We start from the raw sequence: 72,089 nt of genomic DNA, 5'->3' as shown, positions 1-72,089 counted from the left end.
GCCGACGATGGTCTCGGCGGTGAAAGGCGGAGAGCTTGACGAAGAAGAGGTGGCCCGTGTGTTTGAACTGGCGGAGACGAACCCCTCCCTGGGTTGCCGGTGTCGGAGAGTACAGACAAGAGCAAGGAAGCAGTGGCGCGGCGTGGCGCGGTGGATAGATCGAGAGAGACGACGACATGGTAGCTGGTCCGTAGAGGCAGTGATACGGTGGCCACCTTCGTTGCGGTGGCTAGTCTGATCCGCGGTGGTCAATCGGAAGAAGACGTGGCCGTTGAGTGACAGAAGTGAGTGTCTCTGAACCCTTTTGATCAGAGAGAAGGAAGCATTGGCCTCATTTGAGAGGAGCAACATGAACGAGTGAATGAGAGTGGGAAGGCAGAACCCCTAGGAAATTCTAGGTTAGAAACCATTCAACTGGGCCAGGCCCAGAATTAAGCGTACGTCCAGGAACCTTGGGCCTTTTTTGGTGCGTTCGTTATTTAGCCTCTTATCCAAACGTCCGTTCGGACATTTCTTGGACGGACTGTTTGACAGCCATCTTGCCAACGAACGTCCGTTCGTCATTTTCGATAACGAGCGTTCGTCATTGAGCTTCATTGTCCAAACGTTCGCTTGTCATTTCAACAACGAGCGTTCGTTATTAGGCTTCCCTGTCTAAACGTCCGTTCGTCATTCCAATAACGAACGTTCGTCATTAGGTTTCCCTGTCTAAACGTTCGTTCGTCATTTCAATAATGAGCGTTCGTCCTTAAGCTTTCCTGTCTACACGTTCGTTCGTTTTCAATAACGAACGTTCGTCATTTAAGCTTACCTGTCTAAACGTCCGTTCGTCATTTCAATAACGAACGTTCGTCATTTAAGCTTACCTGTCTAAACGTCCGTTCGTCATTTCAATAACAAGCGTTCGTCCTTAAGCTTAAATTTTTGAACGTCCGTTCGTCGTGTCAATAACGAACGTTCGTCCTTAAGCTTCCATTTATGAACGTCCGTTCGTCATTTCAATAACGAGCGTTCGTCCTTAAGCTTAAATTTTTGAACGTCCGTTCGTCGTGTCAATAACGAACGTTCGTCCTTTAGCTTACATTTTTGAACGTCCGTTCGTCATGTCAATAACGAGCGTTCGTCCTTAAGCTTCCATTTATGAACGTTCGTTCGTCATTTCAACCGCGAACGTTCGTCATTAAGCTTTCTTGTCTAAGCGTTCGTTCGTCATTTTCGATAACGAGCGTTCGTCATTAAGCTGCATTGTCCAAACGTTCGTTCGTCATTCCAACCGCGAGCGTTCGTCATTAGACTTCCTTGTCCAAACGTTCGTTCGTTATTTCAACAGCGAGCGTTCATCATTAGACTTCCCTATCTAAACGTCCGTTCGTCATTTCGATAACGAGCGTTCGTTATTAAGCTTCATTGTCCAAACATCCGTTCGTCATTTCAATAATGAGCGTTCGTCCTTGAGCTTTCCTATCTACACGTTCGTTCGTCAGTTCAATAAAGAACGTTCGTCATTTAAGCTTACCTGTCTAAACGTTCGTTCGTCATCTCCTCAACGATCGCTCGTTATTCAGCCTACGTTCGCAACGTTCGTTCATCCTCTAATCAACGAGCGTTCGTCATTCAGCCTTAGTTACCAACGTCCGTCCTTTATATTCCCCAACGAACGTTCGTTTTATTTCGACGAACGCTCGTCATTCAGTTCCATTTCTAAATGTCCATTATATCCCCCAACGAACGTTCGAACGCTCGTTATTCTGAATCTGTCCCCAACGTCCGTTCGGCCACTTTCATTTCTTTGGTTTATATATTCTTTTTTTATTTATTTTATTTTCTTCTATCTATTTCTTTTAAACATCTATTTATCCTTAAATATATGTAATAATACAACATTTTAAATAAAAGAATTTGCAAAAAAATATTTTAAAGGTTTAAGCGCACGTGTGACCGCTCGCGTCGTCCTTGTGCTAAAAACCTCTTCTTCTTTCTTATAAAAATTATTACAAAAATATTTAAAGGTTTAAGCGCACGTGTGACCGCTCGCGTCGTCCTTGTGCTAAAAACCTCTTCTTCTTTCTTATAAAAAATTATTACAAAAATATTTAAAGGTTTAAGCGCACGTGTGACCGCTCGCGTCGTCCTTGTGCTAAAAACCTTTTTCTTCTTTTCTTAAATAAAATTTCAAAAATACGTTTAAAGGTTGAACACTCGTGTGATCGTTCGCATCGTCCTAGTGTTCAATACTTTTCTCTCTTATTTACGTAATATTAAACGAGGGTATGAGTGCTCGTGCGATCGTCCGCATCAGCCTAGCACTCAATACTCTCAAGTCTTCCTAAATAAGTAAATAACGGTATGAGTGCTCGTGTGATCGTCCGCATCGTCCTAGTGCTTAATATCGTTATTTCTCTTTTTAAAAGATAATTAAACATATTTAAATATCGTTTTAAAGGTATGAGTACTCGTGCGACCGTTCGCGTTGGCCTAGTACTCATTACCTTCTTTTTCTCGAAAATATTAAAAACATAAAATCTCCAAAAACTAAAAACACCTGCTTTTCCAAACAACAAACAATCTCTTAACTAGAACTACGTAACCCTGATTTCTCATTTTGAATGAGAATACGTAGGAGCAAGGTTAATCCTTGTCGGGCCCAAAAAACTAAAAAAATATGTTTTGTTTATTTAGAATTTTATTTTAGGGGATAATTAAACATTTTGAAAACCACATCATATTCGTGCATTTAGTTAAAGGTACTGCCTTAGGGCAGGCGTTGTGGGGTGCTAACACCTTCCCCACGCGTAACCGACTCCCGAACCCAATCTTTGGTTTTCGTGGACCGTGCTTTATCGTTTTGAGGTTTTTCCGTAGTTTTCCATAATAAACTATGGTGGCGACTCCAAATCTCTTTTCAAAACCCGTTTCTTTTTGGATCGTCGTCCCGTCGCGATTCCGGTTGCGACACCAAACATGCATTCCTGCTGCACCTGTGCATTCCTTCACTCCTGTACCCCTGCACCCTTGCATCCTGCACCCCATTTCATCTTTATAAAAAAACACACACTACACCCCCTGCACCTTTGAACTATAGCTCTTTCATAATATTTTTTCTATTGAGCTCTTTACTTTGCAGCTCATATATGTGAGTGAGTGTTGTCTAAAGATATTTCTCAGAATTGTTCGAGTGGAACTTAAAGTGGTTGACTAGCTTTGTGGTGGTGCACTTGGAGTGCAGCTTGTTAGGTCATTCTTCTTTGTGTTTTTGCTGAAGAGGGAGGTTAGTATTTTTTTTTAATCTGTCTGGATATAGTTGTTGGTTGCATTGATACTAATATTGATGGAGTGGTATTTTATTTATGTTAATCTGTTTGCATGCATGAAATGAAAAACCGAAATTAAACTTATCGGTTGTGGAGAGCCGATGTAGGGGACTCAGATGTGGATACCCGATTACAAACCTTTGGATTTAGATATCCGACTTTTATTAAAACCGAAATTGAACTTATCGATTGTGAAGAGCCGATGCAGGAGACTCGAATGTGGAGCGAAGCTTCGGATTTAGATATTCAACTTTTATTATATTCATTGAACATTATATATTTGTTATATTAGTTTAATATTTTTTTAATTTTATGTATGAGTTTATAATGTATTATATAATTTCTAATTAATATAAAATAATTTTATGAATGTATTAAAATAAATAAAACTAATTTTGAATAAAAAAACTGAAAATGAAAGAATCGAATATGAGTATCCGAAGGCACCATCAGATGTGGATATCCGATTATCACGTATTCGAACGTGAAAATCCGACTAAAGTTTACTAATTTATATAAAAGTTTAATTATATTTTTTATTTAATTATTTTATTAGTTTATAATTATTTTTAAAATTATGTACTAACTTTGTAATGTAATTATATAATTTTTAATTAATATAAATTAATTTCAATAAATTTATTAAAATTAATAAAATTTATTTTGAAAAAAGATAAACTTAACGCTAATCAGATATGAAAATTCGAATTTGTAGAAACTGGATGTAGAGATCCCATGGTGAAAGTTTCGAATATCAATATCCGAATATGTTATATATAAAACTTTATTTATATTACTGTTTTAATTATTTTAATAGTATTTTATTAATTTGTAATTATTTTTGCATGTTGTTTTTAATTAATATTTTTTAACTAGGTTTGTTGTATAAAAATTTCATAAAACTAGTTAACTTCATTTTTATAATTATTAATTTTTGTTAATATAAAAAAGGCATTTTAAATATTTAATTTTTATAATATTTTAGATAAAAAATGTATATGAAATTTTTTAATAATTTTTTATATAGTTTTAAGTTTATTTAATTTGACGTTTTTTTAAGTTGATTACATTGTTAATAAATTTATAATTGTATAATGTATTGTATTAGCTTTTTATTTTATAATATAATTATAAATTTTAAATTTTTTGTATTATTTTTTTTATTTTGGTATAGGTGATTATAGTCTAAATAGACGAATATCGTTATGGAATGAATTCTGAAATAAATTTTAGCATGGGATCAAAATTTTCGTCCTTTATAAATAAGGTCGATGAGGGAGATCTGACGAATCATTTCACAACAAATGAAATTTTTTCCGCTCGTGAAAACTTAGTTGAATGGGTAAGAGGGATTGCATATAATCTAGGATTTGTTGTGGTGACTATAAGATCCGATAAAGCTACCGATCAACCTAGGAGGAAGACGTTTGTGTTGCTAGGATGTGAAAGAGGCAGAAAATATAGAAAATACAAACCCGATGTCCAACCTAGTACGTATGGGACCCGAAAATGTGATTGTCCTTTCCAATTAAGGGGCAAGCCATTTGGTAATGCGATGGGTGAGTATTGCAAGTGATATGTGGATACCACAACCACGATTTAATAGAAACTTTAGTGGGGCATCCTTATGCTGGTAGGTTAAATCCTACTAAACAAGTAGTACTTGTTGATATGACTAAAACCCAAGTAACACCGGAAAATATTTTGTTGACTCGAAAAGAAAATAATGATCATAATGTAACTACAATAAAACAAGTTTACACAACAAGGTATACAAACAAATGCTCATTGAGAGGGTCGAGAACTGAGCTGCAATAATTGATGATGATGTTGGATCACGACATGTACATACATTGGAGTAGATGTGTGGAGGATTCTGAGGTTGTCAATGACCTCTTTTGGACACATCCTGATGTTATCAAGTTATTGAATGCATTTAATGTTGTTTTGTATATGGATTCAACTTATAAAACAAATAAATATCGGTTGTCGTTGTTAGAGATTGTTGGTATGACATCTACTGGGTTAACCTACTCAGCCGCATTTGCATTTGTCAAGGTTGAGTTTGCTCACTGGAACTTAAAGAAAGTATTGGGAAACAGTATGGGAGATCTTTGTTCTTGTTGGGATGCCACTCATAATGTCATTGTGTTGCAATATAATAAGATCAAAGTGTCGTTCGAAAGCAGTCTCAATCTTGTGAGTGAAGCTTATAAAGGCATATGATACAAAAGACTTGTTGGACAAGTATCCAGATATGCTTTGGGACTAATAGCTGAAGAATTAGAACGAGTAAATCTTATAGGACTCAATAGGGGAAGATGTGGATGCATACTTAGACGGACCTACAGTGTCCCCTGTGCCTGTGAATTAGCATGTTATGCCCTTGGTATGATTCTGGGTGAATTTCATGTGATGAGAACAAGGTTGTCTATTTCAAATATTGTATCAAATGAATCACAACCAGAGTTATCCATACAATGTGAGCTTGCTATGGTTGAAGAAAAATTTAAGGAGGTTGAGATTGAAGGTAAAGTGACGATTAAATAAAGGTTACTTGACATTATTTGTCCTACAATTACATCTATGACACCTCCATTGCATAAAATTAAGACGAAGGATGCACAAAAGAAAAAAATTTAGAGAACATAGATGTCTACAAAGCGTGATCCCTCATATTTTGAGCATGTAAACACATTTCAGTCAACAATTTGCGAAAAACAAATTTCAACTTAAGGATAAATCTATGCAACGAAGGAGAGTACCTATGATAAACCAATTTCATCCTATTTGTCAACCATACATTCTCAATGTTGTTGATGTCATTGATGATGGTCACTGTGGCTATAGATGCATTGCTGCGTCATTGGGACTCGGAGAAGATATTTGGCCCATTATACGAAATCTTTGATGGTGGACCAACAATCAACGGTACACGTTCCTTTACTTGACAATGTATTTATTATTTGTTTTATTAGTTTTATCATAATAACAATTTGTTTTATTCCTTATAGGCTAATGCAACCAAGTGGATGACTATACCAGACATTGGGTATGCAATTGCTAATCGCTATAACGTCATCCTAGTTTGTCTTTCATATAGTCAGAATTATACGATATTCCCATACGTACCAGACCACCTTCTAATGTAAGACAACATCACTTAGTATGTATAGGACACATTAACGACAATCATTTTGTATAGGTAATGTTATTATTATTATTTCTAATTTCAAAAAATAAGATTTTTTACTAATAGGAAATTTACAGGTTGAACTAGAATATGGTTGTCCTTTGCCTATGATAGATATGATATGCTCAAGTCATTGTTATCCAGAGGCGCGAATGTGGTCATATTCATATACAAATAGGATGCAAACATTTTCAGAGTTGATGGGTGTTACTACCTCCTATGTTGACTTAGTAGATTCATGATGTGATGTTGTTTTAATTCAAAAATGTAATGTAAAGAAACATTAAATATCATGCATATATAAAATTTAATGTTATTTTACAGGAAAAAATAACATAAGAAATGAGTCCAAAATAATTATTTAATGGGGTACAAAAAAAGTGTAAAAGCTAATTCAATTTGAAGTAGATCGTCTCCAACGAACATGCCTATCACGAAAATTCCTGGCAGCTATCCTCGTCGGTGAGTACTCTTCAACGGTTGCTTCAGCTAAATCCAGTAGCTCCCGTGCATGAGTGTATCCTACCGTCCCCTCAGAAATTTCCCTACAAGAGAGCATTTGTTGTAACCTTTTGGCAAATATCCTCATTACACCCTGCATTATAACGATGACACACAATTATATAAACAATCACAACAAAATTATATAACATAAACAATGTAGGTAAACATACAAGCAAACCAGACTGTGAAGCCGATTTAGGACGTTGCAGCACTTCATGAGGAATGTCACGTTGGAGTTTGGGATCAAGACTCGGCTGGTCGTCATTGGCAGCAAGAATATTGTAAGGATGAGATTTCATCCTAAACCAAGGAAGGTAACCATCAACACAATCAGATGGGAATATGCCGACAGACACATCCCTAACAACGTGATCATGACAGTGCAACCAGACATCATCAATCGCCAGTATGTCCGCATCTACAACAACGGGTGGGTCACGAGGAATCGATGGACTACTTACATCCAAACTGCCTCAAAACAAGCTCAGAAAAATGTCGGCACAACGTCTCACCAATCCTGATTCATCCCGAGAACACACAAAGGTCGTAAAAAGGACGAGTCTCCCGATGTGATTCATAAGGGTACCAGATGACTGAATCATATGCCAGCGCATCCAAGTGTACCCTGACCTCTAAGAGGGTGGAACCCTGCCTCGGTGACTCCCACTTTACAGCACGGGGTCTGTCTTCCATGTACAAAGACATCAGACGCCTTCTTCCCAATGTAGGGAAGTGCTCATATATCCAACTCTACAAAACAAAAAATTACAAATTATTTCATAATCCACAGCGAAAAAATTCAACCAAATCAAATTGTAAACTAAATTTCTACCTGTAACAGAGTCAAATAACCTGCCATCTGTCTGGTCGAAGCCAAGCTGACATCTCCTAGCAACAAATAAAAGAGAGTAAGGATCAGAAAATTCAAACGCTGTGTTTTTATACTGGTTCGGCCAAGCCTACATCCAGTGTCCTTCCAACCACAGGAAGTAAATGCAGTATAAAGATCAAGGTTTTTACAACAAGGTTTTTGTAGAGACCTCACGTCAAAAATATAAAACACATATGTAACCCTCTAATCTAATATAGGTAGTAAACAACAAGACCAACAACAAGAACACCCTCTTCTGTTGTCTAACCCTGTGAGGTACCCTCAAAGTCAAGAACACCACCGTTCTTCTTCCTGTAATCACAACAGGGAAACCAAGCCAATCTTAAAAAGATTGCAAATCCTGATCACGCAAGAAACTCCCAAATGTGTAGATTGATTAGACGTTTGAAACACAGCAAGTCCTACTCCTCAACAAATCTCAGAATCCTTGATCACCATGGTCAATCTTTATTCTTGGAGCTTTTCCCTTCTCTATAAGATCACACAACTTTCTGTAAAAATATGAAAGTGTTAGAATCACAAAAGTTCTTACAGAATTCAAATAAGAGTCAATTTATAATTAAGCACATATTAGACGCATTTTAATCGACTTTTCTACTAATGTAATCGAATACACCATTCAGTTATAATAATTTAGCAGCAATCACAACAATTAATTGACTGTACAATTAATGTAATCGAATATCATTTAATGCTTGGTCAACACAATTAAAAATATGACCGTTATGTTAGTTGTGACAAGCATTTAACAGTTTTTCAAAACATCAACTAACTTAGTCGAATACAAATCACATGCAATCGATTAAGCAACAATACTTAGCACAGCTTTGAAAACTTTTCTTGAAAAATCTCACAGCACACTTGAAAAGATTTTGTGCAAACACACGAGTTTTAATCGATTCACCCCATAATGTAATCGACTTAAAACTACTGTTTGGCCACATATTTAAAGTTCAAATAAAGTGCATGTGGTTTTCCTTTTCCAAAAACATATGTCATGCATACACATATAAAATCACATAGTTAACACAGTGATATGCAATGAACAACACAATCATGTTCTCATATATGCTCATACAGATTTAACACAGTAAAGAACAACATCTAACATGTAAACACAAAGCATGTAACACAGAATATACATGTGTTATTAATTATGTGTTGTCATCATAAAAAACACATATATCAATAGTATGCAATGCTCCCCCTGTCATTATGCATGTATTAATCTCAAGTCACATATGCACAATGCAGTACAATTAGAGTATATATCAGAGCATGTAATAGGATATTCCAGCATTGTATCAGAGCACATGTATAACAGTATAAACAAAGCATAGTTGATTTAAATTTCAATCATCAAACACAGTTTAATCTCTTATCATCTCAGAACATAGATACAACAGATAAGCATATAGATATAAGCAGAATAAACATTCAATCAAAATATTAAACAAGGTTTAAAGATAACAGATATTTCAGGTTTGGAAACTTCAACCAATGTCGAAGCTCAATTGATTTGATCACAGTCATAATCGACTTCTTGCTGTAACACTTTGTTGATTTCTCAGATTCACACAGTCAGCAAGCAATGTTCCTACAAAACCTTTCATGGTTTATCCAGATCAAGCATTTTAGAATTAATGTATTACAGGAATTATCACATGTAATGTATGAGTATGAAAAGATATGAATGTAACAGTAAAATGTAACACATTGCATACACTCATAGTGTACATCTTGTTGTTAATTTCTCTAAAGAAGGATTAGTTCAAACACTAAAATAAATCTAAAGAAGTGTTTACACAATTAAACATAAAAAATTGAGATAGCCAAATTGTCACGTAAAAAAAATACAAAATAGGTAAAAATACTAAAATAGAGTATAAATAATCAAATGAGAAACTTAAAATTTAGTTGAAACTGAAAGTGATAATTCACCATTTGAATAAAACTACACAAATAAAAAATTTCTAATCAAGATTGTGAAGAGGAAAAGATGTGAGTGAATTTTGTGGATATAATCCTTAAAAATTAGAAGAGAGGAGCAAAAAGTATGCAGGGAAAGAAAAAAACAAGAGTTATGAAACTAAACACTGGAAAAATAATGTATATATATATATATATATATATATATATCAATCTTTTAAATTACTTAATAAATTATAAATATTTTAATAATTTAAATGAGGACAAGTATAAGTATTGGGACGCGAACGAGGTAGATATGTATTTATCCATCCGTGTCCCTGTACCTAATTAAAAAAGTTGAGTATTACCTTTATCAATACTTGTATCCAGTCAATGCAAGGATTTCTTGTCAAAATAGGGACAAGTTTATATAATATCTCCAAGGACAAGTTTATTTGCTATCCCTATTCATCTATATCGCAAACCTTGAATCATTTTCACCTAAAACTATATTAATGAAGGAATGTAGTTCTCATGACCAAGTGACATTAAAGATTTCCCGATTTGACACACACATGTGACAACATCATTTGTCATATCAGAAAATTATTAACATCACTTGGTCACGAGGACTGCATCCATCTATTAATAAAGTTTGAAATAAAAATGATTCAACGTGTGAAACATGAACGAAAGCCAATTGCATATGAAAGTTAACAAACTAAAAACATTTTCAACCTTATAAATTTTTTATAAAAATAAATTTTATAAACATTAATTAAGGGATGATAATTTTTAAAGTGTACTTAGCTAATAAAAGATAGATAAAGTAGTTAAATTTTGCTTTCATGAGATTTGGTGCCATTTAAGAAAAGAAATAAGATAAAAATGTAAGGTTATTTTTTATTATAAATTGTAACTTTATAAAACATTTAAACAAGAACTAGTCTCTTGACCCGTGTGCACCCACAAACCTTTTTTCTTTTAGATGGGATGAAAAGAAAGACCAAGCCTAAAGGGCCAGCTTAGTTAGATCGACCAGTCCATCCTTCCTGACCATCTTGTCATTTTGTCCATCTAGGCTAGTCCAACCATCCAAGCCAACCCAACCATCCTGGCTAGCTCAATAGGACCAATCGCCCGACCATCCCGTGAGTCATTCCGTCTAGAAAATTTTGACAATTCAAGCTAGCTGGGCCATATCAGTAAGACCATCCATTGAGAATCTTCAAAATTTGATCATGAGGTTCTTACCTTCATATGCACAACCAATGGTCCATCAGCCTCACCCCAGCAGAATCAAGATGAAGAAGGCAATAACTATTAAAAGATTAAAAAATAATATTTTAAAAGTGATAGTGATTTAAAATTAGTAAGATACGATTATATTAATATTAAAAAAATTTAATATAAATAGTTTTGTTGTAAATGATTTTTTTTATTTTAAAACATATAATTTTTTAGAAATTAATTTTTCAGAGTTTTATTCTTGTCTAATCAAAAAAACTTATTGTAGGATTAATCCTTGTGACAAATTTTTTATTTTGGACTCATCACTTTTTTCATTTGAGTAAGTTGAATTTCAATCCTTTTTCTTTGGTCTTTTCTTATATCTGTTGCATGTGGATCTCGCTTAGTTTGCAAATGTCTATTGATTCATCAGTTTGAATCTTTGTAGATCAGTGATTCTGATAGTATACTCTTATCATGTTTCTTTTATTCGTAGGAGCAGATAAAATGTCTTGTGTGTTTGAAGCTGTTTTAGAGCTTTTTGGTCATCTGTCAGTTAAGGGAAGTTAAATACATTGTTTTATGTTTTTAATACTTGGATAATATGAGTTGATATTCTTAAGTTGGATTAATTTAATTGAGTTGTTAAATTTGGATAGTTGAGCACGTTGAAATTTTGTTGTGTTTTAGTATGTTGATTGATTTTAGTTTGAATGTGTGTTGTTTGGTATAGGGAAAATCCAACTATGATAGCTTGTTAAATGTTACTTGTTTTGGTTGTTTGAATTGATTAAATTGATGTTACAATTAGTTGACATTGTTGTTGAATCGTGGTTTGGTAATAGGTATAAGTGATGGTTTGAAATTAGTCTAGAATTGGTGTTTGACAGATGAATTTTTATGGGGATCTTTTATTGAATGAGCTTGATGTTTGGAATATGAGTTTATGCATTTTAGGAGTTGGTTAGCTACTTGTACTGTTGCAATTTGGTCTTTGGTATGTTGAATATGTTGTTTGGTTTGTGGTTAATTTTTGTTTTATCTAATGGACTGAGTCATTGGCCAATGGAGTAAATTGGTATTCAATATGATGTTTAATGATGTTTTTGAATCAATCGCAGTGTCAAGAATACCAATTTCTTCATTTAGATAAGGCTTGAGTACAATTAGATCAAGAATAAAAGTTTCTAGTTTCTGGTGTGGCATTGAGTGGTTCTATGTGGCATTGACCACTGCAAAGTCAAAGAGATCCTATGTCATATGGCATTGAGCGACACTTTTGAGCATTGAGTGTCATTATCTTCTGTACGCCTGGAACCTTTCCTCCATAATTCGTTGGGCGAGAGGTGGACTCACTGCGCAAACATGTTTTCATGAGCATTGGCGTTCATTGAGCGCTCCCTACTCTTGACACTACAAAAAAGAAGGGCATTATCGAAGGCCAGAAGCCCTCGGAAACAGCCCAAAACCGTCGGTAAAAGGTAATTACAGACGGCTTATCGACGGCCAAAAAGCCCTCGGTAAATCCCTTGTCGCTAACAATTACCGAGGGATTTTGCCCCTCGGTAATTTCCGAAGGGCAAAAGCCTTCGGTAATTACCGAGGGGCAAAAGCCTTCGGTAATTTCCGAAGGGCAGAAACCTTCGGTAATTTTCGAAGGGCAGAAGCCTCCGGTAATTTCCGAACGTGGGTATTTACCGAAGGGCAAAAGCCTTCGGTAAGTTCGAGGGAAATGTAAGAGACAATTGTATTTGTTATGAATCCAACGACATAAACAAACCTGCATAGCAGTTTTCAAACACAAACAGACCTGCATAACAGTTTTCAAGCACATACAGACCTGCATAATGTGCATCTCAAAGATGCAATCATTGATCAATAGTATCCACAGAACATCAATTAATCCATAGAACATGTATTTATAGTTAAAACATAAAACAATGTAACATAATGATGTTCTAACATCCAAAGTCATCCAGTTTATCTAACATCGAAATGATCTAAACTCCAAATGTTCTAATATCGAAATGTTTGTATAACAAGTAATAACAAAATGAAACTAATAATGTACATAGTTATCATCAGAATGATATTCATCATCCTACTCCTCTATTGATGGCTAGACTAGTGTGGGTTGGACTGATGTGGGCTGCTGAGGGGCAGCGGGTGACAAGGAGTCGTGGCTGGGTCGGAGGGATATTGACATCATCCTGTGAAGTTTGAGGCAACACTCTCATGACCAGGGCCTTAAAGTTTGTAAACTCTGCTCTCAGATCAGTGATTTCCTGGTCACGTTGCTCGAGTGCTTGCGTGAGGCGGAGAATGACCTCGTCAGGAGCAGTGGTGGAAGAAGAAGGTTGGTGCTTCAGAGTACCTGCTCTCGATGTTGTATAGTTTGCAGCAAGTTGTCCTGCACCGTACAATCAACCCTTTTTCTTCCCACCAACGATCTCGACCCAGCACTGTGTCCTACGTATGTCGTCTTCTGCATTACTGCCATCATCCGGTGTAGGAGTTGACTCATGTTCAGATCTAACCTGTAAAAGTCTCGTAGGAAATTCTTCCTGTTGAAACATTAAAAGCAATGTTAGGGAATGATAGGATAACATAAATGAAAAATTAGTAAGTCTTATAGTGTTATTTGCTTACATGAGTCTTCCGAGATCTTTCATCAACGAATTGATTACTGTCCTTCCTTACATGAGTCTGTGCAAAGACGACCTCATCAACATGGACCGTCCGTCCCAGAGCTTGTGCCTGTAAGATAATTTACAATTACAAGTGTACATATGAAATAGAAAATACATAACTTATATATGAAAGAAAAAGTTATGTAATGAAATTTTACCATACGAATGGCATGCTCATGAATGGTGATCGATCCACCAGTATGCAGGGTGTCACCCTTTTCAGGTGCTCTAATTCTCTGCGCCTTGGCACACTTATTGCGAAACTCTACTGTATTCCAATGAGCCAGTAAAGAGTTCAAAATTTGTTCGCCTAGCCAGTAAGGGCGCTCTCCTGCATTGCGGGCATCCCTGAACATCTCTGACAGCCGATGAGATGCTTTCATGTGGAAATTTCTGTGTATCTGTGTTTCATGTTCAGGTTTCCACTGCACCTTCATCTGTAACATTAAACAGAACAAACATTGATTAATGAACATACTAAAATAAGAGGGACAATTAGTTTAATGGATTGTTCACCTGAAAGCGCTCCCATAATAACTTTCTGTCGTCATCAGTTATTGCTCCCCAAGTAGGCCATGGACTTAAAAACTGTTGCTTAATTGAACGTGTGATGGCCTGGGAAGCAACCCTAGATGGAATAAACCTGCACAATAAAAGTCATTTCAATTATAGTAAGGTATAAAGATCAAATTATATGAAGAGATTAAAATCTTACCCTTTACCATACGGCGCAATCCATGATCGATCATGGAGGGGCGGATCAAGACCTTCACCATCACCACTTGAATCTGGATCAGTAGATGGTGTCACAGTCTCAGAAGGCGGTATACAAGATGGGGAAGGTATAGACGTAGGGTCAGGGAGAGGAGTGAGGGTAATAACCATAGAGGGAGGAGTGGGGGTTATAATCACAGGAGGAGGAAGAGGGTCTACTGCAGGGGTAGTAGAAGGGTGTGCTGCAAGAGTAGGAGAAGGGTGTACTGCAGGGGTAAGAGGCTGTATTGTAGGGGTAGGAGGAGGACCCACAGATGATGTACCGGGGGCAGCAATGGTAGGTAGTCTAGCAGGCACCCTAAGTACATACTTTGGTGCCTGTCGTTGCCTCTTTTTAGGCCTTGCTACCCCCTTTCCTTTATCAGGACGTTCTGAACCTTGTCCTGTCATTACTGCATTGAAATGATTACAAATAAAGGAAAAAAAAGAAATGAATAAGGAAGGATCAATCAAACAAGCACATACACTGCTGCCACAAGAACATCATACACATTCCAGAAGAACATCATACACATTCCAGAACATTGTAACTCATAATGAATTTTTAAACGCACAACTTACCTCAACAAAGATAGCACTTGACGATCGCAACCTTTGTACAACATGACACTGACACAAGCCCACAACGGCCCCTCCAACGAAATCCCTCAACCACGTTCCTTTAATCACATACTAACAAGTGAATGAAAAGTAGATGAAGGCAGCAACACTGTCTAGGCTTCAACAATATGAACATGAGAATGTGAATGAAATTATGTGGAACTTACCTCTACCGAGATAGCCCTTCACGAGCACGACAGCAACAGAAGCCCACTACGGCCCCTCCAACAAAGTCCCTCAACCTCAACACCAACAGCCCTCAACGCAGCGACCAACCCGCTTAAAAACCTTACCGACGGCTTAAAAGTCTTTGGTAATTATCTCAATACCAAATGCTTAAAAGCCTTCAGTAATATGCCGTCTGTAATTCGCAATTTTCCAGTAGTGTGAGCCATTGCATGTTTCTGATTTTTGGATTTTTGCTCTGTTTGAATTAAGACACTTTGGATTCTATGCATGTGTATTATTATATTAGTGATGTTTCAGGCTGATATTTGAATATGAGTAGGTATGGTATTTGGTTGTTCCTTGGGCATAGGTGTTTGACGGAGTAACCTTGTGTGGTACCTTGGGTGGGCAAGCTATTCCACAATACAAGTGCAGGTCCCTACAGTTTGTCATCAATACATGTATCCAGATGGTCAAGTCTAAAAGGAATAATTGTATGTCTTAGGATTGATTGATTGATCTATGTTATATGCTTACTCCTATAAAAGTGCTGAATGATTGTTTTTGGTACATTAGCTTACCCTTTTCTTTTTTTTTTGTTAATTTGTATGTTTCTTCTTTTTTGCAATGATCACTTTAATGATGTGAGCATATAAATATGTTCTAATTGATCCAATGTGGAACGAGATTGAAACTTAGAAATAAATAATTTTTGCTTTCTATTTTATCAGTCTTGGAAATCAGTATTACACTTTTGTTTTCAATGTAATAGAATACTTAGAGGTACAACGTCCTCATATGTGTTTATATTTAATGTCATTATTACGTGTGAGATAATTGTAATAGCCTTATATAATGTGCTTTTGGTGTTATATATTCTTTCAATTGTTTATATATATGATCTTTCTTTTTGTAGTTAATTATATATTATTAAAATAAAATATTACATATTTATAAAGTATTTTATATATATTATTAAATTAGTTTCATGTAAGTTATTTCCCTATTAGTTTTGTACTTATTTGAGGATTGAGATGAACAAGTGAAAGAAGAATTTGAAAAATTACGAACACCACCAAATTGAATGATTGTATGGTTTTGAGAAGAAACAAGTTGTTTATTGTTTTGTTTATTGCGTAGGTTAATTTTAGTTATTAATTTTGTAATTTATAAAGGATATGTCAGTATCTTTTACATTTATTTTCTTCTATACCAACAACAATGATTTTGATGACAAATTGAACAGTATGATAGCATTAGAATATATATATATAACCTAGTATTTGCCCAAATCATCCATCATTGATAAATCACGAAGAAATATTGGAAAGAAAATTACCATGTCTCTTTCGACAGAACACGCAGCCTCCGCCATCACTCGACCTTGTGCAAATTTTCCTCCAAGCTTTTGGGGCGATAGTTTCCTTCAGTACGATTCAGAATCATTGGTACTATATTTTACGTTTGAATTTGCAATTTTTTACTTTTATCTGCTCACAAACGTATTATTTTAATGATTATTGGCTAGTCTAGCTAGTTCCTCTGCAACAGATTCACCACGAGCACAAATATGTAAATAAAAAGATTATAAAGCTTCGGCCATTATTGGGTGAATGCAGAGCTTGAAACTTCTGTTTACAAACTGTGGCATTTGTTTTTGTTTTTTTTTTTTTGTTTTCAAAGCTGGACTTGTACAATATATAGTATTGTATAATACATTCAGATAAATGAGAAAGAAAGAGACATTAGAGGCGGTGGATGGTCCTAGTTAAGTTACATTGTTGGGCAAGTATTTCGGTAGAAATAACTAAAGAAATACGCATTCTGGTATGATTTAATTTTATCACAGTAGTTACAAAATCTAAATTTTATTTTGATTAGTCCATAATTGAAACATTGTTTTCTACTTTTCTTTCACTTTCTGGGCTTTCTGCTTCACAAAATAATGAAAATACCAGTTGTCAGAAAGATAAGGAAAGGATAATAATGGTTGTTCTTTTCTTTTTTTTTCTTTTTCTTTGCTCTCTCTTTCTTGGTGACTTTTTTTTTTCTTTTTCACATCAAAGATCCTTTTTATGAAAGTTATTGTCTTTTTGTCTCTTATGAAAACCTAATACAAAAGATTGCATTATTTTAAATTATATAATAAATTGATAATTCGTAAAGAAAAAGTATCTCATTTTTTTTAATTAAGTCCGCGGGTCCAATAAATTAGTGACTCACCTGACAATCTATGCCACTAATATGAACATGAATAAAGACGACAATCAATCACATATATGCATTAATATGAACGTAGTCCAATTGTTTATTAATATAAATGACAATCAATATGTTTTAAATCTTTCTAAAACATATTGAAACATATTGACACAATGAAAGATTAAATCAATTTTAACCATTACAGCCTATTTAAGATCAATCAAGACTTTACAAAATCTTTTAGAGATATATAGAAAATCCTCCTACATCAATTATGTTTTTATTGTGTAAGCTTAGTATAGGTTTCGAATTAGTCACACGTGCATGTTTTTAGTTCCTCTTTCCATCCCATCTTCATTACAAAACTTCTTTCTTTGCAACTGAATGCAGGAAATCAATGACAATATGAAGCAACAATTTCAAATGCAGAAGGAAGAAGTGAAGAAGATGTTTCTATCTTCAAGCAATAGTATCTTACAAAAACTAAATTTCATTGATTCCTTGCAACGTTTGGGTATATCTTATCATTTTCAACATGAAATTGATGAAGCATTAGAGCAAATCTACAACTCGTCTACAAATGATAATGTCATAATAGAAGAAGGTTGTCTTCACTATGTGGCGTTACTATTTCGTTTGCTTAGGCAAAGAGGGTATCATATTTCGTCAGGTATCTACATTACAAAGCGATTCATGAACCATATTATATGCATAGATTATGTATAATCCAACTAATGTATTCTACAGATATATTTAACAAATTCAAGAACAATAAGGGAGACTTTGATCAAAAGATTGCCAAAGATGTACAAGGATTGTGGAGTTTGTTTGAAGCTTCACAGTTAAGGATTCACGGGGAAGATATTTTAGATGAAGCACTTGATTTCACACAAACTCATCTAAATTCCTTGATTAATCAATCGAGTTCATCCTTTGCTGCACAAATAAGTTATTGCTTAAAGAAACCTCTTCACAGGGGAGTTCGCAGGTTGGAGGCCAGACGTTACATTTCCTTTTATGAATCAAATCCTTCCCATTGCAAAGTTCTTCTTACATTTTCAAAACTAGATTTCAATATGCTACAAGGATTGCACAAAATAGAAGTCGGGAGTATCACCAAGTAAGTATTACAAATCTGTAACCGTGTACTCGTAGAATAAATAGTTTTAATAAAACATGAAAAACTAAGAAAAGTTCACCACAAGCAAAATTACTATATTCATTCATAACATTGCCTTATGCTGATACAACAAAACATTTAAATCATAAAAGATGAAATAGTTAAGTTGCTATTAAGCTATCAACTATCAATATGACATTAGCTGTGTTTTTTCTCTATGCAGATGGTGGAAAAAGTCAGAATTTGCAACAAAGGTCCCATATGCAAGAGAAAGGGTAGCAGAGTTTTATTTATGGCCAATTTCCATGTCTTATGAAGCTGAATATAGTATTGCACGAAGGATAGGGAGCAAATTAATTGGGTGTATCTCTCTTCTAGATGATACTTATGATGCCTACGGAACAATAGAAGAACTTGAACTCCTCACACAGGCAATTCAGAGGTTGATCTTGGTTCAAATTATATGATATTATCACAATGGGAAATTTAATGATTTGAAAAGCCTTCACCAGTTGATTATTTTTATTCTACTATTTCAGTCTCATGAGTTTATTGTTTTCAAATTTGAATTCATAATTCTCCTTTTGTTCGTATGAATTTCAGATGGGATATTAGTTCCATTCAGTCTCTCCCAGATAGCATGAGAGTAGTGTTTAATGCAATTATAGAAGTGTGTGATGAAGTAAAGTTGGCTACGATAGAGAGTAAAAACTCGAACACAGTGGTGCAATGTGTTAAAGAAGCTGTAGGTTTTTCATTCATATAGCTTTTAACTAGTCGATTAATTAATGTTTTGCATCATTTTCCTAAAAAGTAACTAATTAACATTCAAATTATTTTACTTGCAGTTTCGTAACTTGGCACGAGCCTACTTGACTGAAGCAAAATGGAGTCAAGAGATTTGTATTCCAACATATGAAGAATATAAGGATAATGGAGTTATATCTTCTGCATATCCTATTATTATAACATCATTTATTCTTCTGACGAAATCAGCACAATATGTGTTTGATTGGATTTCGAGTAATCCAACAATCATTAAAGTTGTTTCGCTTATTGGCAGACTTCAGAATGACATATCCTCACATAAGGTACAATATATATTTATTTTGATTCAAATCTACAAAAATTTAATGGTCCTTGGTGCCTTGGATTTGCTTTGATTATTTGTAGTTCGAACAAGAAAGAATGCACGTGGTTTCAGCTGTTGAATGTTGCATGAAACAATATGAGATTTCTGAGGAAGATGCGTACAAATTCATTAAAAAAGAGATTGAAGATTTGTGGAAGGTTATAAATGAAGAGTGTCTCAAGTCCGACCTTGTCACTAAACCTATGCTTGATTGTTTTCTTAGTGGAGCCCGCATAACTGAACTTGCCTATGAAAACTTCAAGGATAAATACACAGATGGGAAACTATGGAAGGATGACATTATTGCATTACTTGTGGATCCCATAAGCATGGAGGAACACGAGTTATCGAAGTGATATCCATTATAAAGAACTATATATATATATATATATATATATATATATATTTATTCTACATGTTTTTTTTTTTGAACGCGTTCCAATATTTTATTTGAAGTAACTACTCCAATGTTATGCAATGTATATTTTCATTGTTCTATATAAAGTCTTACTATCAGTTCTTTTTTTAGATTGGCGTAAATATTTTTTTCAAATTTATCAAAATTGAGTAAACTTTTAAAAAATTACACAGTAGATAAGTCCTTTCAATAATATGACTTTCAAATAAAAACATGGTGTTTTTCACTATTTTAGACTAACTAGAAAGAAAGAAATCGTATTTTGAAAATGTGACAAATTTTTTATTTATTTGTTTATAGAAGTCATGCTTTATAAATATTATCTCTCTTCTAGATACACCCTAAACCCTCATTAAGGCCAACTCTACTATGAAATAATTAGCATCATCTTGGTCATCCTAATCGCATTGCAACAAAATTAATTCTTTAATAAGAGTCAACTTAATCGACACTACTTATAGCCATTGTAAAACATACACTTTGATGAACTTTGCAGAAGCTGCTTAGCATGATACCTGATAACAATGTAGACATGATGACTCCATGCTTCATAGATTGATGGAAGGAATCTCGAATTTGGATGGATTAGCGAAAGCAAAATGATAACAGGTGTTTGGCGAAATGGTGTCAAGGGTGAGAAAGGAAACTCTCTATAAATGTTAGACTAATTTTAAAGGAAGGGGCTAATGGAAACTTTAACAGAAGCCCTACCCTAGTGACTTTTAAGCAGATAAGTATTTGGAGTGATATCGACAAAGCTTTCCTATATCATATTTGAGTCTTAGTCAATACAAGAAATAAGATCAAATTATAATATATAACTGGGATGCAAACTTTATCTTACAAGTCGGTTTTGTGGGATTGAGTTAGACTTAAAAACCATCTTCTAATATGATATCAAAGCTCTTGATCTTGGGGCTCCGTTCCACTGCACAGTCGCCTTGCCGTCACTGTCCGACCTCTGCCGCTACCGCCGTTGTTGGTTGGGGTTGTTGATAGGGCAGAAAGGTGCGCCCAACACCGGCGACCACAACTCCAGAAGTCACTCCGTGAGAGAAGCTGTCATGCACTGCCACGCACCGCCACCGTCGCCGACATGTGTAGCCCACGCGCCCACCTCCGGCGAGACCCACTCGCCGCCGCCGCCGCCACAAACAGAGTCGCTGGAGCCCCCTGAGTCTATTCCTAGGGTCGGTGATGACCCGTTTGGCCTATATTTGAGTAGATTTGAGTTTGAAGTTCTGCTCCTTTTCTCGGTGTGACCCACATGTGATCGTCGTCTTGGAAAAGGTCACTGGAGACTCCTGGTTGCGTTCTACGGGATGTCTAAAATAAAAAGTATTCCTTTGGGTCCTAATGACCTACCAAATATAGGGGGTACCTGTCGGTTGCATGGTCAGAATTTCTTACAATGGAGCCAATTTATTCGAAGGGTTCTCAAGGGTCGTTCAAGAATTGATCACATAGATGGAGGAGGACCAAGACCAGACGACACTCATTTTTCAATTTAGGACAATGAAGATTCGTTAATTATGACTTGTATGTAGCAATCCATGATCCCTGAGGTAAGTAGAAATTATATGTTTCATTCTTCTGCAGAAGAAATATGGGATGATTTACAAAGTACTTTTTCATTAAAAAAAGGATCTTGTTGCTTACTATGACATTGAAAACAGGATATTTAATACAAAACAAGGCTCTCTTTCCGTATTAGAATATCACGAAATCCTGAATAGTCTTTGGATGGAATTCCATCAGAACCAAACAATAAAGATGTGTAAAACAGATGTTGTCGCACTTGCTGAATTCATTGAAAAGGGAAGAATATTTAAATTTCTCCATGGCCTGAATCAGGAGAACGACCAAATTCAGGTACAGATTTTTGGAAGAGAAAAATTACCATCCGTATCAGAAGTTTTTTTTTTATAGTAAGAGGAGAAGAAACTCGAAGAATGGTCATGCTCAATGGGGACATCTCAAACACAGGCTTTGCCATGATAATTGGAAAGAGAGTCCATAAGGGAGCAAATGCTGGGGGAAAGTCGTTTGAAAAGGGTACTCATGGGGACTATTATTATTCATACTGTAAAGATCTGGACAGATCAAGGAAACATGCTTCAAACTCCATGGAAGAAAGAATGTTCTCGAGCGCATGGGAAATAACAAAGGGTTTACTCAAAGATGGGTAAATCATACTACCTTAGAACAAGAAGCCATCAATCAATCTAGTCTTCATAGTCTAATCCTCCACCACCACCAGATCTTGATATGAAAGCTTATAAGGAGAAACTCGAGCGCTTGAAAGCAATGGTTGAATCAATGAGTAAGCCTTCTGGATCATGTACTATGTCCATAAAAGGTAAGATTTGTCTCAATACTCTTGGTCATGTGTCTCAAGGTAGAATAGAATACTCTATCTTGCTTTTTGCTTCTCCATGTTACCAGACTATCTCCAAGAAACACACAATACCGAGAAGTAGATTTTCTGTCAATAATAGAACCTGCATAGTTAGCATCAGTATATATCTTCATAGTCAATGTGTCTTCCCTTTTGAATAATAGCCCTTTCTTGGACTTGACTTCAAGTATTGGAGAATTTTGTCAACTGTTTGCATGTCTCTCTATCGAATCATGCATAAATTGGCTCACTACACTAACTGCATAAGCAATTCTTGTGTGTGATAGATAAATCAATTTTCCTACCAATCTCTGATATTGGGCCTTCTCTATAGAAACACTTTCTTCACTTCCAATTCTATGATTTTGTTTTATAGGAACTGTTGAGGTTCTAAATCCCAACTTTCCTGTTTCTTTGAGGAGATCAAGTACATATTTCTTTTAGAGGATGAAAAATTCGTTCTTAGAGTAGGCAACATCTATTCCAAGAAAATATTTGAGTTTTCCTAGGTCTTTCATTTCAAATTGAGCTGTCAATTTATCTTTGGTTTAATAGGTTCGGAGGTCCCTATATTTGCGGGTTCGTTTCACTTGGGTCCTCCAACTTTAGAAGTGATCAATTAGGTCCCTAATTTAACAAAATTGAGTCAATAATACCCTTTCCGTTAAATGCAAGGGAATCTGAATGCAAATTAAACAGGTGGCATGCTGAGGCATCATTTTATTTGCAGGTGGCAGAGTTTGAGCTTAATACGTGGCAATTTCTGCAATTTTTAATTTGCATTCAGATTCCCTTGCATTTAACGGAAAGGGTATTATTGACTCAATTTTGTTAAATTAGGGACCTAATTGATCACTTTTAAAATTGGAGGACCCAAGTGAAACGAACCCGCAAATATAGGGACCTCCGAACCTATTAAACCTTTATCTTTTAATGCCAATTTTTCTGTTTCATCATCTCCTGCAATAATCATATCATCCACATAGACAAGCAATAGACTGAGTTTACCTGTAGAAGAGTGCTTTATAAATAGAGTATGATCTCCTTGGCTTTGTGCGTATCCCAAGGAAATCATTGCTTTTGTAAATCTTCCAAACCATACTCTAGGGGATTTGTTAAGACCATATGTTGATGGATTGACAAGTCTACCAAATCGCACAAGTAATATAAAATGGTAAGACCAAATATCGTATCCCTGAAGACTCTCGACACTAAATAGTTGTGTGATAACTCAATTAATTAAGACTTAAATAAAACGAGATTGTTGGTTTCAAATGCAAAGACATAAAATTAAATATGAATGCAAATTGATCAATAGTAGAGTAACACAAAGATGAACACAGGTTGTTTATAAAATGAGATGAGCTTGTTGTTAGGGTTTGATTCACCAAGTTTACTCTCATGTATATAAGAATTCTTCTTTTTACATTAATATTAACGTCACTCACTAAATTACTTAGAACCCGATCCCTCGGTGCAATAAGCCTGCCTTAATTCCTAGTTCGTACAATTCCTAGCGTTCCTAGAAAATTATATCTGAAGGTCAAGAGCTTAAGATGACTAAGTACTCATACCCTCATCCCTGAGAAATATTACCCTTAGGAGAATTCAACAAGAACTTGAATTGTAAGGAACCTCCCGGCACTCATGCAATTCATAAATCATGCTACTAAATGAGTTAAATAGAGCAAACATTTAAACAGATGAATTCCCTAATAATTAATGAAAAAGTATATAAATTAAGAATCAATTCAAATACATGAGAGCTCACAAGGTTACATCATTCCACAACAACAAATAGAGTTTAGTTCTCCATACACATGGAGAAACTATATGAATAATGGAAAAACATGAGATAGTGAAACCCTAAGAGTAGAAGAGGAAGCTCCCGCCTCCAGGTCCGCCTTTAGAGAGTAGAAGAGTGTGTTGTTGTGTTGCTCCAACCAGAGATACAAAACCTAGAGCGCCTTGGTCCTTTAAATAAAGTTGGAAAAAGAGTAGAAATAGGGCCCGGTCCAAAAGAGTCGAAACGGAACAAAAATTGGGTCGGATCTGCGACGCGCGACGCTCGGGGGCGCCCATTTAGGGCGTCCGGGCGGTGGATGATCCTCATGTAGGGCCTAAGCCTTCAATTGGACGCCCAGGCTTCGGGGGCCGCCGCCCGGGCGGCCTAGGAGGGCGCCCGGGCGGTGGAAGTCGATTTTCCTCCGAGGCTCAAGCCTCAGACAGGGCCCCAAGCTTCGTGCAGTTCCTCCTTTAGGTGCTTTTTCAGGCCTTTCTGAGCTCTATCTCCTTAGCACTTCATCTTTGCTTTCCGCATTCTCTCATTATCTATCAAAACAAGGGTAATTAGTCATAAAATAATCAAATTCAACCTCAACTCTCTTATTCACACAACTTAATGAAAAAGCATGAGTCCAAGCAAGTTTCTAAGTGAAAAAGGGTGTATTTAAAATCAAAATTACATCACAAATAACGGTATTTTCAACCGTTAAGACAACCCCAAACTTAGAAATTTGCTTGTCCTTAAGCAAAACAAAATGTAACTTAGCTTTTTAGAACAATCACTACAATGACTCAACATTTTTAAAAAAACTTTTCCTTCCAAGACAAGAAATCACTTTTATCAATTCAGCATAAAGATCTCAGCCAAGATGTACAGATGCCTTAATCAATTAAAATCAGTGTGATGCTTATGTATTTTAATAGATGCTATCCTTAAGAATGATCAATCAATCAAGCAGAGATGCAATCAGAAATTCAGAGAACTACCCCTCACCAAATAAAGTGTTTCACTCAAGCACTCAAAAGTGTATCACTCAAGCACTTAGAAGTGTATCACTCAACTCACAGGTGTATAGTAAGGTGTTGGTGTTTCTTTCACTCTGCTATCACAATGTCACACAAATTAATTTTGCCTTTCATTTAACCATAATCAAACATACTCACAAGTACGTTTTCATCATAAGGGCTTTTCTTGGCTTGTAACTTGGCTGGGCTAAGAAGAAACATGGTTTTTCAGGAAAGCAAAATCCTTGAGTTAAGAGAGATATTTATGAAATTAACAATTACACACAGGTTCTCTTTTCAAGAGGATTTTCCCAACCTTTTTCCCTTGCAGTGAGCTTTCTTTTCTTTCTTTTTATTTTCTTTTCTTTTGATTTTTCTTTTTCTTTTTTTTTCTTTGTCCTCACTGCTTATTTTTCTAGCGACCCCAAACTTGAACCTTTATCAATACCTCACAAATATTCTCAACTCAACACAAGGTAAAGAATTTAATATAGGGTTTTCAAAACATGGTTAAGGCTAAAGGTTCAAAGGATGGAACAAACTATTCTCTTTTTATTTGGAAAAACTCATGAGTAGGCTAAAAAAATTAAGGGATAACAAAAGATGGCCTTGATCATATGAAACCTGCAAACAAATAGTTCAATCACAGAAAATTTGGGCAAAATCATTCATGCTTCCAAAGTAATAACAATTATTCACAACTCTGAAGCCCAAAACTCACATAGGTAAACTCTCAAGTCTCAGAATTCAGAACAACATCTTGCTCAGTATCTCAATCAAATTTTATCTCAAGAACTTGTTTCACATCATGCATTATCTCAACATCAATCAATACACCAGAATATCACAAAGTAATACTCATCACAAAACACATCACAGTTGCATCAAAGTAGTGTAGTTCATTAAAACAAAGTACAAAAACAAAACAATTGATTAAAAAGAAAAAAAATAACAAAATAGAAAATTAAAAAGAAAAAAAATAACAAAACATAAAATTAAAAAGAAAACAAATAACAAAACAGAAAATTAAAAAGAAAACAAATAACAAAACAGAAAATTAAAAAGAAAGGTTTAGAAAGCTGAGTTGCCTCCCAGTAAGCGCTTCTTTAACGTCACTAGCTTGACCCAATAAGCTCATGTCTACATCAACCAATTCCAACTTTAATCTTGGTCTTAGTGGATCTATTCATCTTTTGCAGAGTCATGTTTGACTTCAAAACCACAAATCTTTTCTGTTGGTATCGGAGGGGGTATTTTTCGAAGAGTATAGCGCCGCGGAATTAAAACTCAGAGAGCGGAAAGCGTGTTCGATCACAATTAAAAATAATTTGGTCCTTTTAGTAAAAATAATTTTCTTTCAGAAAATTAATCAAACAGTTGATATGCGTAAAAGATAAAGAGTGTAGGGAATAGAAAATCACACGAGTAATTTTTATACTGGTTCGATTCAACAGAATCTACATCCAGTCGTTAATCACTATAAAAAGTGATTAACAATTCCACTAAAAGGATGTTTCACAGATTACAACAAATAGTGAATAAAGCAGATAAATAAACCTTCCTTCGACGAACGAACCGGAAGAAGAACACTCTGCCAACTCGAAGAGAATCGCTCCGACTATCGACAAACGAAACACGAGCTTCTCGTATTCACGAGACCAGGCAGAGCACCTTGCTAACTCGAAGAGAGCTTGCTCCGACTATCGACACACGACACGCGAGCCTCTCCTGTTCACGAGACCAAGCAAGGGAACTTGAACTATAGCTTCTGAGAACTTCCTCTAACAAACAGTATTCTGCAAGAGCTTCTGTTCAACAACGTTACTAGTGATCTTCACAGAAACCCAATATATAGCTAGCTGTTCTGAATATCTAAGGTTAAGTCTCAACTGCCACAAATAATCAATTATTGTAAGTGATAATCGATTATTCAAGTCCGTTACAGGTTTTCAAGAATGTGATAATCGATTATATGAGGTGATAATCGATTATTCCTGGATGACTTGTGATAATCGATTATTGACATTCCATAATCGATTATGGCAGTAAAAAAATGCAAGTTTTACAAAGTTACAAGACTTTCCTACTATATTTAATTTATACAAATTGCTTTTAAATAATTCTAATATCTTCTTCAACTAAAACTTCTTGCAGCATCATCAAAACAATTTTCTTCAAGATTTACCAATACTCCTTATTGGTAACAATCTCCCCCTTTTTGATGATGATCAAAAAATTCAATTTTAAAAGCAATTTTGGCTTACCTGCAAAACATACAAGCTAACAGACAACAACAGAGTTAGCAATACCTGTATTAATGTATACTTATCCCCTTATATTATTCTTCTCCCCCTTTTTGATCATAAGTAACAAGATTTGATGTGAAAAAAAACTCCCCCTAAAAACGATCTGCCCCTCAATTAAACAAAGTATGCATATAATCAAGAGATCATTTTATTTATTGAAAAGAAAGATTACATTACAAGAAGAAACATAAAAGACAGAATTATAACATAGATGAAATAGCAAGCAAACAACAAAACATGCTAACATAGAACCTATATCTAAAACTCAGGACTTTATTTTTGAAACTGTTAGCATGATAATCGATTGTGCATGATGATAATCGATTATGCCTGATGATAATCGATTATGACTTGTGATAATCGATTATGAAGCATCAATTTTACGAAAATGTGAAAATTTTCAAAAGCATTGATCCTAAGACATGTCTAGTACTCCTAACTCTCTTCTAAGCTCAAAAAATCTATCCTTAGGTAGCGCCTTGGAGAAAATATCAGCTAATTGATGTAAGGTATCAACATATTCAATTTGACAATCCCCCTTTTGAATATGGTCTCTCAAGAAATGATGTCTAATCTCAATGTGCTTAGTTCTTGAGTGCATTATGGGATTCTTAGTTAAATTTATAGCACTAGTATTATCACATTTTAAAGTAATATCATCAAGGAAGATATCAAAGTCTTCCAGTTGCTGTTTCATCCACAAAATTTGGGCATAACAGTTTCCAGCTGCAATATATTCAGCTTCGGTGGTAGACAAAGCTACACATGCTTGTTTCTTTGAGTGCCATGACACTAAAGAACATCCCAAGAAATGACAGGTTCCACTAGTACTTTTTCTATCAATTTTACAGCCACCATAATCTGCATCAGAGTATCCTATTAAACTAGGTGAGGCATCAGAGGGATACCAAAGTCCAAATGAAGTAGTTCCCTTAAGATATTTTAGAATTCTCTTAACTGCAGTCAAATGAGATTCTTTAGGATTGGCTTGGTATCTAGCACAAACACAAACACTCTGCATAATATCTGGTCTACTAGCAGTTAAGTATAGCAAGGATCCTATCATGCCTCTAAACATGGTTTCATTCACTCCTTTTCCAATTTCGTCCTTATCTAAATAACATGAAGTACCCATGGGGGTACTAGCTTCCTTGCAGCTATCCATACCAAATTTTCTAAGAATTTCTCTACAGTATTTAGTTTGAGAGATGAATGTTCCACCATTCATTTGTTTTATCTGTAGTCCTAAGAAAAAGTTTAACTCACCCATCATAGACATCTCAAATTCACCTTGCATTATTTTTGCAAACTCTTCACACAAAGAATCATCAGTTGACCCAAAAATGATATCATCTACATAAACTTGCACGATTAAAATGTGTTTTCCTACTTTCTTAATGAATAAGGTTGAATCAACCTTTCCTCTAAAAAATTCATTTTCAATTAAAAAGGTACTAAGTCTTTCATACCAAGACCTAGGTGCTTGTTTAAGACCATAAAGGGCCTTTTTCAACTTGTAAACATGATCAAAGAATTTAAAATCTTCAAAGCCAGGAGGTTGACTAACATACACTTCTTCTTTTATAAAACCATTTAAGAAAGCACTTTTTACATCCATTTGATATAGTTTAAATTTCATCAAGGATGCATATGCAAGTAATAATCTAATTGCTTCTAACCTGGCTACCGGTGCATACGTTTCATCATAATCTATACCTTCCTCTTGACAGTATCCCTTAGCAACTAGCCTTGCTTTATTCTTTGTGATGTTTCCATCCTCATCAAGCTTGTTCCTGAATACCCATTTTGTTCCTATGACTTGGAATTCTTCTTGTTTTGGAATAAGTTCCCAAACTTCATTCCTTTCAAATTGATTTAGCTCTTCTTGCATAGCAATGCACCACTTGTCATCTTGAAGAGCTTCCTTTATATTTTTAGGTTCTACTTGAGACACAAAAGCAACAGTTAGACAAAAGTTATTTAAATTATGTCTAGTAGTTACCCCTTTTGATATATCTCCTATGATGTTGTCCAAAGATAGTCCTCTTGGTTGTTGATAGCTTTTGGAATCAACGACTTGGGGTGTTTCTTGAAGCTCCGGAGGATAATTTTCATTTAGATACATCTCCTCAAGGGCTTCTTTTAAGTAATCCTCATCACCTGCAATGGGTCTATTTGACTCAAGAGGATTTACCTCAAGGTCTACAATCTCATCAAAGACAACATGCATTGATTCTTCAATTATCAGTGTTCTTCTATTGAACACTCTATAAGCTTTACTACTCAAAGAATATCCTAGAAAAATTGCTTCATCAGATTTTGCATCAAATTTTCCAGGATTATCTTTTCCATTATTTAAGACAAAGCATTTGCATCCAAAAATTTTCAAATGAGATATATTTGGTTTTCTACCATTCAACAGTTCATATGGAGTTAATTTTAGAATTGGCCTAATAAGCATCCTATTTAACACATAACAAGCAGTACTTACTACATCAGCCCAAAAGTATTTTGGCACATCAGATTCATTCATAAGTGTTCTAGCTAATTCTTCTAATGATCTATTTTTCCTTTCAACAACACCATTCTGTTGGGGAGTTCTAGGTGCAGAAAAATTATGTGCAATGCCAAATTCTTCACAAAATTTTCCAAACGATTCATTTTCAAATTCACCACCATGATCACTTCTCAAAATTTTGATTTTCAAGTCTTTTACATTTTGAATACGTTTAGCAAAAGATTTAAAGGCTTTGAAAGCTTCACTTTTCAAATTTAAAAAGAAGGTCCAAGTGAATCTTGTGTAATCATCAACAATTACAAGAGCATAGTAATTTCCACCAAAACTTTTAATTCTAGATGGACCAAATAAGTCCATATGCAAAAGTTCTAAAGGTTTTGATGTTGAAATCATGCTTTTGGATGAAAATGAAGATTTGGTTTGTTTACCTTTTTGACATGCAGTGCATAATTTGTCCTTCTCAAATTTCAGTTTAGGCAAACCAATCACAAGATCTTTTGAAATCAATTTATTTAAATGTTGCATATGAATATGTGCAGCTCTTTTATGCCATAGCCAAGGATTTTCTTCTTTAGCAACTAAGCATGTTATACTATGATTAGATGCACTTTCAATATCAATCAAATAAATATTGTTATGCCTAACACCTTGCAAAGCAATATCAGTAGAATCTTTAAAGTAAACAGTGCATTTATCACTTTCAAAAGTTACCTTGAGACCTTTGTCGCATAATTGACTTATGCTTAAGAGGTTATGCTTGAGGCCTTCAACATATAGCATATCTCTTATAGTTAATGTATTTCCTCCTCCAATGTCTCTGGTACCCTTGATTCTACCTTTGTTGTTATCCCCATAAGTTACAAATCCTTGCTTTTTCTTCTCAAAAGAGATGAATCTTTTCTTGTCACCGGTCATGTGTCTTGAACATCCACTGTCAAGATACCACAATGACTTCTTTGACTTAGTAGATTCCTACAAAACAAATTAGCAAGAGTTTTAGGTCCCCAATCTAATTATAGGTCCTTGGGGTTAGTTCATGCAAGTATAAATCATTTTACAACTTTAACCCATGCATATTTACCATTTGGAACACCAAAATGTTTAATGTTGCATTTGTTTGATGTGTGTCCATGCTTCATACAGTAAAAACAACAAGCATTACTTACTTTGTTTTTACAAAAGTCCCTTTTTCAACCCAAACTCTACGAGTTCTTCTTACTTTGGACTTATTTATTTGATGCATATTTCTATTTTCAACATTGCTTTTCTTAAGGTTTGTCTTAGCATGTGAATTATTCTTGGTTTCCTTTGCAAGTAAGTTTTCAAGTATGTCAATATCAAACATATGATTCTTACAAGACAAGCATTCAACAGGTTCAACAGTAGCATTTGCATCAGATAATTTTGTTTCTAAAGAACTAACTTTATTTCTTAAGACAACTTCATCATCAAGCAACTTTTCATAATTCAGTTTTAATTCATTATGCTCTTTCTTAAGTTTTTTATGTGCAACATCAAGTTTTTCAGATTCAATCAACAATTCACAGAAGGCCTTTTGCAAGTCTAATTCACTAGATTCAAAGCTGGAATCACTTACTTGGCTTCCAGTATCTTCTGAGTCAGCCATTAGACAAATATTGGCTTCTTCATCTGAATCACTTGAGCTTATTGAGCTAGATGCATTGTCTTCCCAAGCTATGTAAGCTTTCTTCTTCTTTGGGAATTTCCTTTCTTTCTTTTCTTCACTTTTCTTGTTCTTTGGACATTCAGTTTTCATGTGCCCTTTTTCTCCACATCCATAGCATTTAACACTTGAAGGAGATTCTTGATTTTCTCTCCTTTCTTTACGAAATTTGTCCTTACCTTTTGCCTTCATAAACTTGGCAAATTTCTTTATCATGAGGCTCATGTTCTCCTCATCATCAGAATCATCATCTTCAATCCTTTTAGATTTCTTTACTTTGGAGATTTCGGACTTGAAGGCTAGTGTCTTTCTTTTGCCTTGATCTTCTTCAGCTGTCAATCTTCTCAACTCAAGCTCATGCTCACGGAGTTTCCCAAACAAAATTGGCATTGACATTTGAGTGAGATTTTGAGACTCAGAGATGGCAGTTACCTTTGGTTGCCACGACCTGTCCAATGATTTCAAAATTTTTACATTCAATTCATCAGTGTCAAAAGTCTTACCCAACCCTGTCAAGTGGTTCACTATGTGAGTGAAACGCTTTTGGACATCAGAAATTGTTTCTCCAGGTTGCATTCTGAACATCTCATACTCCTGAATGAGAGTGTTCTTCCTTGCACGTTTCACATCCTCTCTTCCTTCATGTGTGACTCTCAGAACTTCCCACATTTGCTGTGTTGTCTTACACACAGAAATTCTATAAAATTCATCAAGCACAACAGCAGATGAAATAATATTACGAGCTTTAATATCAAACTGAGCTCGTCTATTTTCTTCATTAGTCCACTCAAAAAATGGTTTTTCTACTTCTACACCTTCAACTCTGTTTTTAGGAATATAAGGACCATTTTGTACAGCTTCCCAGATGCCTCTGTCAACAGACCCCATAAAAATCTCCATTCTCACTTTCCAAAAAGCATAGTTATCACCAGTAAACAATGGAGGTCTGTTAATGGAAGCACCCTCAGCATATACATGGTTTTGATTGTGACCGGCCATTTTCGCAAATATTTTTTTTTTGAAAAACTATCAAAGCAAGCTCTGATACCAATTGTTGGTATCGGAGGGGGTATTTTTCGAAGAGTATAGCGCAGCGGAATTAAAACTCAGAGAGCGGAAAGCGTGTTCGATCACAATTAAAAATAATTTGGTCCTTTTAGTAAAAATAATTTTCTTTCAGAAAATTAATCAAACAGTTGATATGCGTAAAAGATAAAGAGTGTAGGGAATAGAAAATCAAACGAGTAATTTTTATACTGGTTCGATTCAACAGAATCTACATCCAGTCGTTAATCACTATAAAAAGTGATTAACAATTCCACTAAAAATATGTTTCACAGATTACAACAAATAGTGAATAAAGCAGATAAATAAACCTTCCTTCGACGAACGAACCAGAAGAAGAACACTCTGCCAACTCGAAGAGAACCACTCCGACTATCGACAAACGAATCACGAGCTTCTCCTATTCACGAGACCAGGCAGAGCACCTTGCTAACTCGAAGAGAGCTTGCTCCGACTATCGACACACGACACACGAGCCTCTCCTGTTCACGAGACCAAGCAAGGGAACTTGAACTATAGCTTCTGAGAACTTCCTCTGACAAACAGTATTCTGCAAGAGCTTCTGTTCAACAACGTTACTAGTGATCTTCACAGAAACCCAATATATAGCTAGCTGTTCTGAATATCTAAGGTTAAGTCTCAACTGCCACAAATAATCAATTATTGTAAGTGATAATCGATTATTCAAGTCCGTTACAGGTTTTCAAGAATGTGATAATCGATTATATGAGGTGATAATCGATTATTCCTGGATGACTTGTGATAATCGATTATTGACATTCCATAATCGATTATGGCAGTAAAAAAATGCAAGTTTTACAAAGTTACAAGACTTTCCTACTATATTTAATTTATACAAATTGCTTTTAAATAATTCTAATATCTTCTTCAACTAAAACTTCTTGCAACATCATCAAAACAATTTTCTTCAAGATTTACCAATACTCCTTATTGGTAACATTTTCAAGTACAGATAAGGGTATCAAGTTGATACTGGACCCTAAATCAATTATGGCTTTCCATATTTCATGACTCCCAATAGTGCAGGGAATAGTGAAACTTCTCGGATCTTTAGCTTTGGGAGGAAGCACCTTCTGCAAGATTACACTACAATTGCCTTGTTCCTCAATTGTTTCCTCCTCTGGACTTTTTCTCTTTTTGTTGAATTTGTTTAGGAAGTTAACATCACCGAGAAGTTTGATATTAAAGATTTTAATCTCCAATTCCTCAAAGATTTCCAATTCCTCAAAGATTTCCATGGATTGCTCAAATTGTCTTTCCTTCTCCTTCCTAGAATAATTATTTGGGTAATGAAGAGGTTTTTCATATAATTCTTTCCTTTTTTCCTTATCCTCTTCCTCTCCTTTTTTTCTTTTCTTCCCTCTCTTTTTCCTTTTCTTTTCTCTCACTCTCTTCTTTTTCTATATATTTCTCTTTTTCACTCAAGTTTTCTTTCTCTTTTCTCTATATTTTTCTCTCATCTTCTTCCTCTCTCTTTTTCTTTTCTTTTCTTCCCTCTCTTCTTCTTTTTCTTTTATCTCACTCTCCTCTTTTTCTTTCTCTTCATCTTTCTCTTTTTCGCTTACACTTTCTTCTTATTTTCTCTCTATTTTTTTCTCATCTACAAACTTGCCACTCTCAGTGATAACGGCTGATGAGTCAATATTTTGTTCACTTCACTTAGTTTATTGTGCTAGAATTAATCGGGGAATTGTGCTTAATTGTCCAGTATTTTCCCATTTTTACTAATTATGCTTAATTTGACCAAAAATTCTAATTTTAATTAATTTGGATTATTTGAGCAAATTATTTGCATTATTAATTGCATGGAAAATGTTGGAAATACAATTTGGAACATTTGGAGGTCAAAAGAAAATGCCACATCAATATACTTTAAACTAAAATGAGTGAGGAGGTGTGGATTTAAATTATGGGAGTGCACATGGAGATGGGCTTGATTGGAGAAGCTCCTTTTTCTTTGCTTTAAGAATGAACGAGCGGTCTAGCAAGCTTGGGAGCTGCAAAATGAAGAGAACGCACGGCCTGGTTTGGCTTCACGCGGATAGCAGCGTCCAGCTGGGGAAGCGAGAAGACCTTCCTTTGGCGGTCCAGCACAGCAGCTTGGGGGTACGTCCAGCAGCAGCGGGTGGTGTCCAATGCAGAAGAGTCCATCACGTCCATCACAGCAGCTTCACGCGGAGTAGAGGTCCAGGAGAGGACAGCAGCAATGGACGTCCACGCGGGGTTCACACAGAGACGGCCCATGGGGAGCGTCCAACAGCTTGGAAAGGGTGTGACGCACGCGGATAGCAGCTTGGAGAATAACGCACGTCCAGCAGAGAATTCCACAGTCTAGCGTGAAGGGGGAAGAACGCCTAGCAGCAACACGCACTTGGGCTTGGAGAAGCAGCAGTGACGAACAGCATTTTCCAGCACTCACGGTTCCATTTGGAAGTGCACGTCCAGCAAATTAAAGGGCTGATTGGTTTTAATTGAAGAAGTGAAGCAGCTTGGAGGGGTGACATCCATCAAAAGCACACGTCCAGAAGCTGGATTCAACTGGGAGGCACTCACGTCCCAGTAGCAGCAGCAAGCTGGCCTAGAAAAAGAGGTGTGTGCTTGGAGAGAATGGGAGGTGCACACGGAAGAAAGCAGAGGCTGCTGGCTGGAAAGAAGCATGAACACGCGTCCAGCACACTACACACGCACGTCCAGCAGAGTGGAAAGCAGCGTCCATGGATTGAATTAGAAGAAAAGGGCAGCAACATTCCACGGCCCACATCCAGCACGAGCAAGTGAGAAAAAAGTGTGTCTCGGGCTAGAGAATAAAAACACGCTGGTTCATTAGGGCAGGACATGTGGAATTTGGAGATTCATCTTTCACACAAAGGTCACCAGGGGTCATTCAACCTTCAAATAAGGGCAGCCGCAACTAGGGGTCATTCATCTTTCATTTTCTGTACTTTTGTTTTTTGTTCCAGATCTGTTTTTACTGTTTCATGTTGTTTAAATTTCGTTTTACTGTTTTGAATTTTATTTCAACGCTTTTTAATTTTATCCACAACCAAAAAGATTCATAAACCCCCCCACTACGTGTTGATCTGAGACAGAGCCACAATTTGGTCCTTGAGAGACGACCTAGGAGTCACTTCCTAGTCTATACTGCATTAATTTTGCAAACAACTTTTGTGTGAGGTGCGACCCTCTCATCAACGGCGTTGCACTCCTCTTTAGGGATAACTTCCATATTGCTGATAAGTGTGAAAAAGAGTTGTTTTTACACTTATAAATGGGCTTAATCTTTCAATTATTCATGTTGTTCCTCATTGAAAAATTGTAATAGGTAAACATTGGACACTTTGTCGGAAAGATTGTTATTTGGACACTTTGTCGGCCAATTCTCGCAAAGCGAAAGCCAAAATCTGCACTGCTAGAAGGAGGGAATTCGCATAGAGCACCAGTACCTGTGCGTTGTGCGAATATCATCAGTTGAAGTGCAGTAGTTAAGAAAAAATTGCACAGCGCATACACACATGTGCGCTGAGCGAATTAATGAAGTTAAGTGGCTTTAAAAGACGTGACAAAAAGACAGAATCTATCTTCTGACACATGAACAAAGCGAGAAAAATATTAGAGAACTCAAGAGACACTGAGGAGACCTTTCAAGACATCAAGACTTCACTTTCTGCAAGGAATTGCTGAAAAGAGTACGTTTGAGATGTCTAGGATAGACTAATCTTTCTGTTCATTGGAATTGGTTGTATGACGACACATTAATGTAAATTTCCTGTGCAATATATGTTTTTGTTCTTGTTCTTTTCTTGACTTGCTTTTGATTATACGAAAGTATAATTCTCTTTAAAAGTTCTTTTATACTGGGAAGTATTTTTAGAACCAAAAACGTAAGAAAAGAAACTAAAAGTAACTATGCTAGGAATAGCTTTTGTGCTTTTGGTCATTCTCAACATCTGAATCTAATGCAAAATTATTTGTTGAATTAATTGAGGAATTAATAATTCAATAGATAATTTTAGAACTTGTTTTAAGGAATTAAACCAAGATACTCTTATGTGAATTCTTGAACAAAGAATGTATGTTGTCCAAGATTTTACTGAAATGTTAGTCAAAGACCAATTCCAGTGATCTTTTATCGTATTTTTCAATCTTAATTCTTTTTACGTTGTTACTTTCATGTTAATTTCCATATTGAAATCACAAATGTTGTCATCAGTAATTGATCTTGATAAATAATTTTAATTGAATAACATGACTCAAATTCCCTTGGGAGAACGATACTCTTAACTTATTTTATTGTATTACTTGAATGATTTGGTATACTTGCCAAAAAGTTATCAATTTTTCATAATTTGCTATAACATGTACGTTGGAGTTTATGGATAAGATTGATATAATTTTGGTTCAGTATTTGTGTTGTTCTCCGGATGCATATTTGATTGTGGTCATCCCTGACTATTCTTATTTCGTGTATATTGAAGACCAATGCGAAATGCTACCAAAATCTTATCAAATTTATGATGTAGACTTCTTTGCATGTGTCTTAGCAAATTATGAAAAATATTTTTTCTAAATAGGTAGGGCCTAACCATGTGAGAGTTAAAAAATTGAAACTGATGAAGTATATTACGAACATAGTATGGGTCGAAACTGGATGAATTAACGTTGCATCAGTGAAGAATATGAGAATGGTGTTTCAGAGTTCTTGCAATATGTTGAACATAATGCTAAGTTTGTGAACGGGACATATTTTTGTCCTTGTGTTCGTTGTCTTAATCAAACACTCCAAGACTTAGGAAATATGCGTGACCATCTATTCATGTTTGGCATAATGAGAACTTAAACCGTTCGAACTTGGCATGGAGATGTACTGGACCAGCTTACCACATCACGAGGAACGAATTATGTGGAAGAATTGTTGACTGATCATTTAGAGGATGTTCGCTGCATAGGAAGATGAAAATTGACTTGAGAAACATGCTTCAAGGGTAAGTGTTTCTCTTTTTATTTTTTAAATTCATTTTAACCTTCAATTTTTATGATAAATATAGTTATATTAATATTACCTTGTGTTTTCAATGTAAATAGAGTAATGGGTAAAAATCGAGGTCAGCTAGTATCCGTCCTCTATCCAAAGGTTGTAAGTCATTTATAGTTCTAATTCAAAATCGAGTTATTGAATGATCTAAATGCTTGACTATTTAGTTTGTCATTTTAGTGTAACAAGAAGCTAGATTCATGGGAATGTGGCTACTATGTCATGTCTTGGATTACGACCATCATTCGAGTTGTCATTATAGATGACTGGAATGAGGTAATGATGCTTAACTTATTTAGATTCTTAGTTTCAAACAACTTAACTTTGTTGTTTTAGATACATAATGCATCTTTATTCATTTTGGTTCGCTTCAAGAATACATCTGCTATACCAGATGATGCAATTAAGAAGATAAGACAGGAATGGACAACTTATATTCTGCAAAGATGGACCTAGATATGAAGATTTATTATTGTTGTTGAACATTTACATTTAGTTTAACTTTAACTTTTGATAATTTAGGTTTTGGATTGTTTTTTAATACTTTGTTAACTTCAAACGAGTTTATATATTATATTATAATGTTCTGGGACAATTTTCTACTTTTCAGGTGTGGTTTTATTGCAAAAATAAATTAATTTTAAAAAAATACCCACTAGACGTCTGTTAATGCCACATCAGACGTCTATAGACGTCTATCAGTGTATACAGAGACGTCCAATGAATTATAGAGGCCAAGCACGTTCCAGGGTCTTAGATGTCTGATTTGTACAGTTAGACGTCCCATCAACGTCACCCATATAGATGTCGAGTAGGGGTCGGACGTAAAAAGCCCAAAATAACAGACGTTTAAAGTGTTTTCTGCACTAGTGCAAGTCACCTCGAGCCTTTTCCCCACAAGGTCCACACCTTCAAACACCTACATGTATCAAACAACCCTTTTTCCAAAAACATGCCTAATCCAAGCCATATTTAACTAAGTAATTAACTAAACCTAATATGAATGCACTAACCTTGGTAACCCTCATAGGAGGTGAGAAGACACAATGGTGGTTATGGAATGATATCTCGGTCACGAAGCGACAATAGTTTGATCTTTTACGAGTCCAACAACCTAAACCTAGCTTCCTCCCGAGCTCGTGAATCTCCTTACCTCATCACTCTCACAGAGTCTTCATCGTTGTGATTCACATCAACGAATCACATTTTACGACTTGATTTTTCCTCGCTCAACCTTCTCTACCAAATTCACCAATTACATCCTCATTTTGCACTAGTGCAAAATCCGTATTTTAAATCACCCATTATGCTTCGGGTTTTGAAAAACCGAAGTATATTAAAACGCGGTGGCAAATCTGTAAATTTTGAGACACTATATGCCTCGGTTCTAAGACAACCGCTACCTAAGGAAATATACTGCCTCGGTTACACAAGGGACCGAGGTAGAAAATGACGCTGACCCACTGCAAATAAGCTTTATGTCTGGAGATAGGTCTATTGCGTTGGTTCTCTGATGAACCGAGGCATAAACCTCTACCCTCGTAGTCTCTTACAAGATCTTTCACCCACTCAAACTTGGCGTAATCGAACATAGCCCCTTCCAAAATCCTAACCACTCCCTCAAGCCCAATCTTACCCTCGAACTGTAACAGATTCCCCTTCGACGTTGCCTTCAAAATCTCCCAAGCCTAGATCCAACATCACCTTCGCAACACCGAGTCGCACGTACCTTGTCGCCATGTGCAGCAAAGTGAGACCGTTGCTGCGGTCACAGTGGTTCGCGCCGGCTTCTGTTAGCATCATCACGCACGGTTTTTAGCCAAGTCCAGCTACGAAGAGGAGCGCGATACGACCTTTGGCGTCCACATCGTCGACATCACAGTCGTCGTTGGATTCCATGAGGTTCCTCAGCGCGGGCTCATCGGCCTTCTTCGCGATGGTCCACCACGGGGTTTCGTACTCGGTGATGACGTCTTTGGCTATGAAGTATGTCGGAACCCAAGACGACTCGTTGTTCTCTTTCCACTCAATGAGGTACTCTATTCCGGCGGCAGCATCAAGGGCTCTATTGCCGATGATGCCTTTGACTTCACCATAGGACTCGTCTTTGGTGTCTTTGGAAGCTGCTTGTTGTTGGGTTGGGAGTGGGACGATGACGAGGCGGAAGCGCGTGGAGTTTTGGAGGATGGTGAGAAACGGTTGTTGTTTAAGGAAGTGTTTGGGGTTGGAAGATAATTTAGTTTTGAAGTGAGAATGAGAAGATGGTTTGGGGACAAAAATAGCTTCCATTAATAATCTAGTGTAATGATTTTGCTATGGTGTGTTTGGAAGGGTTGAAGATGAACATGTGGCAGTGGGAGTGATAGTGGCATTATTATTTTATAGGTGGGCACCTATCCAACTGTAAAAGAACCTATGGAGTTTTCACCTCAGGTATATATATATATTTACTACCTAGATTTGTTTTGTTTATGTAGAATCATTGATTCATACTTTAAGTGAACCCACTCAATATGATAAATGATAAATCTCCCTAAACCTTCTGCTTCTTTCGGTGAGTGATATCTATTCATGTCTTTTATCATTTCTGGTCATAAGCAGGTTACTTCTCGGGACTATTCTGTGGAATACTCTTCGCAAGTGTCTAAATGATGTGGAATACTATGGAATGGTGTTTTTTTCTTACCAGAGTATTGTGGAGACAATATGTTATTGAATCTTTCTCCCTAGTGGCCATTTAGAAAGTAATAAATGTTTTGGGAGTTGTAATTAGTATGGGATTCGTTGACAGGAAGTGTTGGTCTCTCGACAAACATATATTATTATCAGCATTTTATGAAAAGTAAATTTTACCAATCTAACTTGGATGAAAGTTTTAATATAATGGTTAGTTTATATTTTTCATAGAATTACATTAATTGGTATGTTTGTGCTTCACATTATTTTTATAAACAATTTACTATTTAATATATAAGAAAAAACCATTATTATTATATCACATGTTCATGAACTTTTAAATTATTTAATTTCTTTAATATGTTATATATTATTTTATTCAATAAAATGATTAAGTTGATAAAAGTTGTCATTTATATAAGTTATTATAGGATAACAATGAAATTTGCAAACATTTCCATATATTTCATTTGTTGTGAGTTTACCACAAAAGTTAGCATTTTTGTTTTTATTCCCTGATAACTATAATTTGGAAGACATAATTTTGTTGGATTATAAGACAGGAAACTCAAAGAAAGTGAGGGAAATGAGAAAAATAGAAGAGAGATAAAATTGAGTGAAAAATATCACTTAATTTAGAAGAAAATTAAAATTATTTCATTTCTTGCGAAAAGAGATAAGAGAGTACAAATCATAACTGTCAAATTGGAAAAGTCCAAGATACTCCCTCGGTTCAAAGAGAACCGAGGCGAAAAGTCCTTTTTAAAAAAAAATAAAAAAAGGAAAATCCTACTACTTCGGTTACCTTTGAATCGAGGCAAAAAGTCTATCCCTTTTGCCTCGGTCCACAACCGAGACAAAAATGGTTAGACTTTTTGCCTCGCCTGTATATGCATCGGTTCCAGAACCATTGCCTATGTGCAAAAATAATCGTTGTTGTTTCCCTTGACTGCATTAGTGTTGGCATCTGTTCAGCCATTGAATCTTCCTTTTCCACCGAACACGCGACCTAAATCACATTTCTCACTGAACAATCTTCCTATTTTTTACTTTGCTACGAATCTTTTCCGCTCCTAGAGTATTATCGCGAACCTAGGGTTTTCTAGGTGCGTTCCTCGTCTTTCGAGTTCTCTTGCTAAGGTCCTTCATTGAATCCGGCCGTCATCTCGTTGTTCACCACTATTCTTACATTTTGCTACGTTTACTCATGGAGGAAGCTTCAAGGAGTTCAAACTACGTTCAATATGATCCACTCAGTCTTCTCCTTAGACCATCTTCCATGAAGAAGGTTCTTCGTTGAAAGAGCAGAGGAAACAAAGTCAACAAAGTGGGGGGAAGAGGGTTTCGTAAGACAAAGACCTTATTATTTTTTTTTAAATAAAATATTTTCCAGATTATGTAATTTGCGTAGGAAAGATTCACTTTCAATTACATACAGATGGAAGCCCATTATATATGAATTTAGTCCTTAGGAAAATTTCCTGCCCAACGCGCCTTACTCACATACGGATACTACATATAGATTATTGGTAAGTAAAAATCTGTATGTCTTTTTTTTTGGGGATTCTGTTTTTGATTTTAAGGGGAATATTACTTTTATGGCAGTAATTTTTATTGAATTAAAAGGATCAAAGTTCTTTTTGATTTAACTAATTTTGGGAGAGCATTAAGATTAGATGATTTTTTTTATCAAACTGGAAGAATTTTTTTTGTGATAATTGGTACTTATTTGAGGGGTAGATATATGAGTTTGTTTGATATCTTGTTATTTATCTCTGTTCTAGATCAATTACTCTTTTCCCCTTATAATATTTGAACTGCATCTCGTACTCAACAATTTTATAATAGTAGAGTTGCATGTATTCTTTTGTTGAGGGGGAGCAACACTTAAGGGGGAGATTTTACTTACTTTTTGCTTATGATAAAAAGGGGGAGAAACACTTCTAGTGCAGTTACTGCTAACTTGTTTGTAAGTTTAAATTTGTGCAGATATTCAACAATGCTTTTAAATAGGGAATTTTTTATCATCATAAAAAAGGGGAAGATTGTTACCAATGAGGAATATTGGTATCCTGAAGATAATGATTTTGATGATGTTACAAAGTGAAGAATAAGATGACTTCTGTCGTATGAGTTTAAAAGCATTTTTGTATAAGACAAGACACCACGACCATGCAGTTAAGACCGAATGGTAGAAGACATGAACAAGACCGAGCGGTTGGAAGGTGAAGTGGTGGTAGAATTGAACCTGGCAACCGAGCATAGGCATGACTGAGACTGAACGAACACTATCAATTAACGGCCGAACGCAAATGCAGACTGAACGGCTAAAATCAGATGAAGGTCAAACACAGCTTAAGGCAGACCATTGTTCATAGCCGAACACAGCTAACAGACCGAACAACATATAATAGTTGAAGGTTGGACGGTGTATAGTAGTTCAAGGCTGAACACAGGATGAACATTGGCATAACACAGTTCAGGACCGAATGAAGTTGAACATTGGCGAAACTCAATTGAATACCGAACGGTCACTAACACTAACCGAACACAAGTTGAGGACCGAACGGTGCTAAACATAGTTGAAGGTTGAGCATTGCTAAAAGGCTGAAGGACACATAGCAGTTGAAGACCGACCGGTGTCAAACACAAGCCGAACGATATTGTGTCCAACTAACACTGTAGAAGAAAATGTTAAAAGTTGGAAAGTTTACAAGTATTGAGTCGAGCGGTGAAGAGCACGATCGAGACCGAGTAGTTAGCACCGAACGCTGAAAAGCTGTAAGGAGACAAGTCGAACGACAGGAGGCTATGACGACTCAAACTGAGCGGCAGAAGGTGAAGAACTCAAGCCGACCGGTTGACGTGTTAAATATCCTAACCGGTCCAAGTCTCACATATAATTGACTACTACTTACAATAATCGATTATCACTGGCAATTGGAATGCGTCTTTTCCTTTTTAGACTAGTAGACTATAAATCTCTTTGCGAGAACCTTCAAAAGTTAACTTTGCGAATTTGAGAATATAGTGTAATCTGAGGAAGTTCTTAAGTGCTAGTTCTTGCTCTTCTCAAGTCTTGTGAATAGGAGAAGCTCAAGCTTTGTGTGTCAAAGGTCAGAGTGGTTCTCTTCAAGTTGGCAAAGCTGTTGATTCCGGTTCGTTTGTCGAAGGAATGTTGAAGGAAAGTTCTTACTGCATTCTTCCGTTTCGTTTTTCGAAGGAAGGTGTTTTTGTTATTGTTATTTTCTATTAACTTTCATTGTAATTGTGAAACTGTTTTAGTGAAAAAAGTTAATCACTATTCATAGTGATTAACAACTGGATGTAGAATCTTTTCATTCGAGCCAGGATAAAAATCATTTGTGTGATTTTTCTACTCCCTACACTCTTATATTTTTTGCTCATCAACTCTTTGATAAAAAGTTTATAAGAAAATCAAAGGAACCATTTTTAAATTGACCGAACAAGCTCTTTGCTTTTAACAATCCATATCGTACTTTGTTTTAATATTTCCGCTGCACAAAATCGGTACCGGTTGTTTCAACAACTGACGGTTTTCTCAAAACCCCTGAAAATTGCAACAGTCTCTCAAAAGATCGCCGGTAATTATTTAGCGATGCAACTTTTTCCAGGATTTTTTCTAACCCCAGGTAACCTACTTTTCGAGGGTTAAAACTGCCGGAAACGAAAAAAATAACCTCCCGAAAAAATTGTATATTTTTGCAGTAATAATGGTAGATTATTCGGCAAATCCTCAACAAAAGCCTTCCGTTTCCCACAAAGTTGTCCCAATATTCTACGGACATTAAGTATTCCAATCTCACATTTATCACTTATCAAGGATAGATTTCAATTCATTTAGAAACAAGTATTTCATTTTTTTTTTGTTTGTATTTGTCATGAATATTGTTTTGTTTTTCATGTGTTAGTGTATTCATTTTGTTTATGAATATTTTTTAATGAATAAATCTTGGATTGTTAAGCTTCAAAATACATTTGAATACTTAATTGGATTAAAAAAATTATTTGATTTTGCTTGAGAATGAGGCTTCTAAAGATACAATTTGATGTCCATGTCCCAAATATTGGTTTATGAAATGGCAAACTATAGGGATATTTGAGGAGCATTTTATTTAAAACAAGAGGACCATGCTAGCAACATTTAAGGGATTTATGATGTTTTTTTAGAATGAAATTATATTTAGTCTATTATGAATTTTGAGTAATTATGGATGAAGTTATAATTATATTTCAATTGAACTAACTTTTATGTTATTACGACGATATTAAAAATAAAATGTTTTGATGATATATATTTAAACACTTTGGTAAAAGAAATTTGTCATGTATTTTGTCTCCATTATATATTAAAATTTTGTTACAATAAATATTATTGACAAAAATATATACACCTAAAATAGTAATAGACTAAATAATACAAATGAGACAGGTTAAAATCTTCACATTATAATTGTCAAATTAATTAGGACATTAATCCCAAAAACAGTGAAAAAATGGAAGTAATCTGTACACTGAAATAGTTAAAAATAATAGAGGTTTCAAACCTTCACAAAATAATAGTTATTAATAAAAGAGGTTAAAACTCTTCACAAATTTTTTTTTGCGATATAAATTGTGGCAATTCTGATTGGGAAGATTTCAAAAATCTCCACAAATTAATTTGTGAAGAGTAACTGAATAAACGTTTTTATTAATGAAAATTGTCATGTGAATACATGATCACGTGTTAAACATTGAAGCATCGCAGTTAATATTTGCCTCTCTTGCAATATCTTTTTTGTTTTTGCTTTTATTCTTTGGGTTGCTCTATGAACGAAACGTGAGAAATAGAAGTAGCCAAGTACGTGGTTACTTATGCTTCAATTTTCAACTTGCAGTTGAATTTTCATGAAATTAGTGTTGGGACTAAAGGAAACAACAATCGTAGTATTAATCAGAATATTGTCCTTACACAATCTTACAATAACATACCACCAACTGTGTCATTATTCATCCGTTGGAAATAATTTTGTAGTGATGTTTAAGTCACATGAAATCTCCACCATAAAATAACTTCAAAATTAACACAAAATGCAATGAACAAATTTTTTATAAAATATATAAAATTTAGATTATGTATTAAATTTCGATTGTTTTTATATAAAACAAAACATAAAAACATTTCAAATTAAAAATATACTTTATGTATTAAATTTCAAAAAGGAAAATTAAGAACATTTCAATGCAAATAAGTATAAAAGAATTTGTCATATCGATTGAAGCACAAACTTCCCAAAATATAACAATACAATTTGTTGTCGAACCTTTGGACCAATACAATTTTTTAACATAACTAAATAAATTAATATCTATATTCTAAATAATTAAAAATATTTAATATAACAACATGTAATTTTAATTTCTAGTGTAAATTAACTTAGTAACTTCAAATGAAAATCCTAAGTTTACCTTAAAATAATAAATATAATTTCTAATAATTTAAATTTTAAATTCTAAAAAACATAATATATTTTAAATTTAAAACCTATTTAATATTATATTAAATTAAATTAAATAGTAAATAATAATTCAAAATAATAAAATATAACAAAATTACTAACCTTGAAAAGTTGTAGAGACGACAATAAATAACATTTCAGAAAACAAATAACACTTGAGAAAACAGTGAAACAATAGTGTGATGGGACTACACAAAGCAACAAGTATTAATCAGAATATTGTCCTTTGACAATCTTACAATAAGATACCACCAACATTGACACTATTCTTCCATTTGATTAGAGTCATCCACAAGTATCACATGCCAAATATGCAAATGATGAGTGTCGTGTGTCAAACATGTAGAGTAAGATGAATGTCAGATGTTAGATATGGCAGACATGCAAACTTTGCCTAACTGTCCCTAATTACTGTACACACTTCTGTTAGTACTGTGTTAGCCACAATTTTTGCGTATGAGTTCCTTCATGTATGTGATTGTAGTTGCAACTAGAGTTTATGAGTTCCTCCATATATATATATATAGACCCTATAGCCTTGGACCAAACCATTCATCTTTTCATAAATCAGAAGAAGAAAGCTTTGAAAGAAAAATAGCATGTCTATTGCACCTTCCACACTTCTTTCGACTCAACATGCACCACCTCACATCACCACGAGACCTTGTGCAAATTTTCCTCCAAGCTTTTGGGGAGACACTTTCCTTCAGTATCATTCACATTCACTGGTACTTTCTTTTCTTTTTCCATTCACAAATATCTACACAAATATATTATATAATATTCAGCATCTTCTTTTCAGAGTTTTAAACTTATTTTCACAAACAAACTGCAGAGTTATATTTTGAAGTTTTCAAAAAATTCTATATAAAAGTGGGGTCTTACTCTAACTTATGATTTTGTAAGACTAAATTAAATATAAACAAAAATATAGAATTTATAAGTAATAAACAAAGTGAAAATTTTAATGTGAGATTTAAAATTTAATGAAGCCTTTCTCTTATACTTTCAAATTCTTTTTTCTATTAAAAAAATAAATAAATTGACCCTACTTTACAATTTATTAACTGGTAAAAAATGGCCAGTATATTTACTTCTTGTAATGATCGGATGTTACTAATTTGTTGCATTGGCCCAGCAACCATATTAAAATCTGTGTGTCATGCACAAATCTAAGACCAATATATTAATTGTCCCAATCTAAGACCAAACAATCATCCATTTACATATTTATAGTCACAGTTGTTATAAATGTAAATTTTTCAAAACATTATTAAATGCCTTGTAATGCAACTTATTTGTAGGAAGTCAATGACAATACGAAGGAACTTGCTCAAAAACTGAAAGAGGAAGTGAAAATGATGTTCCAATCATCAATCAGAGATATCAAACACAAACTAAACCTGATTGATTCACTTCAACGTTTCAGTGCATCCTATCTTTTCCAACAAGAAATTAACAATCTATTGGAACAAATTCACCGCAGTTTTATAAAAGATAACACCATCGTTGAAGATAATAATTATCACTCTCTTGCTCTACTATTTCGTTTGCTTAGACAACAGGGATATCGAATTTCATCAGTTACGTGTACACTTTTTCTTTACTATTTGGATGTGAAAATCACAATCTATATGTATAATGTTATATATACGTCAAAACTCAAAATCAATTAACTGCCTATTATGTATTCAACTAAATGAGCAGATATATTTAAGAAACTAAAAAATGAGCAAGGAAACTTCAACGAAACACTTGGCACACTTGGCAATGATATTGAAGGGCTGTGTAGCTTGTATGAAGCTGCACAAATGAGAACTCATGGAGATGATATACTGGAAGATATATATGACTTCTCAGAGACTCATCTTAAATCCTTGGTCACCCAACTGGAACCATCTCTTGTTGCACAAGTCAACCATTGCTTAAACCACCCTCTTAATAAGAGTGTGACTAGGTTTGAGGCAAAGTATCACATCTCTGTCTATGAACAAGATTGCTCCCATGATGAAACTCTGTTGACATTCGCAAAAGTGAAATTCAATATTCTTCAACGATTGCATCAAACAGAAATTGGGTCTATCACCAAGTAAGTCTTTCACCTTCAAATGTTCACAAAAGTAATTATATTCATATATTCATATCCAAATATACCAATAAAATAAAAATTTTAGATAACTTTTACTGGATATATAGTCTAACATATCTTAAATACAAGTAAAATTAAACAATCTCGTCTTAAATGACTGATGCAACTAATAAGGTTGTATCAATAATCTTTAAGTACATAAAGAATGAGTTTGTTTAACCATATTTTTATTTGGACTTTAAGATGTTTAAATTTTTAAGGTGCTATTTATTTATTGTAGGTGGTGGAAAAAGTCAAACTTTGAGCAAAAGGTTCCTTACGCTAGAAACAGAATTGTTGAGTGTTATCTTTGGTCGTTGACTATGTCGCACCTGCCTGAATATAGTAATGGAAGAATCATTGTGGGAAAATTGGCTGCTGTTATTGTTCTTCTACATGATACTTATGACGCTTATGGAACTTTTGAGGAACTTCAACTCTTTACAGAAGCATTTCAAAGGTTTACGTGTTTTATAGTAGATTATGTAGTCATTGGTTTAAGGTTCATCATATTTTTGAATTTTTTTTATAATAAATATTTCTTTTTTAAATTTCAAATGGGATATCAGACTCACCGAATCCCTTCCACAGTCCATGAAAGTAATATTTGAAGCAATTCTAGAACTGTGTGAAGAAGTAGAAGAGTTGACAACTGAGAGTGGAAACTCAAACTTTGTTGTGCCACATTTCAAACAAGCTGTATGCTTTTTCCAATTTTGTTTATACTTCTTTTCAATATTAACTTTATCTCATAGGTGTATTTGTTGTGTTACATGCAGATTTGCAACTTAGTAAAAGGCTACCTGGTTGAAGCTAAATGGTGCGATGAAGGATACATTCCAACTTATGATGAATATAAAATCAATGGAATGTTTACTTCTTGTTGTCCAATTTTGTCTACAACGTTTGTTGGCCTTGCAGACTTTGCAACAAAAGATGTATTTGATTGGATTTTGAGTAATCCAGATATACTTAGAGCTGCATCAGTTATTGCTAGAGTCTTAGATGACATGGCCTCACATAGGGTACCAATTCATTTCTAATTGAAAACTGTTGAAGATTCATTTGTCTTAGTTATTTATTCTGTATTATTATGTTCCTAATTGAACATTTGGATTTGTGTTGACTTATATGTAGTTTGAACAAGAAAGAGTACATGTTGCATCAGCTGTTGAATGTTGCATGAAGCAATATGGTATTTCGCAAGTAGACGCGTATAAGTTCATTCACAAGGACATTGATGATTGTTGGAAGGTTGTAAATGAAGAGTTCCTCAAATCAAATGATATCCCAAATATTACACTTGATTGTGTAGCTAATTTTGCACGCATGGCTGAGCTTTCGTATGAAAATCACAAAGATAAATTCACGGATGGAGAATTACTCAAAGATTATGTATCTTCAATTCTTGTGGATCCCTTCTGTCTCGATCAAACCGTGATATGAGAAACTATTCCACATATACATAGATTTTATTATCTTTAAAGCTATGTATTACCAAGCATAAATAAGAGTCAAATGTAGGTATGAAAGTGAAATCGTCCTACATGAAAGGCTCAACGTGTGAGTCTGATGAAGAACGTTGTTTGTTGTAATGTTTTTGTGTTGTCCTTTGCTTAATTTTCAATAATGTTTAACTATTTTAATTTTGTACAAAATGGGTTATTATGAATGATATTTGTTGTTCATATATGTTAGTATTTCCTTATTTACTACAAACCAACGAAACAATTACTCAAAACACTTACTCTAAAATGATAATTAATTTAGCGTCATCTTGTTAATGTAAATACCACTGATTAAGCCAATTGTGGTTAGGGTGGGAAGTAGTCTGCACAAGCCACAGAGTGAGTTTGTAGAGGGAGTTAGGGTAGAGAATCTGAATATTGGGGAAGAAGGAGTTTTCGCGAAATGAGGGGAGGGAAATATCTCACTTTCTAATTTCATATACACCATCCACTTACCGACGGTCGATTGCCTTCGGTAATGACTCGTGTCCATTACAGACGGTCATTATCCTTCGGTAAAGTCTTACTACACAAGTCTTCGGAAAAGCCTTCGGTAATACTCTGCCGGTAATAATTATTTTTCCTGTAGTGGAGAGATGTAACAAAATATGTGGTTATAAGTTGGAAGTATAACATAATGATTAGAATTTTCCTTGTTATAAGTTTGAATTTACGTGTTTGATTCTTGTTTTATGTATAAAATGGTTATAATTATTTTATTATTAAATGACTTTGTGGTATGTGTATATATTTATATGATTTGTTTTGTATGACGTGGTTTTGTTAATTATGGTTGGTTGCTTCGAGTGTATGTTGTTGTATCTTGTGAAATCCGAGATGTTCTTTCTTTTTCATATGATGTTTGGCACATTTCTTTGAGTTGATGATGATATTGTGTTTCTAGTATGCTTAAAGCCAAGATTGTATGAAAATAATATGATAATTATGACTAAAGAGGAAAATTTGAATATATCATACTACATGAAAATTATAGATTTTATATAATGTTGAATGAGAAGTTAGTTTAAAATTGTAAATAATATTATATATATAGGGAAATAGTTTGTTTATATTAGAACTTTGAACACAATGAATCATACTGTGAGTAAACTTTTGGTACCTGCAGTGGTTTAGGTTATACAAATTATTGTGTTATAATCAATATAAAGATGATTTACACATATTATCGAGTCAGTGATTTTAATATTTCATACAAAGAGGGAATGTAATAGTTATAGAAAAATTGTTTATTATAACATGGAATGTTATGTACCTTGTTTTATAATAAGTTATATGTGTTTTTGGAAAAAAAATATATTAGTGATAATATAATATTAAATAATATAATTTTGATTTTAAAGTGTTAGATAATTTAAAGCTATTAGATAGTTGATGCAGTAAAATTCACGGTATAATAATTTGGTTTTATTAATATGTCATTCATCAATATTTGTATATACGCTGCACGTTTGCTAATCATTGTATCATTTCACATTTTTATATTTGAGGTGTAGTTTTTTTCTTTTGAAAGTATTATAGATATGTATGTTGAGATTAGTGATGTATAACTTAAATATATATTTTGTAAAATAATTATGCTAATTGTGGATTTCTTTTGTATATACGCAACTGCCTGTTTTATATTATTCTATTATAGTGTTTGATAAAATTAATTAAAGTTTGAGAGAGTGAAATTAATGTGTTAAATAAAGTGGTTTAGGAAAATTAAAATAAAATATGTTATGTAAAGACTTATAAAAATAAATTAAGATAAAAATAACTTTATTTTTTATATTATGAAAATGATGGACTCTTACAAATATTTCAAGAAATAAATTTAATAAGGTTAAATATATCTCTTATTTATATTATGTTAAGATAGAAATCCTAGTTATTAAAAAAAAGAAACAGAAGCTTTAAGGGTGCCGTGAGAGTGAAAGTTTAATCGAGTGTGAGAATTCGTAAAATACAGTAGAAGAACATTAAACAAGAAATTCAAATAAGGAGAGCTATCCTTTGTTGTTTACGTGTGATTGATCTGATGATTAGTCTTATGTGATGGTTTGCTATTCCAACCATGTTGCTTTATTTTTGCGGTAATTAACTAGTTCACATAGATATTATCTTTCTGTAGGTTATGCTATATATGATGTTTGCTGCTTGTTTTCATTTATGTTTGGGTCTTGTTAATGTTATTACTATTTTGTCCTTTCTTTTCTTATACCGATAGTAATTATTCATGGTGGAGAGAATTTTTACCTTTGTCTCTAAATTAGGTTAAAATAGTGTTTTTAGGGTTTTGTTTCAATATTTTGAAAACACTTTTAACCTGTAAATAAAGGTGTCTTTTTATTTTATATTTAACTTTGAATTTTATTAATATTATATTATGATTTTTGTGTTATACTATTCATTTTAGGTTATCAATCACTGAAATATGCTATGTGATCTCTTTTAATTACCTTTTTCTAATAGTAGATCTAATTTCTATAAGATTACCATCAAAACCGTACCAAATCACCAAAATTAGGAGTGGACAAACTGTCCTATAGGTCACTACACTATACAAATTTATAATTAAGTATAAATTAATTTATGAAAACTATACTGAACTAAGAAAATAGTTCAGATAAATGAATTGAACTAAATATTTTTTTAGTTAACTATAGTTTAGTTAAGTAAACTATTTTAACACAAACTAACGGAATGTTTTGGTCCTACTGTTAAATATTAGCATTGTGACCAAAATTAATAGTGATCCAAATCTTTCTACAAATTGTTTATGAATGGTAATACGTGTCAGACTTTTGCTCTCTTCATCCCATAATTATTAATTGTTGTTCTATAATTTTTGAAATGACCATTTTAATTTTTATGATGTTTTCTTTATTACAAAGCTTTTCGAAATAAATTTTATTAAACAAAAATTTTTAAATAAGGTTATTGAAACAAGTTTTTGACAACAATTAGTTTTAAATCTAATTTAATTCTATAAAATCAATAGATCTAAAAATAATATATCTATTTTGGAATTAGTTATTCGAATTATAAAAACCGAGTAGTTTAATTCTTGAAATCATGAAGATACCGTTTTGGAAAGTATAATATTTTGATGTTTACTATCAATGTTTTTATCATATTGAGTTGTCTTGACGAGAGTTGTTCCTTTTAAAGTTCTTTTATATTTTAGAATGACGATTCTTGCTTTAATCTATTTTACATGAAATCTTTTTTGGTCCAACCTAATCAAGGAATTGCTCTCACGTTACCCCTGAAAAAGAAATATCTTCAAGCGTCACGCATCTGATAAACACAAATCACAGTGTTAAAATACTTCTTCACAAATCACAGCTTCATTTTATAAAATTTGATAAAACAAAGAATTTAATGGCATTAAAAAATTCAGTCCTTTGATATTACATGATAGGGTGAGGAATTGAAAATTGAGTGCATGCGTGTTTATTGTTCCGGTCTTGGTGTATTAGTGATTGATGTGCTGCCTAATACTACTTTCAATTTTTCCATCTTTACTATTTTCGTTTAGCTTCATTTTATTTGAGCTTCTTCTTCATAATTTTGCTTTTAATTCTTATTTTTCTTTATTTCTAATCGTCAGATATAGTCTTATGAGATAAATTGTTAAAATGATATTGATTTTATTTGATGCATTAATCCTAAGCCAACTCTCTTACCAATATCTAGTATTGATTCATTACTGTAGTTTTTCATTAACTTAAACAATAATTTTATTTTATTTTTCATGTATATGAAAGATTTATCTTTAACATATTTATTTGATATATATATATATATATATATATATATATATATATATATATATATAATATTAATGTAATATTTATTTATTTTATTTCAATTTTATATCATAGAATATAATAAATATGTGTGAAACATGAAAACAAGATTATTGTTGCAACATTTGTATATAATTTTTTTTGTTAACATTTTACTAATGCGAGTTAGTCAACAAATATCCACAAACCAATTGTTTTAGGGGACGGACCAACAAAATTCAACTGCAATTTTTAAATAATTGAGTATAAATCATTCCTGTTTAGTGATGATTCATATATTTTGTTTTTTTAATTGTGTTAATTATTTTTTAGTTTAGATATTTTAAAATCATTTTTACATAATGAATGACATGTGCATAACAGAAAATCAAATTCTAATATTTAAATATAATGTTGATCCTCAATGATAATTTTTCTGGGAGAGAATTGATAAAGTCTAGGGATGACAATGGGAGAAGATAAAGATGAATTTTATTATCAATCTCTATCCTTAAAGTAAAATATTATCTTCATCATCATATCTAATAAATTTTTGTCTCAGACGAGTAACAGATATACTGATATTTGTTTCAATACACGCTTGTTTACTGTTTCAAAATCAATCAAATAATTTTATAAAAGTTTAAATTCATTGCAAATTAAAGCAAAAATGATTTGAAGAACTTGTGTTGTTGAAACCAAATTTTAACTCGTATTTGGTTAATAAGCATGCTAACTGGGAAAAAGGGTCGTCCTGTGTGTCCAAAAATCATTTAAATAGACCATAGCCTTGGACCAAACCATTCATCTTTCATAATCAGGAGAAGAAAGCTTTGAAAGAAAAATAGCATGTCTCTTGCACCTTCCACACTTCTTTCGACTCAACATGCACCACCTCACATCACCACGCGACCTTGTGCAAATTTTCCTCCAAGCTTTTGGGGAGACACTTTCCTTCAGTATCATTCACATTCACTGGTACTTTCTTTTCTTTTTCCATTCGCAAATAGATTATATAATATTCAGCCATTACTAGGTGAGTCTTAATGCAGACTTTGAAACTTCTTTTCACAAACAAACTGCAGCATCCTTTTCTTCATCTGTGGGTGATTGTGTAGTATCTGTAGTATGAGTGTTTTGTTATTATTAAAACCTTTTTAACTTGAGGGACTCGGCTTCAACAATAGGATCATACATATTTTTACAAAATAACAATGAGAATCAATGTGTTTAAATCTTTCTAAAACATATTGACGACATTTTTTAAACCATTTTTTTAAAATATGAATGAAATTATTAAATCAATTTTAACCATTACAGCCTATTTAAGATCAATCAAGACTTTACAAAATCTTTTAGAGATATATAGAAAATCCTCCTACATCAATTATGTTTTTTATTGTGTAAGCTTAGTATAGGTTTCGAATTAGTCACACGTGCATGTTTTTAGTTCCTCTTTCCATCCCATCTTCATTACAAAACTTCTTTCTTTGCAACTGAATGCAGGAAATCAATGACAATATGAAGCAACAATTTCAAATGCAGAAGGAAGAAGTGAAGAAGATGTTTCTATCTTCAAGCAATAGTATCTTACAAAAACTAAATTTCATTGATTCCTTGCAACGTTTGGGTATATCTTATCATTTTCAACATGAAATTGATGAAGCATTAGAGCAAATCTACAACTCATCTACAAATGATAATGTCATAATAGAAGAAGGTTGTCTTCACTATGTGGCGTTACTATTTCGTTTGCTTAGGCAAAGAGGGTATCATATTTCGTCAGGTATCTACATTACAAAGCGATTCATGAACCATATTATATGCATAGATTATGTATAATCCAACTAATGTATTCTACAGATATATTTAACAAATTCAAGAACAATAAGGGAGACTTTGATCAAAAGATTGCCAAAGATGTACAAGGATTGTGGAGTTTGTTTGAAGCTTCACAGTTAAGGATTCACGGGGAAGATATTTTAGATGAAGCACTTGATTTCACACAAACTCATCTAAATTCCTTGATTAATCAATTGAGTTCATCCTTTGCTGCACAAATAAGTTATTGCTTAAGGAATCCTCTTCATAAGGGAGTTCCCAGGTTGGAGGCCAGACGTTACATTTCCTTTTATGAATCAAATCCTTCCCATTGCAAAGTTCTTCTTACATTTTCAAAACTAGATTTCAATATGCTACAAGGATTGCACAAAATAGAAGTCGGGAGTATCACCAAGTAAGTATTAAAAATCTGTAACCGTATACTCGTAGAATAAATAGTTTTAATAAAACATGAAAAACTAAGAAAAGTTCACCACAAGCAAAATTACTATATTCATTCATAACATTGCCTTATGCTGATACAACAAAACATTTAAATCATAAAAGATGAAATAGTTAAGTTGCTATTAAGCTATCAACTATCAATATGACATTAGCTGTGTTTTTTCTCTATGCAGATGGTGGAAAAAGTCAGAATTTGCAACAAAGGTCCCATATGCAAGAGAAAGGGTAGCAGAGTTTTATTTATGGCCAATTTCCATGTCTTATGAAGCTGAATATAGTATTGCACGAAGGATAGGGAGCAAATTAATTGGGTGTATCTCTCTTCTAGATGATACTTATGATGCCTACGGAACAATAGAAGAACTTGAACTCCTCACACAGGCAATTCAGAGGTTGATCTTGGTTCAAATTATATGATATTATCACAATGGGAAATTTAATGATTTGAAAAGCCTTCACCAGTTGATTATTTTTATTCTACTATTTCAGTCTCATGAGTTTATTGTTTTCAAATTTGAATTCATAATTCTCCTTTTGTTCGTATGAATTTCAGATGGGATATTAGTTCCATTCAGTCTCTCCCAGATAGCATGAGAGTAGTGTTTAATGCAATTATAGAAGTGTGTGATGAAGTAAAGTTGGCTACGATAGAGAGTAAAAACTCGAACACAGTGGTGCAATGTGTTAAAGAAGCTGTAGGTTTTTCATTCATATAGCTTTTAACTAGTCGATTAATTAATGTTTTGCATCATTTTCCTAAAAAGTAACTAATTAACATTCAAATTATTTTACTTGCAGTTTCGTAACTTGGCACGAGCCTACTTGACTGAAGCAAAATGGAGTCAAGAGATTTGTATTCCAACATATGAAGAATATAAGGATAATGGAGTTATATCTTCTGCATATCCTATTATTATAACATCATTTATTCTTCTGACGAAATCAGCACAATATGTGTTTGATTGGATTTCGAGTAATCCAACAATCATTAAAGTTGTTTCGCTTATTGGCAGACTTCAGAATGACATATCCTCACATAAGGTACAATATATATTTATTTTGATTCAAATCTACAAAAATTTAATGGTCCTTGGTGCCTTGGATTTGCTTTGATTATTTGTAGTTCGAACAAGAAAGAATGCACGTGGTTTCAGCTGTTGAATGTTGCATGAAACAATATGAGATTTCTGAGGAAGATGCGTACAAATTCATTAAAAAGAGATTGAAGATTTGTGGAAGGTTATAAATGAAGAGTGTCTCAAGTCCGACCTTGTCACTAAACCTATGCTTGATTGTTTTCTTAGTGGAGCCCGCATAACTGAACTTGCCTATGAAAACTTCAAGGATAAATACACAGATGGGAAACTATGGAAGGATGACATTATTGCATTACTTGTGGATCCCATAAGCATGGAGGAACACGAGTTATCGAAGTGATATCCATTATAAAGAACTACATATATATTTATTCTACATGTTTTTTTTTTTGAACGCGTTCCAATATTTTATTTCAAGTAACTACTCCAATGTTATGCAATGTATATTTTCATTGTTCTATATAAAGTCTTACTATCAGTTCTTTTTTTAGATTGGCGTAAATATTTTTTTCAAATTTATCAAAATTGAGTAAACTTTTAAAAAATTACACAAGTAGATAAGTCCTTTCAATAATATGACTTTCAAATAAAAACATGATGTTTTTCACTATTTTAGACTAACTAGAAAGAAAGAAATCGTATTTTGAAAATGTGACAAATTATTTATTTATTTGTTTATAGAAGTCATGCTTTATAAATATTATCTCTCTTCTAGATACACCCTAAACCCTCGTTAAGGCCAACTCTACTATGAAATAATTAGCATCATCTTGGTCATCCTAATGGCATTGCAACTTCAAAATTAATTCTTTAATAAGAGTCAACCTAGTCGACACTACTTATAGCCATTGTAAAACAGACACTCTATTTGATGAACTTTGCAGAAGCTGTTTAGCATGATACCTGATAACAATGTAGACATGATGACTCCATGCTTCATAGATTGATGGAAGGAATCTCGAATTTGGATGGATTAGCGAAAGCAAAATGATAACAGGTGTTTGGCGAAATGGTGTCAAGGGTGAGAAAGGAAACTCTCTATAAATGTTAGACTAATTTTAAAGGAAGGGGCTAATGGAAACTTTAATAGAAGCCCTACCCTAGTGACTTTTAAGCATAAAAGTATTTGGAGTGATCTCGACAAAGCTTTCCTATATCATATTTGAGTCTTAGTCAATACAAGAAATAAGACCAAATTATAATATATAACTGGGATACAAACCTCATCTTACAAGTCGGTTTTGTGGGATAGAGTTAGACTTAAAAATCATCTTCTAATATGGTATCAAAGCTCTTGATCTTGGGCTCCGTTCCGTTGCACAGTCGCCCTGCCGTCACTGTTTGACTTCTGTCGCTACCGCCGTTGTCAGTTGGGGTTGTTGATAGGGCAAAAAGGTGAGCCCAACACCGGCGACCACAACTCCAGAAGTCGCTCCGTGAGAAAAGCTGTCATGCACTGCCACGCGCCGCCACCGTCGCCGACACCGCGAGACCCACTCGTCGCTGCCGCCACAAATAGAGTCGTCGGAGCCTCCTGAGTCTGTTCCTAAGGTCGGTGACGACCCGTTTGGCCTAGATCTGAGTATAATAATATTAATAATAATAATAAGTTATTAAGTATAAATTATAAACTTTACTTCTATTAATAATAATAATAATAATGACAATCTTCAACGATAAATTATATTATTGATGTTAATTTATAAAATACTTTTATGAAGAATTAAATTAAACTTTAATATTTTCAATGAATATTTAATAGTAATTATTTTAACAAAAAAAATGTATTTATACTTACTTTTGTATGTAAATGATAACTCATAGAAATAGTTTTTATTAAAAGTCAAATTATTCAACTTCCATTATTAAAAGTAAAATTCTTCCTAGAGTGTCTCCAAAAATCATATATCTATATATAGACCCTAGCCTTGGACCAAACCATTCATCTTTTCATAAATCAGAAGAAGAAAGCTTTGAAAGAGAAATAGCATGTCTATTGCACCTTCCACACTTCTTCTTTCGACTCAACATGCACCACCTCACATCACCACGCGACCTTGTGCAAATTTTCCTCCAAGCTTTTGGGGAGACACTTTCCTTCAGTATCATTCACATTCACTGGTACTTTCTTTTCTTTTTCCATTCGCAAATAGATTATATAATATTCAGCCATTACTAGGTGAGTCTTAATGCAGACTTTGAAACTTCTTTTCACAAACAAACTGCAGCATCTTTTTCTTCATCTGTGGGTGATTGTGTAGTGCATGGTATTGTACATGCTCCTTATAGCCTCTAATACAACATAACTTTTACCTTAAACAGCCCATCCCCTTATTAATTTCATTCTCTTTAACGTTCAAACTTGCCCTATACCAGCCAAAAGAACCACCTTCAAAATTTTACCAATAAGATCGAGAGACCTTCCTCGTATTCTTTCTCAATTTTGGTCCTCCAAAATGCTGTCTTCACTAATATTTCACGTTCAAAAAATGTTCTAGAAAGTTATATTCTATATTATATTTTGAAGTTTTGAAAAAATTCTATATCGTTAAAGTCATGATGATCACACACACACACACACACATATATATATATATATATATATATATATAAAAAGCGGGTTATTACTTTAACTTGATTAAATGCCTTGAAATGCAACTTATTTGTAGGAAGTCAATGACAATACGAAGGAACTTGCTAAAAAACTGAAAGATGAAGTGAAAATGATGTTCCAATTATCAATCAATATCAAACACAAACTGAACCTGATTGATTCACTTCAACGTTTCAGTTTATCCTATCTCTTCCAACAAGAAATTAATAATCTATTGGAAAAAATTCACCACAGTTTTATAAAAGATAACACCATCATTGAAGATAACAATTATCACTCTCTTGCTCTACTCTTTCGATTGCTTAGACAACAGAGATATCCAATTTCATCAGGTACGTGTATACTTTTTCTTTACTATTTGGATGTGAAAATCACAATCTATACATATAATGTTATATATACGTCAAAACACAAAATCAATTAACTATTGTGTACCTTCCATTGTGTAAGCTGCCTTAGCAATTGATAAAGTAAAACGAGATGACAATATGAACCGAGTCCTAAAATCTGAAAAAGAAAACACCCTACTGCCTCGGTTATCTAAGAACCGAGACATAATCCTATCTCGTTTTATCTCGGTTCGTGACCTACTCTTTTTACGTCGCTCATATATGTCTCGATTTCAGAACAGATGTCTATAAGCAAAAATAATCGGTGTCTTTTCTTACTGTACTAGTGTATGCTCCATGATAAAAGTTACTATAGTCATAATAATTTATTATTCAGTTAACGTTTATTTTTCTTTGTACCGTTTAGAGACAAAATTTTACTCCTTGAAACTAAATTCACTTTTAACCGAATTCTATTTTGGAATTAGTCCTTCGAATTATAATATTTTGATCTTTGGGAAAGTATAATATTTTGATGTTTACTATCAATGTTTTTATCATAGAGAGAGTTGTGTCTTAATAATATGTAATAATAAACTCTTTAGGCTATTTATGAGAGTTGTTCCTTTTGAAGTACTTCTATATTTTATAATGACGATTGTTGCTTTAGTCTATTTTTCAACTTCAAACTTCAACAATTGTTTACTTTTGATGTCGCAAGTACTTACGTTTATTTCAAATCTTTTGTTCTGTCATCATATATAGTGTTTGATAAAATTAATTAAAGTTTAAGAGAGTGAAATTAATGGGTTAAATAAAGTAGTTTAGAAAAACTAAAATAAAATATATTATGTAGGGACTTATAAAAATAAATTAAGATAAATATAATTTTATTTTATTATATTATGAAAATAATGATTTTTTACAAAATATTTCAATAAATAAACTCAACAGGGTTAGATACACTACAAAAATATTAAATTTTAGCATAGGTTAGTTTTCGAGGTTATAAAAACCTTCTTAAGTTTCTGGCAGTTTCCACAAAACCGCACTTAAATAATTTTTTAAATTTTTTAAAAGAATTTCAGCGATTTCTAAATAAACCGCCTCTAAGTGAATTTTTTGTTTGTTTTAATTTCTCCAACCTGTGTTCAGACTTTTCCTTCTTCACTTCCAACCCTCTCTCCTCTTCCCAAACCCTATAAAATATTCCATCATTACCATTTTCGTCATTGGTGGAAGCGAGCGTTGGTGGGCGGTGCTTTTTGGCCGTCATTTTCATTGGAAGGTGTGGCGACATTTCCGTGTAAGCTCTCTCTCACTCTCTATGTTTGTTAGGGTTTTACTCTAGGTCTAGACACACTAGTGCAATCGGAGGAAACGACAGCGATTATTTTCGCTAATAGGCACCGGTTTTTAAACCGAGACATATTCAGACGAGGTAAAAAGTGATAGACTTTATGCATCGATTCAGAACCGAGTCATAAAAATAGTAAGATTATGCCTCGGTTTAAAATTAACCGAAGTAGTAACATTTTTTATTTTTTTAAATATTTTTTTCGCTAGCCTTTATGCCTCGGTTCTCAGGAACCGAGGTCGTTTCTCTCCCTCTCCTGAACCCCCATTTCCTCTCCTACCTTTCCCTCGTCGAGAACCAATTTTTCGGCCCAATCCCCGCCTCCTTCTCTGCACTCTCCGCCCTCCGCTATCTCAACCTCTCCAACAATGCCTTCAACGCCACCGTCCCCTCCAACCTCGCTCGCCTTGCCAATCTCCAAGTCCTTGATCCCTACAACAAAAACATGACCGGTCCCTTCCCCCTCACCATCGCCGCCATGCCCCTCCTCCGTCATCTCCACCTTAGCAGCAACTTTTTCTCCGGCCAGATCCCTCCCAAGTAAGGCACCTCGCAACACCTAACGAACTCATGGGAAACATCTCCCGGAGCTTAGAAACCTTCACCGCGCTTTGCGAGCTCTACATTGGCTACTACAACGCTTACTCCGACGGCATCTTGCTAGAGATTGGAAACTTGTCCCAGCTTGTCCGTTTCGACGCCGCGTATTGCAGACTCTCCGGCGATATTCCGGCTGACCTCGGAAGGCTTCAGAATATGGACATGCTCTTTCTTCAGGTGAATGCGCTCTCCGGCTCGCTCACTCCTAAGTTGGGGAACCTGGAGAGTCTCAAGTTGATGGATCTGCCCAACAAAGTTCTCTCCGGCGAGGTTCCGACGAGCTTTGTGGAGCTCAAGAATCTAACTCTGCTCCTGCTACAGCTCTAGCTCCAGCTCCTCGTTCTCTGTTTGTGATGTGCGTAGTCACTTTCACGGGTCATCCATTATGCAACATAACCACTGTTCATGAAACTGAAATATATTTGTAAATGAGTGAAGCACGTGTTGGTGGAGGTGCAATTAATAAAAGAGGAAGTAGCCTTATTATTTTTTAGGATTAGGAGTGGATGAAAGAAGAGTTGCAGGCGGTGGAATATGGGATGGGATGGGATGTGACAGTGTCAGGGATGAAGGAAAAGTTGCTTGCACGCGGATTCATGCCATTAATATATTCCCATCTTAGGCCTCGATTCTGTACTGACTGAGGCATAAACCTCTTTCGACACCGGTTCAGTACAGAACCGAAGCACTCAATTTTGCAGAGGCGCGAGTAACTTTTTCAGAAAGTATTAGGCACTGGTTATGATTTGAACCGAGGTAAAATGCTCTATATGCTTCGAATATTCTTAAACCGGTGCATATAAGTTGGTGAAAACTACAAAATTGCCACCGCTTTCGAATAGGCTTCGGTTTTTCTTTGACCGAAGTCTATTAGGCGAGTTCAAAAGCATATTTTTTACTAGTGACACAACTATTCTAAACTCATAAGATTCAGTTCTGAAACACAACTACGACGAGGAAGGGGTAAACGTTTACGTCATGCGATTCTGCCATGGACCAACACTTATGTCGACATCTCCAAAGCCTTGCAGAAGAAATGGTTGATTTTCCTCTACGGTTTGTCCTAGGACGATTCACTCTTCTTCAATCTTCTAGCTGAAAATATTATTTCATGATTTCTGAATAGTGTGTAAAGTTTGTATTAATGGAGCTAATTCGATCTTTGTTCTTCTTCTTTTTAATTTGAAGGATTATAGGAACATAAATCTTTAATCAGAAGTGTAGCATGGATCTTGCTTTGGTATTGAACTACTCTGTTTTATTTTATTTTTGCAATGTAAGAAGTCATTGGCTTTTCAATTTTTTCACAGAAGAACATGCATTTTTCATATCACAAATAATGTTTTTAAAAAAACTTGTATTATACTGTCATGTTAAATAAGTACTTAAGAATGCAATTTATCAAACAAAATTTGGTGCAGAAAAAGAGGAGGAAATTCTTTGGCTCAGTGAAATTTAAGTTGACAATCTTTTTGAAGCTATGTTCAATGGTCATCTTTGCCATAAGTTAGCATCAATCTGTATCACGTTACCTTTTGTACTTATGAATTTATGGAATCAGCTAAAGGAAGAAACTCATTAATTGTTTTGGGTGGGGGCTATATTTAATGAATGAATCATTATGTATTGTTTCCTGTAAACAGTTTGACATGTACTTATTTTTCTTTGTTGATGCTATTATATTTATTGTTTCCTTTGTTATAATGTGACATGTTTTATTATATTGTTTATGTGTTCTTTGTTTTCTTTTTAATTGTTCTAATTAACTATTGTAAAGGTTTCATGGATATCATATTTATAAGCTATTGTGTTGAATTGATTGAGATAATGTTTTTAATCTTTTGTCTGCATATTGTTGTCAAAAGCTTGCAATTAAATATTCTATGCATATTGTAGGCAGTGATTGAGAATATAGGAATCTATAAGTGATTGAGTACTTACACATAGTTTCTTTGGTACTTTTGGTTAATCTATAATAAGAATTGGAGTTTCACCTTCCTAAGTTATATGGACTTGTAATACAAACTTTTGTTACATTGATTATTGAGATGAAACTCTAATTTTTTTGTGTGGAAAAAACACCAAAAATACTTAAAGAACTATATATAAGTTGTCTTGAAAATTATTAAGCAGAATGTTTTATTCAAAACACAATACACCTTTGTGGTGTAGGTTTATTCCTCCATTGTGAACTTTCCAAAACAAACTCCTCCAACATTAATATTAAGCAGCCATAACATTCCTAGTAAAGTAGACTGAGATCTTGATGTTAATAGAGTTTTACAAATGATAGAGCGAAATGACTCCTTATTAACCAAGGTAACATATATCTCATGCACATTTCTTCTGTCCATTTTATTTTCTTTTCAAGCTTTTGTATCATAACTCTTATTTCAAGAGTCTGTATGAAAACTCATCTTCTTATGCAATTTTGGAAACTCAGGTTGTGCTAGAACGTAGCACAAGGGTAGTACCTACTTCTGATATTGATACTCTTGCATGGTTATCTTGCTTAAAGGTGTTGTACTTGTCTTTTTTTTTTTTTGTCCCAAGCAAATTGAACATTGTTTGTCTTCATATTATTTGGTGGCAATTTTTCTTATGTTCCCATTCAAACTATTACAGGTTGAAGGTGAAAATGCATATCAGTTTTTGCTTCAGCCACCAAATGCACTACAATGATTTTATATATTCTTACCGATATGTCATTTACATGACATGTCATGATGTTGTGCTAAATTTTCCCTCAAAGTACACCTACAAATGAGTTTCACACAACTCTAGCTAAATTTAGGTTAATAGCTTAATTATGCTTACTTTGTATATAATTAAAGTAGATAACAATTTCAAGAACTATTTACTTAATTGAATCAGCAATGACACGTTTTTCTCATCTGTTTCCATTTTAATTTTTATGAACTTGATGAATAGCCAGAGCAACTATTTCACAGAAAATGGTTCCACATTACTAGCGAGGCTTTAGCTTGAACCCGTACTAGAGGAGCATCACAAGCATTAGATCATCAAATTGAACTTGACTTACTTATCATGTATGATGTGAACTTTTAGAAATTAAAATCTGGTGTAAGTAACTACCCACGTACACTTCAATAGTTCAACACTATACAAATCCCTTAAAAAACACAATATAATATAAATTACTTACTATATTTTATAACTAATCTTACTAATTTTAATTTCAGTGGGATTTTTGTTTTCAGGTGCGTCTTTATTTGGAATCAACACTCATGCTTTTAAAAGTAATTAATTAGTTTAGCAAAGATACAATTTCTGCCATACTAGTTCTTTAATTAGTAATGAAAATGACGTATTGGACTTATATGGATGGTAAGAATTTTATATTTCAATTTAATAAAAATATACATTATTTTGAATTTTATGATTTTCACAAATTTTCATATATAATTGTGAAGAAAAAGATTTATCAGGATTTATGATTGAATGTTATGTAATTTTTATGTTTTTCTCTTTTCTTCTTTTTTTTTCAATGGTAAAAAAAATTATTCTTAATCAAAATTAAGTTACGTTGATCTTAATTTCGAAAAACCTACTGTACTATAATTATAATATTTTTTTAAAGAAGAGAGAAATTTTACCAAATAACCTCTTCTAATTATTTCATGTATTAGATCAACAATCATCACATTTGATCCACTTTAAGTAAAGCCAAACTATTAAATTACACATATGGTGACATTATTAAATTATTAAATTAACTTAACAATATGTTACCCTCACAATACTTTCAATAGCATAATGCATACTTAAAATATAAAATAAAACTTTAGGCGTGGTGTTCATGTCATATTTTAAACCTTTATGAACATAATATTTAGCAGACTTTGTTCATGTCACTGTTTTATCAATTCCAATAGAACAAGTATTTAAGCTGAATTTAATGAGGATTAGTGAATTTATAGTAAAAATAATACCCAATATGCTTTCTTATGTATGTACAAACATAGTAATAACAAAGAGTGTAGAAAATTCTTAAATTATAAACTATGATAGATGTTTTAACTATTATTATATGTCATAATTTTTTTGACTTTGAACTTTGTGATGCCACACTCAAACATGATTCATTTTTCATATTATCTTGTTTTCAATTTTGACACTCTTGCAATCCTTTATGTTTCGGTAGGATTTAGAACCCTAATCCAAAACATTCAAAGTTGTCTGTTTCGATGTCCAGCTGTGTTGTCTTCTCTCTTCTCCTTGTCCTAGCCGCGGGGGAGGGTGCCTGCAAAAGACACTCCGATGCTCAAGTCAGTGACCTCGCGTAGTAATCTTGTAATCAAGATTAGTTATCAGAGATCTAAGTTCAGTTCAAGTTCAAGTTCAAGTTCAAGTTACATGTCTCCTTTGCCAGATAAATATTTATAAATTACAATGAGCTTACCGTTAGGTCTGACTTATTAATATTAATTACCTTAACGGCTCTTTTTACCGTTCGGTTCATTCACCTAAGAGGTATCATCGGTCGATCGACTCTTCTGCACCTTTACCGTTCGGTCGGCTATGAGCCCATAGTAACGTAAGCCCCCCAAGCCCTAGCAAAAATTTTTGATATTGCGTTGGGTTTGTAAAGTTATATCGATCGGTAGAGGATTTTACCTGAGTTTCAATTCATACTAGCATGCGTTCTTTAACGTCCGAGCGGGTTTTGCGCTAAGAGTTCCTTTGAAGTGTTCCCAGACCAAGGCGAGGGTTCACGAAAGAACTTGCTTTGCCGCTTGATTTAGGTCTTAGGAGCTCTTTAGAAGCGTGCCCTAAGACCAAGGTGAGAGTTCACGAAAGAAATCTGCCTCACCCGCTCAAGTTTAGGTCTTAGGAGCTCTCTAGAAGCGTGCCCTAAAACCAAGGTGAGAGTTCACGAAAGAAATCTGCCTCACCCGCTCGGTTTAGGTCTTACGAGCTCTCTAGAAGCGTGCCCTAAGACCAAGGTGAGAGTTCATGAAAAAAATATGCCTCACCCGCTCGGTTTAGGTCTTAGGAGCTCTCTAGAAGCGTGCCCTAAGACCAAGGTGAGAGTTCACGAAAGAAATCTGCCTCACCTGCTCGGTTTAGGTCTTATGAGCTCTCTAGAAGCGTGCCCTAAGACCAAGGTGAGAGTTCACGAAAGAAATTTGTCTCACCTACTCGGTTTAGGCCTTAGGAGCTTTCTAGAAGCGTGTCCTAAGACCAAGGTGAGAGTTCACGAAAGAAATATGTCTCACCCGCTCGGTTTAGGTCTTAGGAGCTCTCTAGAAGCGTGCCCTAAGACCAAGGTGAGAGCTCACGAAGACTCTGCCTCACCGAGTTGAAAAATTTTCCTTGCGGATCGGTTGCTCAAAGTTGGCTAAGTAGTTTGTATACAAAATCCTGTCATCTGCACCGAAGAAAAACAACACTAGAATTTTGAACGGTCAAAAAAATGTAGCTGATAAAATTTAGTTTGAGTTGAGGTCAGACGACCGAACGAGTGAGACCGTTTGGTCTGAAATCCATATTAGGATTAATCACGGGTGAGTTGTAGGTTTTTTACTATCCTCCAACAAGAGCCAAGTTATGGTAGTCCAACGAACCTGAAACCCATCATAGGATGATTCCACCATTCTAGCTGCTTTTGAACTCAAACCGAGCGAAAGCTCTTCGCCTATGTCAAGGAAGCCTCGCGTTCAGATTACTGAGCAAGACGTACGATCCTATCACCTGTACTTCCAATTTTGATACTTGGTGTATGGTGTTTTCACTTTGATTTTCTGAAGGAGTTGGACTTGTTCATTTTCCGTGACGAATCATCCTCACTAGTTGGTCCACGTATATCCAGCAGGAATGGCAAAAGGCTCCAAATCCAGAGCTCCATAGGAGCATCGTTGTTGGTGCTTGCTCCACGATTGGGTACTACTAGTACTTCGTCTCAGCCACATGGAGCCCCTAGAAGATGATGAACTTTGTCTTAGTAATTTCTGCCGATTATGATCACCATCAAGAAAATCCTCATCTGCACTGAGCAAATGCGAAGGACTCGAGAGCGGCGTGTAGAACTGCTCCAGAGGTTGCAGGTCCACGAACTTCGTAAACGTCACCACCACCCTCACAGTAGGGACCACGAGGATCGCCACCTTCATCGGAAAACTGCATCCAGCTCCAATGGCAAAATCTGCTCGCTCCTGGCCACGTCAGATTCACCGGCAGCAACTTTTCTTGACCGGAAACTGAAAACAACGTTATGCACTTCGTAAACCCTAGCTTTCCACTCTCCGACGTTTTCCATCTTCTCTTGTCTTCTCCAATTTGTTCTACCCACCAACTCTGTTTTTGTTACATCCATCCCCGGCCGGTATGGCGCTGCTCTTCGAGCAAAAGGCCGCCGCATCAGGATCGCTCATCGGAGCTCCGGCATACTCAAATGCGTCTAGAATTTTTCTATCGTCACAGTTGAGCACGAGAAGCGAACCGGCGGGGATGTTGCCTTTGTCGTCGCCGTCACCGAGGAAGAGGAAGCTCTGGTCTGCGCGGTGGATTTTGAGGCCGTCGAAGCCGGCGACGGTGGTGTCGGCGCGAAGGTTGTCGTCGCGCTTCCAGATTTTATCCATATCGGAGGGGGCGATTTTCCCGACGAAGGGGATCATGGAGCTCTCGAAGTGGAACGAGATCTTCATATAGAAGTCACGCATGCGGCGAAGCGCGGCAACAAGTCTCGACAGGCGTCGCCGCCACTTTGCCCAGGAGGTGGAGTCTAGCCAGGAGGTGCGCGATATCGGAGGCGCGCAGGCAAATCGCTTCCTGAAGCGGGTTCCAGCCAGCGCCGTTATGTAGGGAGATGTCGGCTCCGGCGGTGGCAAGGGCTTTCACGGCGACGATGTTGTTGAGGCGGACAGCAAGGTGGAGAGGCGTCTCGCGGAACGGGACGTCGCGGCGGTCGAGCACGGCGGAGATTTGTTCCCGCCTCCTCCGTCATTCGCGGAAAAGATAATTCGTAAATAAGTTTTAACAGGTTGATTGGATTTTTTCTCTGCCGTCAATCTTGAATAGCATGATATTGGGCCGAAGAAATCGCGGCGCGAGCGATATTGAATTTCCAAGCTGCAGCTTTATCAGGACCGATGTAAAAGGCATCTCTTCTAAACCTTTAAAGCATGATAAACTATAATGGAATAAAACAATTGCTAATCGAGCTTTTCGCTGATCATATTATTACGGAAGCGCGAGAGGTTGAGATTATATATTATATTATTATATATAGTAATATAAAAGAAGTTTGTCAGTATATAGTATATAATACGTTATTATATTATTAACTATATATATCTTTTAATATATATAAAAGAGTTGTTGCAATGTCTGAGGATTAGATATTTTATGAAATATTCATATATAAAAAATACTTATTTTGTTGATGAAATTCCAGAGAGACGATGATCCATGTAGTATAGCTTTAGTTTAGTTGAAAATCCCTACTGTTGATCCGAAGTAGAGGTGTTGAGACTGAACGTTTGTCTTGGTTTCTTGCATCTTCAGTGGGATGTCACTCGGCCCCACGGTGGTCGCCAAAATGTTTAGGCAGAATTTAGAACCTTAATCCAAAACATTCAAAGTTGTCTACTCCGATGTCCAGTTGTGTTGTCTTCTCTCTTCTCCTTGTCCTAGCCGTGGGGGAGGGTGCCTGCAAAAGACATTCCGACGCTTAAGTCAGTGACCTCGCGTAGTAATCTTGTAATCAAGATTAGTTATTAGAGCTCTAAGTTCAGTTCAAGTTCAAGTTACCTGTCTCCTAGACAAATATTTATAAATTATAATGAGCTTACCGTTAGGTATGACTCATTAACCACTAATGAATGACAATATTAATTGTCAATAAATGACAATTATTTTCATTAACTTTCCGACAGTTATTACTATTAATTACCTTAACGGCTCTTTTTACCGATCGGTTCATTGACCTAAGAGGTATCATCGGTCGGTCGACTCTTCTGCACCTTTACTGTTCGGTCGGCTATGAGCCCATAGTAACACTTTACATATTACTTTTGTTCAATATTATATAGCTTAAAACTTAAGAAGGGCTGAACCAGGAAGGCTATACATCTGCTATAGGTTGTCAAGAACTCTAATTCTTTGATTTAAAGAGCTGCATCAACCTCCAATAGCAGGTGAAGAGGAAGACAACTGAACTTTGGAACCTAGTACATAGTAAACAAAGAGAAGAATTACTCTGGAAAGAAAAGCTTATGCTGGAATTTACTTGCTATAGGAAGTTGTTTTCACCTAGGATAGTTAGCCAACTAGTTTTACATGTAGCTCCTATGTATACAATAGAAATTATGTAATAGAGTTAGGAAGTTTTTGAGTGTATCGATTTTTGACAAATTAATTGTATTTCTAATGTTTATAGTTTATTTTATATAGTAAAATTTAATTTGGTTATTTATACAGACTTATTATTAAAAAATTTGTTGTGATGATTAAATAATTTAAATCACTAAAAAATTAAATTATTACATTACCGGCGATTTTGGAGGAAACTCCTGCAAATAGGAGCGGTTTGTGCAAGCCCGACTATTTCCGGTGGTTCTGGAGGCAACCCCTGCAAATAGGGGCGATTTTTGTAATGCTTGACTATTTTCGGCGGTTTTTGTAAAATCCTGATTATTTCTGGTGGTTTTTATAAAACTCTGGCTATTTTCGATGGTTTTTAAAAAGCCTTGCTGTTTTTGGTGGTTTTTACAAAACCCCGGGCAATTGCGGCGACTTTTTTCAAAAACCGTCGGTAATGTTTAATGACGCTGCTTTTACCCGCGTTTTTTGCAATCATGGGAAACACATTTTATAGGGGTTAAAATCACCGGTAATGCTAAAAATAACTCCTGGAAAAATTGTGTACTTTTGTAGTGATATGTCCTATTTATATTATGCTAAGACAAAAACCTTAATCATAAAGGAAAAGAGGTAGAAATGTAAAGGGTGCTGTGAGGTTGGTCGAAAGAAAGTCTCTTAAAGTTCATATGTACAGTAGAAGAACATTGTTATTCCAGGAAAAGACTTAATAGGAAACTTAGATAATCGTTGCATGAGTGGAGTAAAGGGAAACGACACCGGTTATTTTCGGTTATACGCAACGATTCATGAACCGAGGTATATACAAGCGAGGTAAAAAGGGGTAGTCTTTTTGCCTCGGTTCAGAACTAAGGCAATTTGTGGGATCTTTTGCCTCGGTTGGTTTCAAACTGAGGCGGTAGATGCTTTTATTTTTATTTTTTCAAAAAATGAGGTTTTTTTACCTTGGTTGGTTTTGAACTGAGGTAGTAGATGCCTTTTTTTTCCAGAAAATGGGATCTTTTGCCTATTCAAAGTTAGTTTTTTAGATCTGCAATGGACAATGGAGACAACAACGAAACAGATGAAGGCAGCGACGAACGGTCGAAGGCGACGACGAACAACCAGTGGCGGCGGCAAATAGTAGGTGGGCGACAACGAACAACGTTCGCACGTGAAAAATAGAGGGAGCAACGTTCGCACGACGGAAATAGAGCCAACGAAGATGGAGAACACATCAGTCACTTCGCATAGGAGAAATGGAGGCCACAAACCAATAACTTTGCTTGAGAAAGAATGGTTACGCGAGGAAGAAGGAACATTAGGTTAAAATTTCTTACGACGATAGCAAGTGGTGGTGGCCAGTAGTGGAGGTAGCGGTGGTAGCCACTGGTGGGGGTAGCAGCGGTGGAGCGTCAAGGAAAACTTGTTCGCGCGAGATGAGAAGCTGCAGTTCGCGTTCTCTCTTTGACGGAAGAAGAAGAAGAGTGAAAATGTGCTTACTGTAAACAGGCTATTACCTCGGTTATAAGCAAAACCGATGCGTAAACCTTCCAGAAAAAATTTAAAATAAAATTGTAAAGGGAAAATTTAAAAATATCTACTAACTATAGGCCTTGGTTAGAGGTTAAACCGAGGCATAAAGGGCCTATGACATCAGTTAAAATGGAACCGAGGTAGTAGAGGTTGAAAAACTGGATATGAAACATGCAAAATCAAAGGCTGTCATTTTCTGGGCGGACCTACTGCCTCGATTGGTCAGAGAACCGAGGCAATAGGCCTATTTCAAAAAAGCTATTAGAGTTTTTCGACTTGATTGGTCAGAGAACCGAGACAATAAGCCTATTTTGAAAAAGCTGATAGAGTTTTTTGCCTTTACTGGTTAGAGAACCGAGGC

At 34.7% G+C, this 72,089-nt stretch overlaps 3 protein-coding genes and 2 pseudogenes across 4 annotated transcripts; 3 read left to right on the top strand and 2 right to left on the bottom strand.

Annotated features, from left to right (window-relative positions):
- Positions 1–16,590: 16,590 nt before the first annotated feature.
- LOC148206398 ((-)-germacrene D synthase-like) lies at positions 16,591–20,094 on the top strand. Its single transcript, XM_088113466.1, has 7 exons — positions 16,591–16,721; positions 17,866–18,145; positions 18,223–18,595; positions 18,819–19,037; positions 19,199–19,340; positions 19,444–19,686; positions 19,769–20,094. Exons 1-7 carry the CDS (start codon positions 16,614–16,616, stop codon positions 20,081–20,083), a joined length of 1,680 nt encoding a protein of 559 aa, XP_087969592.1. The 5' UTR covers positions 16,591–16,613; the 3' UTR covers positions 20,084–20,094.
- A 19,268-nt stretch (positions 20,095–39,362) lies between these two features.
- LOC148206397 (signal recognition particle 43 kDa protein, chloroplastic-like) lies at positions 39,363–40,316 on the bottom strand (annotated as a pseudogene).
- A 6,440-nt stretch (positions 40,317–46,756) lies between these two features.
- On the top strand, positions 46,757–49,731 carry LOC148206396 (putative terpene synthase 2). Its single transcript, XM_088113464.1, has 7 exons — positions 46,757–46,885; positions 47,462–47,747; positions 47,862–48,246; positions 48,527–48,745; positions 48,843–48,984; positions 49,065–49,310; positions 49,423–49,731. Exons 1-7 carry the CDS (start codon positions 46,757–46,759, stop codon positions 49,729–49,731), a joined length of 1,716 nt encoding a protein of 571 aa, XP_087969590.1.
- A 4,682-nt stretch (positions 49,732–54,413) lies between these two features.
- Positions 54,414–57,422, top strand: LOC148206395 ((-)-germacrene D synthase-like; annotated as a pseudogene). Its single transcript, XR_015786025.1, has 7 exons — positions 54,414–54,565; positions 55,094–55,373; positions 55,451–55,823; positions 56,047–56,265; positions 56,427–56,568; positions 56,672–56,914; positions 56,997–57,422. The product of XR_015786025.1 is annotated as a (-)-germacrene D synthase-like (transcript).
- A 10,258-nt stretch (positions 57,423–67,680) lies between these two features.
- LOC148206394 (uncharacterized) lies at positions 67,681–71,430 on the bottom strand. The gene is given in 5 exon segments (XM_088107802.1): positions 67,681–68,013; positions 68,016–68,219; positions 68,221–68,608; positions 68,610–68,825; positions 71,270–71,430. Coding segments are annotated over 5 exon segments (1,302 nt in total).
- Between the last annotated feature and the right edge of the window lie 659 nt (positions 71,431–72,089).

Source organism: Vigna umbellata, chromosome 1 (genome assembly GCF_029865625.1).
Source record: "Vigna umbellata cultivar VRB3 chromosome 1, Vumbellata_1.0, whole genome shotgun sequence".
NCBI lineage: Eukaryota > Viridiplantae > Streptophyta > Magnoliopsida > Fabales > Fabaceae > Vigna > Vigna umbellata.
This window is presented reverse-complemented; position numbering and strand designations above follow the sequence as displayed.

What these genes read in the sequence shown, in the direction of transcription:
- LOC148206398 (XM_088113466.1), top strand. Translation starts at nt 16,614, where the DNA reads ATGTCTCTTTCGACAGAACACGCAGCCTCCGCCATCACTCGACCTTGT. An exon ending in CTCACACAGGCAATTCAGAG is followed by an intron (nt 19,038 to 19,198) that starts GTTGATCTTGGT and finishes TATGAATTTCAG; the next exon opens with ATGGGATATTAGTTCCATTC. An exon ending in TGCAATGTGTTAAAGAAGCT is followed by an intron (nt 19,341 to 19,443) that starts GTAGGTTTTTCA and finishes TTTTACTTGCAG; the next exon opens with TTTCGTAACTTGGCACGAGC.
- LOC148206396 (XM_088113464.1), top strand. Translation starts at nt 46,757, where the DNA reads ATGTCTATTGCACCTTCCACACTTCTTTCGACTCAACATGCACCACCT. An exon ending in GAAATTGGGTCTATCACCAA is followed by an intron (nt 48,247 to 48,526) that starts GTAAGTCTTTCA and finishes TATTTATTGTAG; the next exon opens with GTGGTGGAAAAAGTCAAACT. An exon ending in TTTACAGAAGCATTTCAAAG is followed by an intron (nt 48,746 to 48,842) that starts GTTTACGTGTTT and finishes TTTAAATTTCAA; the next exon opens with ATGGGATATCAGACTCACCG.